The 72089-nt window shown below is 36.6% G+C and overlaps 1 pseudogene; it reads left to right on the top strand.

Annotated features, from left to right (window-relative positions):
- The first annotated feature begins 37078 nt into the window (after positions 1–37078).
- On the top strand, positions 37079–54376 carry LOC144379525 (tubulin alpha-1B chain-like; annotated as a pseudogene).
- Positions 54377–72089: the final 17713 nt, after the last annotated feature.

Here is a 72089-nt window from a genome sequence, read left to right as displayed (position 1 = left end):
GAGACCACAAGTTTCATTATCATCAATAGCAGCTACAATTTAGGCATCTGCAGAAAGTGATTCTCCAGTTAAAACAAATGTGGGATTCAGCAAGAAAACATTCATTGAAGACAGATTTCACCCTTAGCAATTCCAAAGTAAAAAGTGAAGAAAGCTGCTGGTGGGGCCTGAAGTAAATATACTTGCTCACCAGAGTAGAGCAAGAGTTTTCCATCTTGGCTGTATGTTAGAATCACCTGGGGTGCTATTAAAACTCCCATTGCCCAAACAGGGCTGCAGACACTCTGGGGAAGATACACTCATTAGCAGTTTAAAGCTCCCCAGGTAATTAAAATGCACTGCCAAAAGTGAGAACCACTATGGTAGAGGTTGTGCCATTAGTGACTAGATTAAGGTCACCTTCAGTGCAGCACGGAGATGCCAGAAAAAGTGTGCCAAGGTGAATTGGTAATTAAGGGGTTTTGTATATAAAGATGGAAAAGAAAGGAACTTCTTTTAAAACCAAGGAACTGGAACAAATTTCTAAGTTTTGCAAGAGGGGGGTAGTGTCCCAAATATCACTCCCAGAGGGAGAGAAGGTAGTATGCATACTTCCTCCACCAATACAATGTGCCAATATTAATCTCTCACTGGGAGATTTCACACAGTTGAGATTAAATTCACTCATGCAACCATTCCAGACAATTGGCATAAGCTAGCCCCTAAAGATGAAACCAAGATTTTCCTCATTTAACCTTATTCACTGAGATACCATGCATTTTTTTTTTTTTCTGTAATCCTTGTCAGCACTAACTCCTGGATTCTGGACACATGATTGTGACTGAGATAATTGCTCTTGATCTGAGAATTAGCATTTTCTAAATTTTGTGGCAGTGGGGCCAATGATGATAATATTGTTTATCTTCTTAAAATACTGAATTATTTAAAAAGTGAGACAAATCAGAAATTTGGTATTAAACAAAACTTTGAATTCTAAAAGAACCATATGCAACCCTCAGAGAACAGATGCAACTGCAAATAAAAAGTTCCTGAGTGTAATTTTGGATTTAGATTCTTTAAATTTCAACTTAACAAAAGATAATTTGTTTTGAACTTAAATTCTTTTGACTTCAGCTTATAAAAACATCAATTTGAGGACTTGAATTTCTCCTCATGAAATCTGTAGTAGCAGGGATTTATATTAAAATTTGCTGCATTTCTCTGTTGACATTTTATTATTAGATATTTTTACAAATTTATCTTGTTGCAGAAACTGTGATGGGCTACTTAGACAATGTTAGATATAATTTGGGATGTTAAATAGAATGGTGAGCTTTGGGGTTTTAGCCTCAGTTGGAGCCTAGAGTTTGATTTAATAGAACAGATAGTTCTGACCCACTTTATAGCCCTCATAGGCAAAATTCTGTCGTCTAGTGGGATATCCAACAGAACCGTGCTTTTTCTTGTAGACTTAGTCTCATGAACATGGAACCTGGCTTCTTTTGATAGTTTGAGTTCTCCTGCCCTGAGACAGCCCGATTCTTAGTTGACCACAGATTTAATGGTTAAGCCACCAGGTTTAAAAAAAAAAGAAGCAGCAGCATGTTCTCCACCCCCAAAGTTTCCATTCATCCCTTGAGATTCACTGCAATGACAATTTTCTCCCACTCCATCACTCACTGCTCTCCTGGGGGTAGGGAGGAGTGACATAAAATTCTTGGTCTGAGCATGTGTGGCTCAGACTCTCTCTTCCTTGTTTCTTGGAAACAAGCTTCCACAGAGCACATGTCCCCCTGCTCTTTCATGCCATATGTCGGTACATGTGAAGAAAAACCTTCTCCAGTCCATGATACACTGAGTGGGGAAAACTGGAAGTCTGGGTTTGGAATTACAAAGATTACTTGCTCATTTATTTAAATTATATTCTCCAATATCAGTTTAATAAAGTTGATATTTTTACTTTTGTATGCCTCACTCCTTTGTCTTATTTCTCAATTTTTTTTTTCATAACAAGGATAGGATAGAAGTGTTCTTGTTAATAAGTGGCCACCTCAAAGATTCCCAAAAGTTATAACGTATGGAACTCATTGCCTTAGTGTTTACTCCATTTTTTTTTTTATTGAGGTCTATGGAGGATTCCTTATGAGATCATCACCATATTTGTATGCCCAAGATATGGTAAGTACTATGTATAAAATATGTATAAGTTGATGCCAGGTGAATCATGGCAGCTGAGTCACGGTCTCATAGATTAAAAAATGATAAACTTTCCATCTACATGGTTATCTAAAAGATTCCACCAATTATGTTTTTCTTTATACTCAAAGGAAAACTAAAAATAATACTTAGGACAATAAAAAAAAACTATTCAATTTTATTAACTGCCAAGGAAATGCAAATTACAACCACTACACAATTGTCACTTTCAGCCAAGATAGAGTGACAAGAATCGGATTTACCCTACTCCCTGAAACAACCAAAAAACTGAAAATGGAGGGAGGGATGAAAAGAAAGCATTTATAAAGATTATAAAACTTCTGTGGGGCAATGGATATGTTCACAATCTTGATCATGCTTATGATTTCCTGCGTATATACAGTTGTCAAAATTTAGTAAATGGTGTATTTTATGTGTAGATTATTGTATGTCAATTATACCTTAATAAAACTGTTATACAAACACATGCACATATAGAATAGTTGTAATGATAAAGTCAGACCATACCTACTGTTGCTTTGAATGTGGAACAACCAGAACTCTCACTTACTACTGATGGGAGTATAATTTGATACAATTACTTTGGTTGTTTAACATATGCATATTTTATAATTCAGCAATTATATTCAGGTATATATCCAATAGAAAGTCACATAAATGTCTACCAAAAGACATTTTACATTCTAGAGAGTCTATAGCAGCACAACTCATAATTTCCCCTAGGTAGACATAAACTGTGGTATATTCCTATAATGGAATATTATACAGCAATGAAACTGAGTAATCTACAACTACACACAAATACATGACTCTCACATTCCTATTAACAAAGGAAACTGGACACAAAATGACACATGGGTATAGACCCATAAATACAATGGTATTAAACTGGGCAAAAGTAAACTACATTTTTACAAGTCAGGCTAGTAATTATCATTACGGGTAGGGTAGTAACTATTTTGAGCAAATTGGGGCTTCTAAATTTTTCTTTTTCTTCATCTGGATGATGGTTACATATGTGTATTCGCTTCATGAAAATTCATCAGGCTATGTACTTTGTACACTTTTCCACATGCATGTTATACTTCAAAAATGATAACAATAAACAAAGTTTTTAAGAAAAAAATTCTATTCAAATCAGAAGACATAAAAGTTTATGATTTCTAATTTCATCAAAGAATAACAAATTTTTAGGGTGTCTGGCTGGCTCAGTCAGTTAAGCATCCCACTCTTGTTTTTGGCTCAGGTCATGATCTCAGAGTCCTGAGATTGAGCCCTGCATTGGGCTCAGGCTAGGCTGCTGGGTGTGGAACCTGCTTAAGATTCTTTCCTTCTCCCTCTGCCCCTCCACGCACCCCTCCCCACCACCATTCATGGGAGCATGTGCTCCCTCTCACTCTTAAAAAAAAAAAAGAATAATAAATTTTCAAAGGGTTCTGCCAAGTTTCAAATTCTGTTATTTTCTTAGAGTAAGTCTGGGAGTAATGGCGTAAGACCATTCTGCTTTTTCCCAGAGATGCAAGCTGAAAGGGATTCTATTCAGTTGTGTGCATAAGTAGGGAGTGTCAAGGAGAAGGGGAGTGTAGTCAGATGATAATTACAGTGTAGAAGGCCTATACTTCTAACTATTCATATCAGAGAGAGAAATCTTAGGAACAAAGTCTATCAGAAAATGTTTTGAAGGTACTTCACATCTTTGTTCTGTCACTGTAACTTGTGTATAGTATAGGCTTCTAACACTATTTTATTTTTAAATCACAGATAAGAGAAGGTTATACAAATATTATGTGTATACAATGAGTTTTGACAAACATATGCATCCTGTAGCCAATATCCCATTCAAAATATAAAACCATAAAATTATCCTAGAAAATTCCCTCATGCTCATTTCCAGTCTATTTTCCTCCAGGACCAGTACTCTGATTGCTATCACTATAAATATATATTTATATAATATTATAAATTACTCTATTGTATATTATTATGCATTTTATAAATTGTTTTATTATAATTTGATATATAATTACTTTAAAACAATGTTAAAATTCAGATAAATGGAAAAATAAAATAGGCATTCTTCTATCTTCATAATTTTTTCAGGCCAAAACCTTCTTCTTCTGATAATCCTAACACACATTTGTTTGATTATTTAATTAGTACCACAGTTCACATATGCTCTGCTCTTTTTTTTTCTATTCTTCATTTCAGATAACTTCTATTGATCTGCCTTTAAGCTGACTGATCATTTCACTTAGTGTTTATTCTGTTAATGTATTTTTAAATTTCACATATATTTTTCATACTTAGGCTTTCTCTTACTATTTTTGCAGTTTTAATTCTTTGATGAAATTCTCTGTTCTCACATTCTTTCCATCTTTTCCTGTAAATCCTTCAACATATTAATAATAATTAAAGTCCTTGTCAGCCACTTGTCGTATCTGGATCCAACATTTGTTAGCTAAAGTAAGAGATTTCACCATGAGTCTGTGAATGAGCCACAATGTCAAGAAAATTAAACCCAACCACTTGTGCTACTGCTGTTTTCACCACCATAACCACCCCTACTGTCATCTAGGGGCTAGACTTTTTTTCTTAAACCAGTGTTTGAGCCTGAAGCCCAGAAGGTGTAAGCTGAGGTTGAATGATTTGATTCAGTGGTTCCAGACAAAGGGAGAGAGTACGAGACTACCGAGGTTCCTTCTGCTTGTCAATCCCACATTCACTTCATTTTTCTTATAAAAATTAGACAAAAGGGGAAGCAGGGAGTTTTGTTATGCCAACCTAATTATTATTGTGTTGGGGGATTTTCCAAACATCAATCCATCCCACTTGCTCCTACTATCACCGTTGACTCAGTTGCCTTCTTCTCAACCTCAAAGTTTAAGGTCTCTGGCAGGCTTTCTCCATTATCTAGACCCAATTTTTGCTACAGAACCTTCTGCAGCTTGCTTCTCAAGTATGCAGAGCTTCATCCTCTGTAAATCAGTTCATCAAGGCTTTCTTGCATGTAAAATTCTTCAATAGTCACATAAATCACTTCATATAAGTCACTTCAAAATATCATCCATATTTGACTTGGTGTTACCATAAATGAAGGTCTTCCATATCTTCTCATATTCTATACTGGAAGTGGAAATCCACTGAAGATCTATTTTAGTGTTGGAGGGGGAAAGTAATGTTTCTGGACTCACTAGGAAATGGTATGAGGATCTGAAATGATTATCATCTTCCAGAGGTTTCCCCAGCCTCAGCACTATTCTGCGGAAATTTTGGGCCAGACGGTGCTTTCTTGTGGTGGGGAAGGGGGAGGAGACTGCCTTATGCATTGTAGGATGTTTATTGGCAGTATCCCTGATTCTACCTACCACAGGCCAGGAGCACCACCACTCCCCTCATTATGACAAGCAAAGATATCTCCAGACATTGCCATGAGCAGTCTCACTTCCTTTCTGAGAAAACCGTATTTTATTTTCTTTACATATGATTTGGCAAAAAGATACGTGACTTTTTAGTCAAAATGAAAAAAAGTAGTTTTAGCCCATTTGTAAGCCTGGTTTTAATTTTAAGTGGATATGCGTTTTCATAAAGAAAATAAATTTCAAAATTTCATCAAAGACAACTCGGCTTTAAAGCAGTCATTGAAAATGATTTTCTCATACCAGGCTATAATAGAAAGTTAGAAAACATTGCTGTTCTTTCCTCCAAACAAATACCCAGATGATGATGATGATGATGATGATGATGATGATGATGGTGATGATGGTGATGATGGTGATGATGATAATGATAATGACTGAGAGCCCTCAGAGCAAGTCTGCATAACTCAGCAAAGGAGTAAGGCTGAGGCCATACTATGCAGCATATGTGTGGATGCCTGTAGTCACAACAATGGTCTCAATGATAGAAATTAGGACAAGATCCTTGGCCAAAGGTGTCCCAAATGTCCATCTTATCCTTGGCATAGAATCTGGTTTTTAAATGATAAAGTCATGGAGGATGGATTCCTTTAGTTTGGAATCCATCTGCCACCCTTCATCATTTCCAATTTTTTATTATAAGGACAGATTTATATTGTAGCATTATCTGTTTTCTTTCCAACATTGAGCTAAGCAATCTGGTGTGAAGCAAGGTCACCCCAGACTATTGCAGGTGGTTGTTTTCATCGATGGCAGAAGGGAGGGAAAAAAAGCAGAGATTCTATAACTAAATGGAGGGGCTCTGGACTACAAGTACTATAGGCTGGACACATTATGTCCTGCTTTCTGAAAACAAATTTCAAAATAAGGAGAACAAATAGCATTCTTTGGCAAATTCCACTGGGGCTCTAAGATATTATAGGATACTTTGTTCATCCTTAACTTTTATTTTCCTTCTAATTTAGGTTGTTTTTTGTTTTGTTTTGTTTTGTTTTTTTGACTGCTACAAGTGTACTTGGGTCTCCTTATCCATTGAGTCAATCAACCTCTAGTCTCAGGAAAAAGAAAAGCCATAATACCCAATCACTACAAAGGGAGGGACTGATTCTTGTTGCTAAATGTTTCAGATATTTAACCTATAAGAGGCACTTCAAGACTAATTTCAACCATGCAGTTGGTTCAGTTGGGATAAAAAAAGACAAACTCTCGGGTCTAAAGTAGCACTGAGAAATGAATATGCTTTAATGTGATTTCTTGTCTTTGAAGTGGAGGGAGGAATGTTTTTATGCTGATTTCCAGTATATACATATGCTAGTTGAAAGTCATAAAAAGTATAATTGAGAGTTGTCACAGAGAGGAAAAATGTTCAGCTGTAGATGATTATGCTGTGGGTTTCCTCACTTTCATACTACAGAATTCCAGAGTTTGGAAGTATGTAGTCTCCTAGGGAGCCTCTGCAGGCTCCCATGACAATAGCTCTCCAATACTACCATATACTCTACCTTCTCTTCCGTTACCATAGATAAATTCCCAGGCTCCTACGTAAAGGCAACTCTCCCAACAATCATGAAAGCATTGTCATAATTATTCTCTCCAATCTCTCTCCTGTTCTCTCCTAAATCTTCATCAATCAGAATTTTGTCCTCAGCAATGTACAGAACTGCTCTTTTCAAAGTCCATAACAACCTCTAATGTTCAAATCTATAGTCCTCATCTTATTTTGCCTATCAGCAACATTTGACATAGAAGATCATATTCTCCTTGATGCATGTTCTTCGCTTGGCTTCCAAGAAACACTGTTTTTTCCCAAAGTCATTGGTCACTCAGCCTTGGTTTCTGAGATAGACTGTATTAAAATAATCAGTCACTCACCTCTCCCATGTATATACATCCTTGTGAAAAGACTTTACAATGCCTTCCCATTGTGTATATGGCTTATTTCTCCTTCGTCTGAGTTCGGGTTAAACTGTGACTTGCTCTGGCCAATGGTTCATTAGAAAATGTTTGCAAAAACCATTGTCATGAGAAGAACACACCTGGACTTGCCCAATAGTCCCAGAAGGAGGCCTGGCATGTGAGCAGAGCTGCCACAGATAAACTGCCCTGGTCCAGCTCTGCCTAAAACAAAGCTTCCAATAAGCCTGTAGATACATGGGTGAGTGTAGCCAAGACCAGCTAAGCCAAGCTTAGAACCGCTAATTCTAAGATTTGTAAGATAAACAAATATTATTATACACCACTCAGATTTTGTGATTGCATTATGTAACCCTGGTTAAGAGATGCAGTCTCCTCTCCTTGCTTTACCTGTTATACTTAACTCCTTAACACTGGAGTGGCCCAGGCCTCAATCTTTGAATCTCTTCCTATCAGTTAATATTTCAGTATATCATTTTCTCCCTTTATTTATTTAGGCAATATTTATACCAAAGGGAGTAACACAAAAAATGGTGTGATAAAACCTAATTCAGAAATTAAAGGTCTGGATTCCAAGAGTGGTATAAAGTAATGGATAAAAAGTAGGCTTTATAAGCCAAGAATAGTCAATGGGGAGAGGATAGTGGCTTCAATAAATGGTGTTGGGAAAATATGATAACCACATGCAGAAGAATAAAATTGGATGCCTATCTTACACCACATACAAAATTAACTCAAAATGGATTAAAAACTTAAACATAAGTTCTTACACTATAAAACTTCTCAAAGAAAACAGGGGAAAATCTCCTTGATACTGATCATGGCAATGATTTTTTTTTGGATATGACACTGAAAGCACAAGCAACGAAAGAAAAAAAATTGATAAGTAGGACCACATCACACTTATAAACCATCTGCATAGTGAAAGAAACAATCAACAAAATGCAAAGGCAAACTATGGAGTGGAAGAAAAAATTTGCAAATCATATATCTGTTAATACCCAAAATACAGAAAAAACTCATACAATCAATACAATAACAACAAAAATCCAATTTAAAAATGGGCAGAGGAATTAAACAAACATTTTCCCAAAGCCATGCAAAGGGCAAATAGTTATATGAAAAGTTATTCAGCAACACTAATTATCAGAGAAATGCAAATCAAAACCACAATGAGATATCATCTCATACCTGTTGAAAAGGCTTTCATCAAGAAGACAAAACATAACAAGTGTTGGCTGAAGTGTGGTAAAAAGGGAACCCTTATGTTCTGTTGGTGGGAATGTAAATTGGCTCAGCGGCTATGGAAAACAGCATGGAAGTTCCTCAAAAAATTAAAAATAAAACTATCATATGATTCTGTAATCCCACTTTCCTACTTCTGGGTATATATCCAAAGGAAATGAAAACAAAATCTCAAAGGCATATCTGCACTCCCATGTTTATTGCAGCATTATTCATAAGAGTCAAGATATGGAAAGAACTTAAGCATCTGTCAATGGATGAATGGTTAAGAAATATGTCACACACACACACACACACACACACACACGAATATTATTCAGCTGTGAGAAAGAAGGAAATCTTGCCATTTGTGACAACGTGGGTGGATCTCAAGCGCATTATGCTAAATAAGTCAGACAGAGAAAGACAAGTACTATATGGCACCACTTACATGTGGAAACTAAAAAGGCTGAACTTATAGAAAGAGAAAGTAGAATGGTGGTTACCAGGGGCTGGAAGTTGGGGTATATGGGGAGATGTTGGTCATAGAGTATAATCTTCCAGAATGAATGAATAAGTTCTAGGGATCTAATGTAAAGCATGGTGATTATAGTTAATGATACTGTATCATTACTTGAAAGTTGCTTAGAGAGTAAATCTTCAATATTCACACCCCAAAAAAGAAATGGTAATTAAGTGACATGATGGAGGTGTTAGCTAATGCTATGGTGATAATCATTATGCAATACATAGGTGTATCAAATCAACACATTTTACACCTTAAATCTATACAACGCCATATGTCATTTTTATCTCAATAAATCGGGGGTGGAGGGAAATAGGCTCTTTAACTACACAGCTATGGCCCACATCCTAGTTCTATGATCCCAGCTATGGGAACTGGGAACAAATATCTTAAAAAATCTTTGTGTCTCAGTTGCCTTGTTTGTAAAATGGATAAAATGAAGTACCAACTGAATATCAACATGAGAATTAAAACAGTTCACATTAAATTCATTATATATTGAAAGAGTATCATGTCTTAGTCTGTTCAGGCTGCTATAACAAAATACCATAGACTGGGTGGTTTATAAACAGCAGAAATTTATCGCTCGAAGTCCTGGAAACTGGAAGTCTGTTATCAGGCTGCCAGCATGGTTGGGTGAGGGCCCTTTTCCAGATCGCAAACTCCTCCTTATGGCCTCACATGACAGAATGGGGTAAGGAGTTGTATGGGGTCTCCTTTATACGAGCAATGATCTCATTCATAAGGGCTCATGACCTAATCCCTCCTAAAAGGCCCTCATGACCTAATCACCTCCCAAAGGCCCTGCCTACTAACACTATCACCTTTATGTTAGGATTTCACCATATAAATTTTATGGGTACCCAGGGTACACAAACATTCAGACCATAGCATATAATGAAGATTCAATAAATGAACTCTTGATATTTTTATTTAAATAGTTCTGTGATATTTTGATCATCAATCTTTCTGAACCTTAGTTTCTTCCTCTGAGCTTTATCTTTCTATGATTCAAAAATCATAAAATCTCAATAAAAAAATCTTGGTATGGCACTAAAATGAACCCTTGTCTGGTTAGTGAATTCCAATTTAAGGTATACATGATTGAGCTTCCTTCAGTACCCTTTACTAAAATAGTTGCCTTTTGAAAGGGGCTCAACATTTTAAGCTAATGAGATTATTTTTAATGGAAGATTTTTAGGCCTCAAAATAGACAGGTGGGAGAGAGAAGTTCTTAGACTAAATTATTTGAAATTATAGCATTTTTGGCACGTAGTGGTGGGCTGGTAATGTTTAACAACAGATTCTCTGAAAAAATATGTGCATGCATGTACACACACACTCATATATGTTTATTATAAATTTGTGGGTACAAAGAACTTATAGCACCTTATTTGCAAAAAATAAAACATATAATATTCTTTGTTATAAACTTATATATCTAATTGATTCTTAGAGAATGCTTTCATTGATTTTGGCCCAACTTTTATATCTATAACCAGCCAATTGTTACAACCGATGAACAAGTGTAGTTCCTAGATGAAGGTCAGTTGATATTCTTGTTATGTTTATTGTAGGATACAGGTTAAACAATGAAGTTGTATGTTGTAACTTCACTTGTTTTTGGATGACTGTGTTGATTTCCTTGCTGAACTATATAATAGTTTCAGATACTGGAAGAGTATTCCCCAAATTTGTAACAATTTCTAAATTGTTAAAATTTGTAGCAATGTAATAGCTATAGGCACTACACATTTTAATTAACTATTTTTAGAGCAGTTTTAGGTTCACAGAAACATGTAGAGGATGCTACTGAGATGTCTCATATACTCCTTACCCCTATACATGCCTAGACTCCCCCACTGTCAACATCCCTCACTAGAGAGGTACATTTGTCACAATTGATGAAACTACACAGACACATCATAATCACCTGAAATCCACTGTTTACAAATCCATTGTTTACATGAGAGTTCACCCTTGGTATTGTACATTCTATAAATCTGGACAACTGTATAATGGCATATATCTATCATAATAATATCATACAGAACAGGGCGCCTGGGTGGCTCAGATGGTTAAGCGTCTGCCTTCGGCTCAGGTCATGATCTCAGGGTCCTGGGATCGAGTCCCGCATCAGGTTCCCTGCTCGGTGCAGAGCCTGCTTCTCCCTCTCCCTCTGCCACTCCCTCTGCTTGTGCTCTTCTTTCTATCTCTCTGTCAAATAAATAAATAAAATCTTAAAAAAAAAAAAATATATCATACAGAACATTTTCACTGCCTCAAAGTCCTTTGTGTTCAGCCTATTTATTCTTTTTCCCCTCCAATCCCTGGCAACCACTGATATTTTTACTGTCTCCATAGTTTTACCTTTTCCAGAATGTTATATAGGTGTAATTGTAGAGTATATAGCCTTTTCAGATTGACTTCTTTCACTTAGTAATATGCATTTAAGTTTTCGCCATGCCTTTTCATGGCTTGATAGCTCATTTCTTTTTACAATTAAATAATACTCCATTGTCTGGTTGTGCCACAGTTTATTCACTTACCTACTAAAGGACATCTTGTTTGCTTCAAGCATTGGCAATTATGAATAAAGCTGCTATAATATATCCATGTATAAGGTTTTGTGTGGACATAATTTTTCAACTCTTTTGACTAAATATCAAGAAGCATGATTGCTATGTTTAGTTTTGTAAGAAACCACCAACCTGTCTTCCAAAATGGCAGTATTATTTTGCATTCCCACCAGCAATGTATGAGAGTTCCTTTTGCTCCACAGCTTTGAGGACATTTGATGCTGTCCATTATATGGATTCTGGCCATTTTAATAGGTGGTTAGTAGCTAGCATCTCATTGTTGTTTTAATTTGCATTTCCCTGATGTTGTATCATGTGGAGCATCTTTTCATATGCTTATTTGCCATCTGTATATCTTCTTTGATGAGTTGTCCACTAAGGTCTTTGGCCTATTTTTAACGAACACTACAGACTTTCAAGTCTAACCTGAATTATTAATATTTCCACAATGTCTAGACCACCAACAAAATAATAAATCAACACAGTCATACAAAAGCCTGGACTTCTAGCAGTTACCAATATCTGGTATCTGTGGTGTAGATACTACCACCATGACCATTTGCAAATATTCCTACCATAGCCAATTTCAAGCTACCAAGAAGTCATGAACACAGTGTTAGGAAGAAATTTATAGTAGCATATAAATTAACTCAAGAGCACAGATAACAGCAAAATGTAGCAAAATAATTTTGGAATTAAGTAAAGTAATTAGGATTGATTAGGTTTTTATATGTTTGGTTTTAGTTTTTGTTTCAAGACTGATGTTAATTGTTCTGGGTTTTCAAAGAGTAATCATTTAATAACCAAAATGGATCAGAAAGTCATTTTATCCCTTCTCTAGGATCCAAGCAGGACTTCACTAATCTGCCTTTATAACTCAACATTTCCCAGGGATTTTGCATGTATTTTTCAAAATCCATGTTTCTTTTTTTCTTATTTTTAATTTTCTAAAGAAAAACAGCCTTAAAATAGGTTCAGATAGGAAAAAAAAAAAAGGAAAAAAAAGTTCAGATAGAAGTTTCTGCTACTGGGTGCCTGGGTGGCTCAGTCGTTGAGCGTCTGCCTTCGGCTCAGGTCATGATCCCAGGGTCCTGGGATCGAGCCCCACATTGGGCTTCCTGCTCAGTGGAAGCCTGCTTCTCCCTCTCCCACTCCCCCTGCTTGTGTTCCCTCTCTCTCTGTGTCTCTCTCTGTCAAATAAATAAATAAAATATTTTTTTAAAAAAAAGTTTCTGCTACCTGGCTTCCTGAAGGAGTACCTCTCAGATGTGATAATAGTAGCATAATAAAAGGCTCCTTTTCTTCTCCATTATTTCAGGGTTCAGGTTTCCATTTTCCTTCCTATAACATCATTGGAAATGACATAATAGAAATATCTGTTATATCAGACGTTTTCATAGTCACTATATTGACCCTGATGGTCCTTCACAGAACACACACTAAATGGAACCATTATGGTTATTCTCAAAATGGACTGTCAATATAATTGCCATTGTACAAAAAGTGATATGAACATTTACTGCTTCACTGCTTAGACAGCAGATCCTTTTCAAAAATGAATGTCTCAGCAATTAAAATCACAAACATAATCATAGCAACAAAGGCCGTCTTCAACTCTCATTTTTAAAAAACCATGCTAGTTTTTCTCTGGTGGTTTCTTACAAATCTAAAATGGTTCCACATTCAGATTCAGTATTGATGTGAACTGAATAATGCAATTACACAGGATCTTTAGTCACATAATTATCTTTCATATAAGCAAATCACTTTATGCCTCAGTTTACATCTCTTGAATTAAATAATTCAAGATAAACAGTTATCATAAAGAACAATTTCATGGCACTTTAAGAGCAAATCCATCAGATTTGTATAGACTAATTGGGAAAGGAACACATACACATGGAAACACAGATATATACCACACACCCCACCACTCAATGAGCTCAAGAAAAATCCCAGGTACTTTTATGTCCTTTCCTGCTTTGGTAATATATTGTGCCAAAAGAACAGCCTGATATATTTAGGCCAAATTTTAATCGAGTTAAAACTGTGTAAGCGCCAGGAATTTTCAGCCTGATTTGAGTCAAAATAGCTGAATCATAAATCCTGCCCAGATTGACTCTGAAAAGAGCCCAAAAGCCCATTCCTTTGCACAGACTAGGGGCTGCAGAGCCATAATTTATTTTGTACACAAGATTAGATAGATTGCTGGACACTTAACATTTGGTGGGAAATGTACATTCTCACTAACTCAGAGACTATTGCAAGAGATAAGCCAAGGAAAGAGCATGACTAAAGGGGCAGGAGGAAGTGGAGAGTAGAAGGCAGTACATATACACCACAGGGACATTCTCAACAGTTAATTTACAGAAAAAGCCAACCAGAAAATCTTTCAGAGGACCAAGGTTATATACAACTATCTGATCATGCCTATTGAAGTGAGAAAATCTTTAAAACCAACTCTATCCAAAGAAAGGAGAGATATACTTTAAAACTGTTCTTCTCAAACCCAGAGCTAGAAATCAATAAAGTCACCAAAATTGGATGGGTGAGCTTTCCTAAGCATCAGATTGAAGGTCAGCCCCTTCCCTGATTTGAGACTTGATAGACACAATTGTGCCAGTTAGAATCAAAGTTTAGCTACAACCCTGATTTTTTTTTTCCTAAAAAGTTTTAAAGACATTTAACTTAATACATAGGCAAGTTATGGGGAATCCAGAATAAGCACATTTTCAAGCTATGGAATGGCTCTCAAAGAACATTTAATTGTATAATTTCCAACTCAGGAGCCAAAAGTAAGATCAACAAAAGGAACCTAGATAATTGGTTTCATATACCTCTAATTTTATTTCTATTTTATAACTAATATTTTCTGCTTGGATTTGTAGGGGAAAGGTTTGTATAATGTAGCTTTGCAAATCTTCACACTATTGTCTAATTCCTAGTCCAGATGATTCTAGCAAATTATAAAATTAAAGTTTTTAAGTTCCTCATTTATTATAACAGTATGAATATTAAAAACTTCTCTAAATTCTATCCCTAAGCAAAATTCTAGATCAAAAGTTTATTTTTTCACTGCAAAAATGTTCTTCAGTCATCACAGATTTCTAAGCTTCTGTGGAAATGATAATCAGGGAGGGTGTTGTAGGTATCTCCTGTATCCTCTACTACTCCCAACCCAACTCTGTCTCTGCCCGACATACTTCTCTCCAAGAGTCTATGTAAAAGTCTTATATAACACATAGTCTTATGAATCAATTCCTACCAATCTTACTTCACCTCTTCTACTCCCATTTGGAAGAGATACTTTCCCAGATGATGGCAGCACCACCAGAGCTAGTGCTTTCCAAATAACTTTGAAGAGGCAAAATACATTAGAGATAGCATATTGTAAATCAGAGTTTATGTTGACTCCTGGTGGTGACATTTATCAGCTATCCAACTTTCCGTTAATGACCCATATACTCTGTGCTTTCACTTCTTCATCTGTAAAATGGGTATGATAATTACCTCATGCTCAGGATTTTTATGATGGTAAAATAACAACTATAACATTGGTATGTAGTAAAGGTTGGCAGAATATGCTACTCAAAGTGTGCCACTTGGCATTAATTTAAGAACACTTGGAAAACAGCAAATACAAGAAAAAACTTTGATCTTTCTTTTTCTTAAAAGCAGGACATGAAATTCCCCTGTGAAAGATATTCTCCCTGTACCAGACAGGAAGTGGCATTCTTATCATCAAGGACAAGAAGTTTGAGACCTATAGAATTCTAGACAAACAGACCTTATTAAATAATTATTATCCTTTTTTTAAACTCCCCACATAGTTTAGTTACTTTTCTACAATTGCCTCTGTTGTTCAACCTACTATAAAAGTATACAGATTACATCATTTCTTTGGGTTTTCCTTCTTTATGCGGGTTCCTATGTCACATAAAACTTATATAAATTTGTATGCTTTTCTCCTGTTTATCTGTCTTATGTCAGTTAAAATTTTAGATCACCCAAGAATCACATTTACTAGTTACCTAGCTTACTAACAACACTCAGTATGTGTGAAAGGCAAAAACAAACAAAAACATATTTACATGTACAGCCCATTATAAAGAAAAGAATTTTAAAAATTATATGCTAATACCTCTTTCCTCAAACTTCCCTGGGACCTATGTCACACCTACTAAATCAGTCTTTAGGTTTAAAAGCTAATATATGTGAAACACTTAGAAATTGTTAGCTATTATATCAAGTTACAGGGTATGGCTCATCTGACTTCCTGCGTTCAGCCCTATACTTTGTGGCTTAATGGTTCCAATGTTGCCTGCACATGTGGATGAACTGGGCAGGGATTTGAAAAATGCAGCTGCCCAGCCCTTGCCCCAGAGATCTGAAAGGGGGCAGAATATGCCATCCCCAAATACGCCTCTTTGACTTAAGAATATTTTGAACCAATTATTTTAACTGCAGACACAGGAAGAGCTCTGAAAACAAAGCAAAAGTTACTCTTTTATAAGAGAAATTTACATTAGAAAGGGACCCTGTTCTAGGAAGAGAGAGCTATTACCAGAGATAAATTTTTCATGTGGAAAACTTACGTGTGTGGCAGGACAACCTCTGATGACCAAACATTTGTTCTTCTCACCTTACCATGAATTAATTACCTTCCGTTCCTTTGTAACTCCAGACCACTATCCCTTTCCCTAGCACAGGATGGTATATAAGCCTCAAATATCTGGCTGTCTTTTGAGTCTTGTATTTGTGGGGCTCCTGTACATCTATCAGTAATTAAAATTTACAGGGGGTCTCAGCCAAAAACAATGAAAGGTGGCAATGTTAAAAAATGATTAATGAAGAAAACTGTACTTAACACTTCAAAAAGTAGACAGTCTCCTTCCAGAGCACTGCAAAATGGGGCAAAAGGCAGGAAGATTTTATAGGATAAAGAATAAAGAACAAGGAAGAGAACAAACAGAAAATATCTGATTGGCTGGGTCCACACAGTCAATCCTGTTTGGGGTGAAAAGGAACAAAGAAGTGCATATAAAGGCCAGCATTGGCTCAGTATTTGGGGACTGAGTGACCGGATATACTGCTTCTGGTCAAGAGGAACATTTACAGGGACCCAAAAGTTATCTAAGTTTTGATTTGCTAACATGGCACCCAGGCAGTTGCTGCTCTTTCTTGAGCCTAGAATTTTATTTCAACAGAGAGAAAGTTATTTTTCCTTTTCTACAATTCTGATGTAGTAATTTGAAAGGAAAGGCGGGAAACTCTATGTAAAACAAACAACCTCAAAAGCTGATTCTGATATCTAAACAGACTTGAAAATCAGTGACTTTTTATAAGAACAAATGAGATTATAGCTTTCATTGACTCCTAGGATGTTGGAGAAAGAAAGAAAAACATAAAGATCATGGAGAGGTTTTGCTTTTACCATTTTTACTGGTAGAAACCTTCCTCAAAAATAATTCCTAAGTAGAAGCTAGATAGCTAGAAACAGCTAAAACACAGCTACTTCGGTGGATCACACTGGGGATGGGCCACCAAACACCTCCTTGGAGCTGTCAAGATTCTTAGTAAAATAATTTAGAAATCCTCAGTTTAGACATGAGAAAACCAAAACCCAGAAAGTCAGAATCACTTTTTTAAGGTTAATGGCTGATTTGCTCTTAAACCATGATTAGAACTTTTCTTTACACAATCCAGTTTAACTTTAAATTCAGGAGTGTCCTAAATAGATAAAAAATAAAAGTCAACTGAGTCAGTTATTTGTCATCATGAAGCAAAAAATAAAGATACATTGTATTTAACAAGTGTTTCTCATTTCCTTTTTTTTTATTTCTCACTTTCTCTACCTTTGTCTTCTGTCAAAAAAATTTTTTTCCTTCAAATTACTTTATATAACATAATTAGTTTTTACACGTACTTAATTCAGAAAGTAAAGATGAAAAAATGAGCATTTTCTGTGAGAAGTAAAGCTTAGAAGTCTTCATCTTCACCTATCACTCTGCAAACTTAGTCACCATGAAATTTTGCTCCAAAATCCAACAAAGGACCTGCAGTAAATGCTGTCACATTAGAGTAATGATCAGATAAGTGTCCATAAATGATCGTGGCAGTAAGATGCACAAAGGACCACTGCATGGGAAAGAAGAGTAGGGCAATATGAGAAGATGGAGAGGGTTTATGAAGCAAAAGGTTTGCTAGGGGAATGAATAGGTTTCCAAGCGCCACTTTTAAAACATCTCTTCCTCATTGTAAAAGTAAATAACTTAAAAAAAAACAGGAAATATAAAATATCAAAATCAGCAGTCCCAGAAAATCAACTCTATACCCACAGATGAGAAAATATGCCCAAGCAGGACATAAATTTCAGGACAGCAATAAGTCTAGGAGCAGGGAACAGAAATGACACCATGTAGTATACTGAGTCAAATAAGATAATGACTAAAATGAAATTTAAGGGAGCTGTAGAAAAATCCTTAAATCTGAGTCCAAAATATGGCTGCCATTAAAAATGGAAGAGGGAACAAAAGCAAATACTGGAATAGGATCTGTGAACTCAAATAGAAACAAAAACGAAAACCACCAAAACAAATCAAACCAGGCATTGTCCGTTAGAGTACTTCATTTTACCTCTCTTGCACTGGCCTTGCCCAAAGTACTTGCAGTGTTTAAAGACGGAAAGTGCTAAAGACTTGATAGATTACAAAAAGTGACTTGAGGGCTGAAGAAACAATTCTGAAGTTTCTGACTTCATTCACGTGTGTGTGTGTGTGTGTGTGTGTGTGTGTGTGTGTGTGTGCCTAATCTAACATCTAAGCTCAACGGAACATAAAAAGAATAATCATCTTTGGTGTCAGGCGTACTTGTTGGATGTGAAAATTTCTTTTCCAGGAATAAATCAAATCATAAAAAAAATCCCTATTTGAAATCATTTAGATATTCAATAGGTTGCCATTTTCCACAGGAATAATTCCAGAACCTGGTCCTTGAACTGAAGGATGCCTCTGACCTGGATTCCCAATTATATTCTATGCAGAAGAGTTTAAGTGTTTGTTATACAGATTTTGAACTTAATACACAAACAAACAAAGTAGAACTCACCATTAGAAAAATCACATTTTAAAAATTATAATGAGTAAGAAGTAGAAGTTCTACCTCAAGGTCACTAACCCCTTTCTTATAAGACCTCTTCCTTATAAAGATACAGATCTATATAAATAAGCTCATGAACTTCTTTCATGGTTTACAAAAATGGCATTATTATATATAATATATATTATCTTATAATATATAATATAAATACATTTAATTATGTGATATATTTATAATATATCAAGGCATCAAAATATAAAACATACAATGTATTTCATATATAAAATATCAATATACAATCTTATATTTTATATGATAATTTATTAGTTTTTATATATATAAGTAAGCCATTTACTTTTCTCACTTGACAGTTGTTCCAATGTTATGCTCCTTTTCTCATCTGATTTAGCAAAGACACACTCAGTATCTAATGTCCCTCACTGCACAGCACCCACCACACTGACCCTTGTCAAGTCATAATCCAAAATTCAGCTCTGATATGCTTCGCAAGTACCTATACCATGAAGCAATTTTAATATAATTTACTATGTTTTATTACATATAACTTAATAAAACTTTAGATCCTCCTAAGCAAATTAGGCATTTTTATTATTATGCCTTCATAATACCTCCTGGATAACTCTATTATAAACTTTCTATTATATTTTTGTTGTCATCTAGTCTGTTTTCCTCTTCTGATTTTAAAGTATATGAGGCTGAGACTCTGCTATTCTCATCTCTGTATCTTTTATCAACTACCATAGAACTAGGTAGTACTAAAACTCATTAATTTGTTATAAATTAATCAATAAAATAATAAAAGGAGTCACAACCATGAGCTCTAGGGCAAGAATAGTACTCAGAACTATTATACTTTTACAATTGTTCACGGTAACTTTTCTCTGTGTGTGTGTTAATTTTTTACAGTGGATTCATTGTTTTGGCTGAATTTAACCCATGAGAATCGTAGCAACCAGTTTTTCTCCAGATAATATTTGTTTCCTCTGAGCATAAGGGAGAGCCGCCAAACTAGAAGCACTTCAATGTAGTCTGCTCTAAATTTCCCAGAATGTTCAGATAGTATAAATTCAGAGCCAAGACCAGCATGAGAATAAATCACATTTAAACATTCTATAGAAGAATATTTTTATTATTAGCTGTTTTTCCATTCAGAACTGTGGAAAGATTGAGATTTCTTTGTGGACTTTGCTGGCACATAATTTTTTTTCCAACCCATATTTCACAGAAGCTCTCAAACCTTCAACAGTTCCACCTAGATGTGCAGATCTCAGAGTCTAGTGGCCAGCTCAGCACATTCCCAAAGCCTACTCTTCCAATTCCCTCATGTTTAAGAATTTTGAAAACACCAGGTTCCTAACATCCCAGAGCAGACCCGGCATCCATATTTACTTCCTGGCTTTGATTCATTTCTCTTTTTTTTATGTATGACTTGAGGAAGCTTAAAAAAAATTCTGGGCATTTTTCATTTACTCTCCCAATTTCCTTACTATTGTGGGTTTATAACTTCTAAAACTTTATATTTAATTTTAATTATAATTAACTACAATTATAAATTTGGTTAAATTTGGGACAAGTTTGCACTTAAGCATGATTGTTTAATCTGCCACACTTACTCTAGAAGTCATGTTATAAATATTTCATTCAATAAAACCCCCTTCTGATGATGACTACCATTCACTGAGCCTCTACTACTGTTAAGGTGATTTATATACATGATTTAAACAACAACTCTATGGAGTAGATATTATTTTTCTGTGGTAACCATTGGTGGATTTCAAAAATATTCAAGTTTTCCTCTTTCAAAGGCCATGGTGGGACTTCACCATCCCACTTCCTTTGAATTTTTTCACGAGAAGGTAATTTGTTTGGCCAATGAAATGTGACTGACAGTGACCATGTGTCATTTCTGGGTAGAAAGTAAGATCTAACAAATAATATGCATGAAATTTTCCTTTTTCCATGGTTCTATGGAAGCACCTCTCATACTAGAAGTTCCAAGAGCATGGGTCCTCAAGTGACTACAACATGCAGAGCCCCATCAACTCAGATTGAAAGATATAAACAAAAAATAAAAATTTTTGCATCGAGCCCCACTGAGGTTTGGGACTTGTCTGTTACAGCAACATAATCTGGACTATCAAGAAAAACAAAATATCCATTAATATGACAGAAAAAAAATATTGCCTGTATAACATGGCTAGTGACTGATGGGACTATAATTCAAACCCAAGTTTATTTTATCAAGGGCTCCTGTCATTTTTACTTATGTTGCAGGCTGAAGAGTTTTTCACCTCCTGAATGTCTGAAGTCAACAGATATATTTGGAGTAAAAAAGATACATAGCATCAGCACCCAGAATTCTGTAGATATTTATTTCCAATGAGCATTTATACTACAGTATATTTTATTTTTGAAGCAGTTAAATGGAGAACATATGTTAATTGCTATCATTTATTTCTCCTCTGAATTATAATGACAGAGCAGAATTTCTCTGGTAGAAATTCTTCATCAGTACCATGATACCTAGCCAAAGAAAAGTGTTTCAGTAACTTAACACAAGCATCATACTGACTAATTCAGGAAAGGCTTTGGATCATTAAATAGACTTAAAAATTTGGGTCCCCATCCTCCAGGGTAACCTGATGAAGTAGAAGGATCCTGAGCTCACCCTGTCACAAGAACACACCCAAATAACATCTCTGTCTATGTGACTAACTCTGAAAACAACCTAAAGCCTGACAGGCCAGACCTTCTACAGTTAATCATAGAGAGGCCACATTGAAAAGGGTAAGAGGAGCAGAGACATGATTAGGAACTAAACACCCTATATGACTAACCACAAATGGGAGGGACATCTCAACCATGGAGAAGTGAGGACCAGACCCCACACTAGGCACCTCCAGAACTGGGGACCCACAGTGGGGATGAGCCCCCATAACATCTGGCTTTGAAAACCAGTGGGGATTAACTCTGAGAGCTACATAAATCAGTAGGCTTTAGTCCAGGATAGCCTGAGGGCAACAGGAAACTAAGTCCCTGCCCTTAAATACCCAGAATATTAAATAACTTGGCTTGAGAAACAGTTTGAAAAACTCATGGGATATACATGAAGATTACTGACTAATCTTAGAATGTGTGCCAGAAAGGCAGAGATGTACAGAAGATTCTTTGGGAACAAAAGTGTTGTGGGCATTATTTCTCTTCCCCCCCACAATGTAGATAGTTGGATGCTTGTGGGAGCCACTTCTAGCATTCTCCACCTACCTTGCTAGCACCATGGCCAACCCTGCTGACCCCCTGTGAATCCACCCAAACCAACCTGCTTGACTCTGCAAGTGTCCCTCCAAAGTAGCTCCTGTTGGCAGGAAGCCCTGGCCAGGACCAGAACCATTGCAAAGTGATTGCTGCCCTAGGGAGGAGGGGAAGATAACCCCACACACCAGTGCACTCACAGTTCAGTAGCCCAGCCTCTTAGCTGGCTGTGCAGGGAGTAAGCCCTGCCTTTTGGTGTGCCTGCACTTGTGGCAAAGAGGTTAACTGCAGACAGCTAGACCGAGTGCTGTCCCACCAAATAATGCAGCTGTGGTGGCCACAGAGAGGTCTCTCAACAGCATGGAGAGCAACCTTGCCCATGTGCCATAGGGGTCATTATAGCCAACTGGGCTAAAGGCAATCAGAGTTCAGCCACAATAAGCAGACATATACAGCCCACACAGGCAACATCTCTGGAGCACCTTTTTCTCAAGACCAGGGAGATTCCACTATAGAATACCATAGAACCTCTTCTACATAAGGCCACTACTTTTAAAACCAAGAGATGTAGCTGACTGACCTAATACATAGAAAAAAACCCAGACAGTTACAACAACAACAAAAAAAAAAAAATGAAGAGACAGAGGAATACACCACAAATGAAAGAATAAGACAAAAATCACAGTAAACAAGCTAAATGAAACAGAGATAAGCAATACACCTGATAAAGAATTCAATGTAGTGGTCATAAAGATACTCACTGGACTTGCAAAAAGGAGTGGATAAACTCAGTGAGAACTTCAACAAAAGGATAGAAAATATTAAAAAGAACCAGAGTTGAAGAATATAATAACTAACTTAAAAAATACACTAAGTGGAATCAACAGCAGATTAGGGGATGTAGAAGAATGGATCGGTGATCTGGAAGACAGGGTAATGAAAAGCAACCAAACAGAACAGCATAAAGAAAAAAGAATAATAATAAATGAGAATTGTTAAGGGAAATCTATGATATCATCAAGTGTAATAACATTCTCAATATAGGGATTCCAGAAGGAGAAGACAGAGAAAGCGGACAGAAATCTTATTTGAAAAAAAAAAAAAAAAAGCTGAAAACTTCCTTAATCTGGGGAAGAAAACAGACATTCAGGTTCAGGAAGCACAGAGAGCCCCTAACAAGATAAACTAAAGGAGGTCCACATGAAGACATATCATCATTAAAATGGGGGGGAGAAAAGGTAATGATAAAGAGAGTATTTTAAGAGCAGCAAGAGGAAAACAGTTGCATACAAGGGAAACACACCATAAGGCTATCAGCTGATTTTTCAGCATAAACTGCAGGCCAGAAGGGAGTGTATGAAATATTCAAAATGTTGAAAGAAAAGAAACAAACAAACCAAAACTTCCAACCAAGAATACTCTACAAGGTAAGGTTATGATTCAGAGTAGAAGATATAAACATTTTCACAAACAAAAGTTAAAGAACTTCATAACCACTAAACCAGCTTTACAAGAAATGTTAAAAGGAATCCCTTAAGTGGAAAGAAAAAGCCATAATCAGGAGTAAGAAATCCTGAAAGGTAAAATTTTCACAGGAAAAAGCAAACATGTAGCAAAGGTAGTGGATTAATCACTTATAAAGCCAGTATAGAGCTTAAAACACAAAAGTGGTAAAATCAATTATATCTCCAAAAATTAGTCAAGGGGTACACAAAATAAAAAGATGTAAAGTATTCCATCATATACATAAAATGTTGAGGGGGGAGTAAAAATTTAGTGCTTTTGGAATGTGTTCAAAGTTAAGTGACCATCAATTTAATATAGACTGTTACATACACAAGATGTTGTCTATAAACCTAATAGTAACCACAAATAAAAACCTATACCATGTGCACAAAAAATGAAGAGAAAGAAATCCACATAACACTAAAGTAAACCATCAAACTACAAGAAAATAGACCAAGAGAAGAAGAAAGGAAAACAGAAGAATTAAAAAGCAAACAAACAAACAAAAAGCAGAAAACAACAAACTGGTAACAAACATATACCTATCAATAATTACATTAATTGTAAATGGACTAAATGCTTTAATCAAAAGACACAGGGTGATTGAATGGATTAAAAAAACAAGACCCATCTATATGCTGCCTATCAGAGATTCACTTCAGACCAAAAGATACATACGCATTTCACAGACTGAAAGAGAAAGGTTGAAAAACCATATGTCATGCAAATGGAGAAAAATACAAAAGCCAGGGTAGCAATACTTATATCAGACAAAACACTTAGAACAAACTGTAGCAAGAAACAAAGAAAGGCACTACATAATGGTAAAAGAATCAATTCAATGGGTCAGTGAAGAAATCAAAGAGGAAATTTAAAAAATACCTTAAGACAGATGAAAAAGGAAAAAAAAAAACTTTACAAAATCTTTGAGATGCAGCAAAAGCAATTCTAAGAGGGAAGTTTATAGTTATATAGCCCTACCACAAGAAATAAGAAAAATCTCAAATAACCTAACTTCACTCCTAAAGGAGCTAGACAGGAACAACCAAGTCCAAAGCTAGTAGAAGGAAAGAAATGATAAAGATTAGATTTGAAATAAATGAAATTGAGACTAAAAAAAAAAAAAAATGGAAAAGATCAATGAAACCAAGGGCTGGTTCCTTAAAAAAGATAAAATTAATAAATCTTTAGCCAGTCTCATTAAGAAAAAAAGAGAGAGGACTCAAATAAATAAAATCAGTAATGAAGGAGAAGAAGTAATGACTGACACCACAGAAATATAAAGATTATAAGAGAAAATTATGATAAATTATATGCCAAAAAAATGGACAACCTAGAAAAAAAAATGGATAAATTCCTAGAAACATATAATCATCCAAAATTTAATCAAAAAGAAATAGAAAATTTGCACAGACCACTTACTAGTAACAAAATTGAACTGGTAACCAAAAACCTCCCAATAAACCAAAGTCAAGGCTTCACAGGTAAATTGTATTAAATATTATAAAAAGAGTAACTATTTTCCTCAAACTATTTTTCTCAAACTATTCCAAAAAGTAGAAGAGGAAGGAAAACTTCCAAAGTCATTCTACCAGGCTGGCATTATCCTAATAACAAAACCAGACACCACCACAAAAAACAAGAAATCTACAAATCAATATGTAAGATGAATATAAATGCAAAAATCCTCAAAAAAAATATTAGCAAACCAAATCCAACAATACATTTAGAGAAATCATTCATGATGGGGCACCTGGCTGGCTCAGTGGGTAAAGCATGTGACTCTTGTTCTCAGGGTCATGAGTTCAAGCCCCACATTGGGTGTGGAGCTTACTTTTAAAAAATAAAATCATTCATCATGATCAAGTGGGATTTATTCCCAGGATGCAAGGGTGGTTCAATATTCGCAAATCAATCTATATGATACATCACATTAATAAGAGAAAGAATAAAAACCACATGATCCTTTCAATAGATACAGAGAAAGCATTTAACAAAATATAACATCCATTCATAATAAAAACCCTCAATAAAGTAGGTTTGAGGGAACACAGCTCAGCATAATAAAGTCCTTAAATGAAAAATTCCCAGGAAACATCATACTCAATGGGGAAAAACTGATTATTTTTCCTCCAGGTGAGGAACAAGACAAGGATGTCCACTCTCACCACTTTTACTCAACATAGTACTGGAAGTCCTAGCCACAGCAATAAGACAACAAAAAGAAATAAAAGTCAACCAAATTGACAAGGAAGAAGTAAAACTATCACTATTTGCAGATGACATGATACTATATGGAAAATCCTAGGGGTGCCTGGGTGGCTCAGTCAGTTAGGTGTCTGCCTTCAGCTCAGGTCATGATCCCAGGGTCCTGGGATCGAGCCCTGTGTCAGGCTCCCTGCTCAGTGAGGAGCCTGCTTCTCCATCTGCCTGCCACTCTCCATGCTTGTGCTTGCTCTCTCTCTCTCCCTCTCTTTCTCCGTCAAATAAGTAAATAAAAATCCTCAAAAAGAAAAAAAAAAGAAAAGAAAATAATCCCATTTAAAACTGCACCAAAAATAATAAAATACCTAGGAATAAACTTAACCAAAAAGGTCAAAGAACTGTACTGTAAAAACTATAAAACTGATGAAAGAAATTGAAGATGATGCAAAGAAATGGAAAGACATTCCATGTTCATGGATTGGAAGAATAAATATTGTTAAAATGTCTATGCTACCCAAAGCAATCTACAGATTTAATACAATCCTTACAAAAATACCAACAGAGCTTCACAGAAGTAGAACACACAATCCTAAAATTTGTATGGAACAACAAAAGACCCCAAAGAGCCAAAGCAATCTTGAAAAAGAAAAACAAAACTGGAAGTATCACAATTCCAGACCAAGTTAAATTACAAAGCCGTGGTAATCGAAAGAATATGGTACTAGCATAGAAACAGACATATCGATCAATGAAACAGAATAGAAAGTTCAGAAATAAAGCCATAATTATATGGTCAATTAATCTTTGACAAAGGAAGCAAGTATGTACAGTGGGAAAAAGTCTCTTCAACAAATGCTCTTGGGAAAACTGGAAAGCAATGTGCAAAAGAATGAAACTGGACCACTTTCTTACACTATACACAAAAATAAACTCAAAATGGATTAAGGACCTAAATGTGAGAGCTGAAACCATGAAAATCCTTATTCAGAGCACAGTAAGTATTTCTCTGACATTGGCTGTAGCAACATCTTTCTACATACATCTCCTGAGGCAAGGGAAACAAAAGCAAAAATAAACTATTGGGACTACATCAAAATAAAATGCATCTGCACAACAACAGAAAGAACCAACAAAACTAAAAGACAACCTACTGAATGGGAGAAGGTATTTGCAAATGACTTATCTGATAAATGGTTAGTATCCAAAATATATAAAGATTTTATAGAACACCAAAAAAATCCCAAATAATCCAATTAACAAATGGACAAAAGACATGAACAGACATTTCTCCAAGAAGATATATAGATGGCATACAGACACATGAAAATATGCTCAACATCACTTATCATCAGGGAAATGAAAATCAAAACCACAAGGAGATGTCACCTCACACCTGTCAGAATGGTTAAAATCAACAACACAAGAAACAACAGATGTTGGTGGGGATGTAGAAAAAAGGGAACTCTTTTGCACTGTTGGTAGGAATGCAAACTGAGGCAGCCACTCTGGAAAACAGTATGGAGGTTCCTCAAAAAGGTAAAAATAGAACTACACTTTGATCCAGGAATTGCACTACTAGGTTTTTACCCCCAAAATACAAAAACACTAATTCAAAGGGATACATGCACCCATATGTTTGTTGCAGCATTATTTACAATAGACAAACTATGTAAGCAGTCCAAGTATCCATCAATAGATGAATGGATAAAGAAGATGTGGTATATATGTGTATATGTATATATGTGTGTGTATGTATATATGTAATGGAATATTATTCAGCCATAAAAAAGAATGAAATCTTGCCCTTTGCAAGAACATGGCTGGGTCTAGAAAGTATAATGCTATGTGAAATAAGCCTACCAGAGAAAGACAAATGCCATACGATTTCACTCATATGTGGAATTTAAAAAACAAAAGAACAAAGGGAAACAAAAGTGAGACAAACCAAAAAACAGACTCTTAACTATAGAGAACAGATAGGTATCAGAGGGGAGGTGTGGGTGGGGTAGTGAAATAGCTGAAGGGAATTAAGACTATATTATCTTGACAAGCACTGAGTACTATATGGAAATGTTGAATTACTATATTGTAAAACTTGAAACTAATATAACACTGTATGTTAACTACACTGGAATTAAAATTTGAAAAAGTCATGGAGATGTATAGCATGGGGAATATAGTCAATAATATTGTAATAACGGTGACAGATGGTGACTATACTTAAGTGGGGAGCACTGAATAATGGACAGAATTGTCTAAAAAGATGTACACATGAAACTAATACATTTTACATCAATTATACTCCAATAAAAAATGCATACTCTAAAAAAATAAAGGTCCTGTTCTATCACATAAGCAAAATAACTTCCATGACTGAATTAAATATTCCTCTATTTGTTCTTTGATGCTGTTGCTCATGAACACAGCTCTGCTTATCACCATGAACTATGTGTATTCACTATCCATAGCATTATGATAGAGGCTGGCCCTGTCCTCAGATAGATTTACATCTAAGTATAGCAATAAGACAGTCGTTGGGCCCTCATCTGCCTTTTCCCAGATTTCAACTTTACAGTCAGACTGAGGTGCAGTTCTCACTGGAATTCTGGACCATCTCATGGCAAGCCATATTTCTTTTTCACTCCAATCTCAACTGCCTACAAGACCATCTGTTTCTATGACAGAGTCCAAGCCAGCTTTATAGACATATTTTAAAAATCTGCTTATACCTGTGTGAAAGACCTATCCTGTATTTTCATCTCTACTAGGCTTCACGAATTTCCAGTTTTACAGCCTTTTCTCATGAAGACATTTTAATGCAATCCTACATAAAGTCACAATACTCGTATTTTCACTAAGGAAAAAACTCAGAATAGTTATTTTCTTCCCGGTTTTCACAAAATGTAATAGAAATACAAAGTTGAGCTGCAGATATTTCTCGAAGGGCCTCTCCTTGACTTCCTTCAAGCCCTAAGCAGCTCTATTTTTACAGAAGTTTTAAAATCACAGAAATTTTAACCAAGATACTTGTTTCCAAGATCATATCTGGCAGAAGAAAGTCTCCATCTGGATTTTATTCCCTGTTCTTCCAGATTCCAGCTTTACTCAGAATTTCTAATTTCTGCTTTCAACAGGTCTCCCCTTCTTCCTACCCTTGCAGTGCCTTCCGTTTGTATTAGAATGTGTACATCTGGGAGGACGATCATGACAGTCTTCTCTTTTCCACATGCCTCCTGAGTGGCTCCAGTTGATTCCACGTGAGTATCCAAAACAAGAGGATCTCTGGCCCAGAGACACTGCAGACCTCCGCTCCAGGGCTGTTTTCAAGCTTGTAGTCTTTCAGTGCCAGCCCAAAGGGACCTTGCTTCTCACTGTCAGCACTGCTGTCCACTCCAGGGTGTTACCCTTCCCTTGCAAGGTTTTGTATGGTTTCTTGTGTTGTAGGAATTAACCACTTCTCATGGGGTCAAATTAGTAAATCTATTTACCATAACACTGAAATGCTTCTCTCCCACACCCCTTTGTAGTCCTGGAATAAGACAAACTGCCATTGGATTTTTCTTAGCTTGAGAGGGCAGATCGGGTACATAATCTGTGGAACCCAATGCAAGATAAAAATATGGGATCTCACGTTAAAAATAAATTCAAGACAGCGGACAGTAAGCCATTACATTAAGCATGGGTCTCTATTGACTGCAGAGGCTGTGTGTTCATGAAGCTGGCCCTGTTGAGAGCAATACTACTTTGGCAAGGTCCCCTTATCAAAAATAGCATTTCAGGTATCAGTTACATTCTTGAGGATATTCTTGAGTCCTAATATGATAATTTTGACTCAGAACCTTCAAATGGGCAAACCCAGTGGAGTTCTCTTTGCAAATAAGATACTTGGTAACCCACAATTACTCTCCCAGAATCCCCAAGGAAGTTTGAAAGTTTGGACCCAGCTTGAATACCAGCCATACAAATGTTTCCCATAGTAGAGTATGACTCAGGTTCAATTCCATATTGAACTCTAAAGCAAGTATTGTGTCTGCTGGACCTCACTGTGTGAACATAAAAAATAATGCCTAAAATCAAGGTCCCTCTGAACACTACCTCATGCCTACTGACATCCTGTGGGCTCACAAATCCTAAGAGAAAGTGGGACAATTACATTTGTTCAAAGTACTCTCAAGTTCTGTCAAATAACAGCAGTGATGCTTGAGAGAATATTTTCTCCTTTCTTGGCAGGTAACAGGTCTTCCAATGTGACCGAGAAAAGAGAAAACTGTTCAGGCACAATAAAACGGCTGATTGTCGATTAGCATTTTTCACGGAAGTACAAAATTCTTGTCTACATATACCATTTAGGTAAATAGAAAAAAGGTGACAGAGAATAACCATGATCCCTTTTAGAAAAATTATCAGAACAAAAATGTCTGGTGTAAAGCTGGATGCCCACATGAGCTGTCCAATTCTCCACACCTTCTGTCTCATTATTCTACATAAAAGATGGCCCCTCTCCTTTCCTAAATGCCATAGAGCTTATTCTGTGTCTAAGTCATTTTATGCTGATGGGTTGATGTATTTCTAAGCAACATTTTTTTCCAGATACATATCAACTCTTAGAGTTGTACAGGTGGGAGAGAGATGGTAAATCACCTTCTACAAGCAGTCACCTTCTACAACGTGTTTTTAGTAAATGTGAGATTGTGCATACAAGATATATCACATAGCAGCAGCCTTGACACTGATAAGAATAGAAGGGCTTCATTCTCCCACCTCTTCACATGTGAAAACTATCTGATGACAGAGTAACTTACACTCCTTTCCTTATGGTTTATTTTGCCCCCTGGGTTTTAAAATTCTAAACACAAAGGAAAGAAATCTAATACTTCCTTGATCCTTAGGCTGTCTGTCATCTTAGTTATGGGTCTCCTCCCTGTTTCTCCACCAGCCGTGTTCTACATGGGAATAATAAACAAAGATTAACAGATAATAATAGGTAACAACTGACATGTGTTGGTTTAGCTCAGAAATAAGTTTTTAAGAAAAGGAGACATTAGGAAAAAAAATACCTGCCAAATTTCCAATATAAGAATTTTTAAACTGGTGCCAATTTTTTAAGAGTTCTTTTCATACCTTTTCATATTTTGAATTAAGACCATCATATAAAGGCTAGACTCATGTGTTTCCATTGGTAAACATGGGTTTATTCTATGTCTTTTTTTTCATTTTTATTTTTACTATAAAATATTTTCAAATATTCATTCATTTTTTAGCATCTTTTAGATACAAAAATGAACTTGACAGCCCTTCTACCATCAAGGACTTAAAGCCTAGTGAGAAGAGAGACCAAAAAAAAAAAAAAAATCAATGGTTAATACACAAAATGTTAAGTATTATGATTAAGGTGGGAATTAAAAAATATCTATTTATGGCCCTAATCCCAAACTGTAAATAAGTAACCACAACCAGTGTTAATCCCACCCATCAGCGGCAGCCTCTTTTCAAAAGCCATGCAGAGGGAAGTTTCCTAAATTATTACTTCTGAAAGCGAGCCAATTCCTAAGCAGCACACTTCTAGCCCTCCCTATCTATGTCGACTTCTTGCTTTGTTCATAAAGTCTGTGTCCTGATGGAGGAGTTCTTCCTTTTTAGCAAGTAGTAAATTCCTTTCCTTTGTTTCAGGTAAGGGGGGGTTGAGGGGAGGTGCTTCTCAATAAGGATATGCCAAGTTATGAGAATACTCTGGAAATCAGAGCACTAAGATGTGACTTCCAACTCCACATAGAAGTTGGAGAGAGGTTAGTTAGGCAGAAGGGAAGCAAGTGGTCAAATCATTCTTCAAAGACAGGAAAATTTTAGGAGAAGGATGGACATAAAAATTAACTAATTCAATAAGCTGTCAATGGGTTTCTCAGGCAGAAGGAACAGATGAGTAAAATTAGGAAGACATTTGACTTTCTAGTACATTTAAGGAACACCTAATGCTCACTGGTTCAAAAGACTGCAGGTGGATATGTAATTGGAGATAACACAGGTAATCTGTGCAGGTGCAAATCTCTGCATGGTACATTGGTATGATGAGAAGTCAGTCAAAGATTTAACCTGTGGAGTATAAAAATTAGTTTGACATTTAGAAAAAGTAATCCTATAAAGAGACTACAGTGCACAGACTTTAGTTGAGCAGGGACTTGTTACTGCTCTAATGAATTTTGGATATCCTTTAGGAAAACCTCTTTACTTTGAAGATAATGAAAATAAAGACCAATGGATTATTTTTAAGTGACCTGTCCAAAGTCACAGAACTAGGACTGGAACTCTAAACAGCTCTCTCCAATTCCTGTTTAAAAATCTAAAGAAGCTATGTAGTCATATTCTTTTTCATATGACTAAATCCCACCCCCATCCACCACCCAGGAAAGAATCTCTAGGTACAAAATAGGAAGTGTTCATCTCTGCATCTGGGATGCATTGTTATTTATGTTTCTTGACTGGGACAGATACAGAGCTGGGCTAAAACAGCAAGTGTCTGGATGGTAAGTGATGTGCCAGTAATAAAATATTTGGAAACTTGGCTGAATACCATATTGCTGGAGGAGACTGAACTTTCAACATATGCCTAAAATGTCTTTCCCTGCATTTGAAGGAAACTTAGCATTAAATCCAATGTATTCATTTTACAGGCTAAAACTAAGAAAGGTTAAGATATTGGCCCAAGGTCACCCAGCCAAAAAGTAGAGAAAGAGAAACTGAAATTGAGGCTTATCAACTTGCAATTCAGGCTTATTATTGCAAGCTGCCAGAAAGTTTGACCTGCAAACAAATTGAAAGATAATTTTCTTAGCTGAGGCTTTGTTGATTGTTTTCTCTTCCTAATTCTACTTTTAAAACATATCTCATTTCCTTTATGTTTGCTTTTAATTTAAGGATACTTTAGAAACAATGAAACACATATGTGTTGTAACAATTGCACATACTTATATAACCACATTTAAAACTAGACATGGAACATTTTTGTCACCCCAGGAAATTTCCTGTGCCTCTTTCAAGTCAGTCCTATTCTCTAGGCAACCACTTTCTAATTTCTGTGATTGTAAGTTAATTTTGTTTACTACTGAACTTCTATAAATAGAATAGTGGTATGTGCTTTTTAGTGTCTGGCTTCTTCTGCTTAATACTTTTGAAATTCATCCATATTGTTGAATGTATCAGTAAATTTTTTTATTGCTAAGTAGTATCCATTTGTATGACACTCCACAATTTATCCATTCAATTATTAATGGACATTGAATTATTTCCAATTTTGTTCTTTTTGTGAATAAAGCTGCTGTGAACATTCTTATACAAGTCTTTTCGTGGATGTATGTCTTCAGTATTTTTGTAAATATCTAGAAGGGAAATTGTTGTATTATAAAATTGATGAATCTTTAATTATATGAAAAGTTGCTAAGAGTTTTCCAAAACAGACATACAATTTTAGACTCACGTTAGCAATGAACGAAAGTTTCAGCCTCACCACAGTCTTGCTAATATTGATATTGATCATTTTAATTCTAGCCATTTCAGTCTGTGTGCAGTTGTATCTTATTTTGGGTTTATTTTTGCATTTCACTAGTGACCAGTGATATTACATGCTCATTGGCCATTCATATATCTTCTGTTAAATGTCTCTAAAAGTCTTTTTTTTTTTTTTTTAGATTTATTTATTTGAGAGAGAGAGAGCACAAGCAGGGGGTGGGGGGGAGAGGGGCAGAGGAAGGGGGAGAAGCAGACTCCCCACTGAGCAGGGAGCCCAATTCTGGGCTTGATCCCAGGACCCAGAGATCATTACCTGAGCAGAAGGCAGATGCTTAACTGACTGAGCCACCCATAAAAGTCTTTTGCTCATTTTCATATGAAGTTGTTCTTTTTTTTTTTTTTTTCCCCTTAATTTGTAGGTAGAAGTGTCTTAAATATTCTGGATATAAGTCCTTTGCTAGAACTATCTATTGTGAAAATTTTCTCCTAGGTTGCTTGTCTTTTTGTTTTTGTAATATGGGCTTAAGGTGAATGGGTGTTTTTAAATTTGACTCCATCAAATTTCTTTCTTTTTTTAGTGTTTTCTGTGTCTTCTCGGAGAAATTTTTGTCTACCTTAAGACTGCAAATGTATTTTCTAATACTTTCTTTGAGGCTTTATAGCTTTAGTTTTCATTTAACTTTATGAGAAAACGCCAAATATTTTCCAAAGTACCTGCATCATTTTACTCTCCCACCAGCATTGTATATAATCAACATATATAATTAAGTGTTATGGGTAGGACAAGGTAAGAGTGAAGTTTTATTTTTTTCCCAAATGGATATACAGTTGGCCTAGCATGACTTTTTTTGAAAACACTTTTCTTTCTCTATTAAGCTGGCTTGCGCTTTTGTCAAATAACTATTTACCATATACATGTCGGCCTATTTGGGGGCTCCCTATGCTGTTGCATTAATATATTTGTCAGTCTTTATGCTAATATTATACTGTTGATTATTGTAGTTTTATACAATGTCAGGTAATGTTATTTCTTCCATTTTTGTTTTTCTTCTTCAACAATGTTTTTATTTTTCTAGACCTTTTGCTTTTTCAAATAAATTTTAGAATCAGTTTGGCAATTTCTGTAGAAGTCTTGAAATTCTGATTGGGTTCATATGGAATATACTCACCAATCTGGAAAGAGTTGACATTTTAACAATACTGAGTTTTTCAATCCATATACGATTCATTTCTATTTATATAGGATTTTTAATTTCATTCAGCAATGTTTAGTTTTCAGTTTGTATGTTTGTATATCTTTCACTGAATTTATTATTTTATGCTTTTTAATGTAATTATAAATAAATTGCTTTTTGAATTTTATTTCCCAAAGTTTGCTGCTCCTAAAAAATACAGTTAATTATTATATATTGATCTTGTATCATGCTACCATGTTAATTTCACTTAATATTTGTGTTGAAGATGCCTGAGAATGTTCAAAATGAAAAGTTACCACCTATAAATTAAAGTTTTACTTTCTTTTGCCCAATTCTTATGGCTTTTATTTCTTTTTCTTGTCTTATTTCACTAGCTGGGACTTCCAGTACAATGTTGAATAGAAGTGGTGAGATTCAACTTTCTTGACTTGTTTCCCAGCTTAAGGGGAATGTGTTCATTATTTCACCATTAAGGAATATTTTCACCATAGTTTTTAGTAGACACCCTTTTCAAAACTGAGAAAATTCCTTTCTATTCATAGTTTTCTGAGAATTTTTATTCATCATTAATGAGTGATGAATAAAGTTAACTGCTTTTCCTTCACTTCAAAATTCTTTTGTATGTGTTTTCCTTGTTGTATAAAAATATAAATTACATTACTCAATCTTTTTATTGTTAAACCCATGACTTCCTGCAGTAAATGCTCCTTGTTCATTTCTTTATATTTCTACATTTCATATGCCAATATTTTTGTAAAGATCTTTTGTGTCTTTATTCAAAAGGGATTCTGTACTATAATTTTTTTTTGTTATAATGTTCTTGTTATGTTTTCTTATCAGTTATTCTGAATTTTAAAAGAAGTTGGGGTGTGTTGCTTCTATTTTCTGAAAGGACTTTTATTTTTTATAAAAGACTTTATTTATTTGAGAGAGAGGCAGAGAGAATACAAGCAGGGGGAGGGGCAGAGGAAAAGGGAGAGGCAGACTCCCTACTCAGTGGGGACCCTGAGATCATGATCTAAGCTGAAGTCAGATGCTTAACTAACTGAGCCATCCAGGTGCCCCCTTAAAGGACTTTTATAAAATGTATACTATTTCTTCCTTATAGCTTTGAATACAGTTGATGGTTGAATAATATGGGGATTAGGGGCACGGACCCTCCACCCCACCCCACACAGTTGAAAATACAGTTGAACTTGTTCAGTTCAAACCTGTGTTGTTCAAGGGTCAACTGCAGTTTGTAGCCATCTGGTCTGATATTTTGTGAGAATATAGATTATGAATTTATTTTTTTAAATTACAGCTATTCAGATTTTCTATTTCTTCAATTTTGGTAAGCTCTGCTTTTCTAGAAATTGTCTATTTCATTCATGTTGTCGAATTTATTTGCAAAAAGGTATTTATATTTCTCATTTTATCCCTTCAATGTTTGTAGGGTTTATGGTAATATCTATTCCCTCATACATTTCCAATATAGTTTATTTCCTTTCTGCTGAGTCGTCTTAACAGTTTGTTCAATTTTGTTAAACTTTTCAAAGTGTCACATTTTTCTGTTATTCTACATATTCTCTAACATTTGGCACGGTCAGTCTTTTTAATTTTAGCCATGCTAATGAATGATAACTAATTACATTGAGCATCTTTGTATATGTTCATTTGCAATCTATGTATCTTCTTTGGTGACAGTTCAACTTTTTTTTATTTGGGTTATTAGATAAGGGGGCTCTCATTCTTTCTGAGATCAAAATGTTTAAGAATCATGTAAACTATAGCTATTGGGGCCATCTTTCCTGACAGAGAATAAGGCAAACATAGGGAAAAAAAAAAAAAAACCAGAACTGAAAGATGAAAAGTTCTTCATAACTATGTATAAACACCCTGATCTAGCCATCCATGTGACTAGATAATTCTAGATTGCTCAGTGAAACAATATGCATCCTCTTTAGCTTAAACTGTGTTGGATTTCTATTCTGCAACCAAAAGTCCGAATATAACAGTTTTATTTACTTCTCTCTGCACATGGCAGAAAAGATTTACAGCAGCCTAAATAGCATCCCAATCCAAGGGATCCACAGGAAGCAATTAGAGTCTCTGAATTCCAATTACAAAACCCTAGGAAAGAGAATCTGATTTATTGGATCAAGTGACTATGAGCAGGTAGGTGGTTCATATGGCCCACTCAAGCAGCATGGGCTGTGGAAGAAGAAATTGAGAATGTGGGAAGTTTCTACAATATGAGTTGAGGAGATAAGGGGGGAAATGTCACCTTTTTACACTAGGCAATGACTAGTATAATTTCATAGTAAGGTGACCTCAATTGCATAAAAGAAACAGTGTAGAAAATATGAGGGGCATAAAGAAAAAGAACTTGAGTAAATAAATTGACTATAGATTGACCTTTGAAAGAAACCGCCTTAAGAAAAAAATCATGAAAATGGAGGCATGATTGAACAAATTCAGGTAAGCACCCGGTCTTTAAAGATGGATTTAACCAGAATGATTGAACTTAATCCTTGACTAAGCATTTTAGCACAGTGTGTCTTTGCTCTTAGGGATCTTTCATTAGCTTTGGGCACTTAATACCAGTTGTTAGTTCCCTAGTGAGAAGAATCTTCCCTGCAGGCACGGGCATCTGAAAAAATCTCTCTCACCCCAGGAAGCAGCTTACACCTGCCATTCCTTATCTGCACACACCAGGGAGGCTGCTTAAAGCCAGGGTAGAAGGCCAGTGACACTGCCAAGCTTGAAGATTCAAACCACATTTCTGTATTTCAGCCTGCTGTGGTCCTATTCCTAGTTTAGCCCAAATTTCATCCCCTTATTCTTTATCTCAGTGCACAATCTGACCTCTTCAGCCTAGATAATCTAATGATGCTCTAATTCACACTTTCCTTTTGCTTTTTGGATGTCATCCTTTGCCCTATACTTGGTCCACATCCCATTCAGATTCATGTGCCAGTGCAGTTGCTCATTTTAAACTTTGATGAAACCCTAGTATTTGACATTGTTCTCTAACTCTGATCCTAGCTCCATCGCCAGATTCATGGCAGCCACACATGACCAAAAAGAGAAGCACATTGTTCTTATGTCTTACCAAATATGCATCAGTCAAGTGCCTATGCATATTAGGAGAAAATCAGTGTTGCTCAGCGACAAGCAAACATTATTGAGAACCTATCATGTAAAATTGTGGAAGTCCTCAGGGGGCGCCTGGGTGGCTTAGTTGGTTAAGCGCCTGCCTTCGGCTCAGGTCATGATCTCAGGATCCTGGGATCAAGCCCTGCTCATGTTCCCCACTCAGAGGGAAGCCCGCTTCTCCCTCTCCCTGTGCTCCTCCCCCTGCTTGTGCTCTCTCTCTCCCTGTCAAATAAATAAATAAAATCTTTTAAAAAAAATCTGGAAGTCCTCAAAAAAAAATAATAAAAATAGCAATAGCTGACATTCATTGTGTATTTACTACATATCAGGCATCTGGGGAATTTAATTGTATTAGTTTACATTTTTCTGCCAATAATCATATGTGGTATTTGTTATTATTATTATTATTTTTATTATTCCCACATTATACTTGAAAATACTGAGGCACAAAAAGGTTTGTAAGTGATTTGTCTTACATTATCCAACTAAGTGGCTAAATCGGGATTTTGACTCTAATCTCAATGCCAGAAATTATTTTTCAGTCTAGTGGGGAACAGAACCATGGATCATAAAATACAATATAAAGGCACTAATATTCAAGCATTAACAAATAATTAAGAGAATACCAGAAAATACAATTAATCGCTTGAGTGGAGAAAGGAGGAAAGATTGAAGTTAGCTTTTTAGGGAAAAAGAGATGATTAAGGTAGACACTGAAGATAAGGAGAATCTGAACAAAGGGAGGAAGGCAATGTCACCCCAGGCAGAGACAGCAGATTGAACAAGATTAGGAATAGCCACGTGAAAGTATGATAAGGCAGCAGTAAGTCTTCTCATTCTCTAGAGAATCTCCACTAAATCTTTGGATCTCTGGATAGGGCTTTCCAATGACAGTCTCTCATATCAGCCAGGAAAGTAAAAGTTTTATGTAAATGAAACATCTTTCATCTTCTCTTTTCCTTAGGCTTATCAGAAGGTTATGAAGTAGGGCCCGGCATAAGGGAAGAAGTCAGCAAACACATACCAGATCTCAGGACACAAGGGTGGGGTTATACGTTAAACCCAGGATCCTGGTGCTAGAATAATTTGACCGCCTCAAATCTAAATAACTTCCTATAAAGCAAAATAATATCCGATAGCTAACTGCATGTCATTAAAATTTTTCAGAATCCTCTGCCAATAAGACAGGAGATTCCACATATTACACACTGCAAGCCTTAGAATTGCTCCGATGCTCCCCACTACCACTGTTAACCTAAGATTCTCAAATCTTTTTCCCATCACGTCTTTCAATTTCCATGACCTTTTGGCTTTTTCAGGCTCTCCCTTCATCATCCTCTAACTTTTCAGGCTATTCATGTGCAAAGCCACACAGAGAAAGGCCGTGATATCCATTTCTGGGAAATGGCCTATCCTGGCTCCATTTCTCTAAATGGCCTATTTCAGTAAATTGCTTGCTGGGTTCTCTAAGATGATGACTGTGTCACCCATCCTGCTCCACTGTCCCAGTTCTGGGTGTTGGCCCTGTCAGGCCATAAGCCACCTACATCATAATGCTGGCCAGTCTGTGAAACTGGTGATCCTTTTGTTTCTCTCTGGAGCGGTCGCTCACAGTAGCTACTTCGGGTATCTTGGACTCATAAAAATCATCTCCTGTGCTTGCTCTGAAAATGTTCATTGCTGTAGAGTATTTTTTATAGAGTTCACTGTTGATCTTTTATTAAGGTCTGGTTTAGTATTTGCCACTTATGGGTATGAAAGAACAATTCCCGAGATTGTTATCATTTGTTAATATAGTAAGATCAAAGTGCTTATAAAGGTGGTAGCTTCTCACCTACAGCAGCTGGAAACTACTCAAAAGAAAATGATCAGTAGGAAGGGAAAAATGAAGGAGGAGAAAATCAGAGGGGGAGAAGATCCATGAGACACTATGGACTCTGAGAAACAAACTGAGGGTTCTAGAGGGGAGGGGGGTGGGGGGATGGGTTAGCCTGGTGATGGGTATTAGAGAGGGCATGTATTGAATGGAGCACTGGGTGTTATATGCAAACAATGAATCATGGAACACTACATCAAAAACTAATGATGTTTCCTGAGATTAAGAATTCCTCATATCAGTGAGATCATATGATACATGTCTTTCTCTGATTGACTTATTTCGCTTAGCATAATACCCTCTAGTTCCATCCACGTCATTGCAAATGGCAAGATTTCATTTTTTTGATGGCTGCATAATATTCCACTGAGGGTTGCTGGAGTGGTGGGGGGTGGGAGGGATGGGGTGGCTAGGTGATAGACATTGGGGAGGGTATGTGCTATGGTGAGTGCTGTGAATTGTGTAAGACTGTTGAATCACAGACCAGTACCTCTGAAACAAATAATACATTATATGTTAAAAAAAAAAAAAGAAGACAGTAGGAAGGGAAAAATGAAGGGGTGGAAATTGGAGGGGGAGATGAACCATGAGAGACTATGGACTCTGAGAAACAAACTGAGGGTTCTAGAGGGGAGGGAGGTGGGAGGATGGGTTAGCCCAGTGATGGGTATTAAAGAGGGCACGTATTGAATGGAGCACTGGATGTTATACGCAAACAATGAATCGTGGAACACTACATCAAAAACTAATGATGTTTCCTGAGATTAAGAATTCCTCATATTAGTGAGATCATATATGTCTTTCTCTGATTGACTTATTTCGCTTAGCATAATACCCTCTAGTTCCATCCACATTGTTGCAAATGGCAAGGTTTCATTTTTTTTTTGATGGCTGCATAATATTCCACTGAGAGTTGCTGGAGGGGTGGGGGGTGGGAGGGATGAGGTGGCTGGGTGATAGACATTGGGGAAGATATGTGCTGTGGTGAGCGCTGTGAATTGTGTAAGACTGATGAATCACAGACCTGTACCTCTGAAACAAATAATACATTATATGTTAAAAAAAAAAAAAAGATAGTAGGAAGGGAAAAATGAAGGGGGGAAATCAGAGGGGGAGAGGAACCATGAGAGACTGTGGACTCTGAGAAACAAACTGAGGGCTCTAGAGGGGAGAGGGGTAGGGGGATGGATTAGCCCGGTGATGGGTGTTAAGGAGAGCACGTATTAAATGGAGCACTTGGTGTTATTTGCAAACAATGAATCATGGAACACTATATCAAAAAAAAAAAAGAAAAGAAAATTATCAGAGCACAAAATTCAAAATCAAGAAAAGCAATGAGCTACAATACTAAAGGTTACTGATGTCCAACTTACAGAAAATCTATACATAAGGATCAATTTATATATAGTTTCAAAACATAAAACATAATGCATTTATTTCATATTCTCCTATTCTTGATCATCTTGTTTCTTAACCATGTTTTTAAGACTATATTTTCCATTTTATTGTATTTACATCTTTTCAGCGGTTCTCTACATATATTTTATTTTACCAGTACTCACAAAACTTTCATGAAAAGGTGATATTACAGGCTATGAGATATTTTTTTTCTTTTGCCACATATTCCTTACATGGGAAACAAACAGAATTTTATTCCACAGACAGATTTATCTTTGGGCTCCCAGAGATCTCTACAGTGTTACTGGCTAAATCTGAACATTTCAGTTCTTTCTTCTTTGTACTTTCCAAGTGGCCACTTTCTTAGAAGCTGAGAAGCTATTACTAATAGTGCCCTGATTTTTTTTAAAGCATTGCAAAATGCTTCTTGTGCCATCTTTCTCTCAAAATGAAATCGATGAAGAAACAGGCTAATGAATCAATGATCACATACCTAACATATGACAGAGCTGGAGTTGGATGCTCCAGCCTTTTGACCTCTGGTCTAAGTCCTTCCCAATTGGGAAGGGAGGAAATAATGGATATTAAAATTCAAGAGGCAGATGTTGGAATAAGAAATAGAGAAAAGCTTATAGGAGTTTAATATAGGACTATTACTACCTCCTGTGTCTTTAAAACCTATTTCACCTGGATTCTTAAGTTTTTCTTAGATTTTTCACTTTCTGTACTAAGGGCCTTGGCTTTTATTATATATTTATACAGAATCCAAAGATTTTGGTATAAGCAACAAATAAATGCAATTAAAATTTATTTAAAAATAAAACTGCCACATGGACATATAAATTTTGGCTTCACAAAGATAAAGAGGAAGTAGTGCCCCAAATTGAAAGATTTTTGTCCTTTATTTCAAAAAAAATTCATCCTAGTACTAATTTTTACTTGACTTCTGAATTTTCTTTTTCCTCCTTTCTGTACCAATCCCCCTTCCCTTCCCCTTTCCAGTTAATTAGACTTGATGATAAATGGAACGGCGTAAGAGTTACCAATTACATTGGTATTCTGCAAAGAATTTCCTTAAGTCTCTGACCATATCCTCAGCCTGAGCTAAAACTTAAATTTTTGGTATAAAAGGACTTAAGGACCCAGAGGTGTGAATACAATGGCTGTGTTCAAAGATGACAGAATTAAACTCATGATCATGCATTAGTTCTACTCACAACCATTAAAAAAACATGTAGTTTGAAGCAATTACAGATGCACAGGAATTTGCAGAAAAATATATAGGGAAACCTTTCCCTTAGCTTCTCCCCCAATGCCAACATTTCACAGAACCACAGTACAACATCAAAACCAAGAAACTGACATTGACACAATTCAAACAGCAGGTTCAGATGTCACCAATTATACATGAACCCATTTGTATTTTTGTACACAATTTTATCACATGTGTAGTTCTGTATAATCACCACCACAATCAAGACACCCAACTATGCCAACACAAGATTATTCTTTAAAGGCACACATTCCCCTTCCCCATCCACTAATTTGTTCTTCATATTTGTGATTGTTACTTCACAAATGTTATATTCACGTAATTATGCAGTTATACGTACCATTTTTTTTAAAGATTTTATTTATTTGAGAGAGAGAGAGAGCACGCACTAGCACAAGTAGGGGGAGAGGCAGGCAGAGGAAGAGGGAGAAGCAGGCTCCCCACTGAACAAGGAGCCCAACGTGGGGCTCGATCCTAGGACTCTGGGATCATGACCTGAGCCGAAGACAGACGCTTAACCAACTGAGCCACCCAGGCGCCCCTATGTGTACCATTTTGATATTCTTTTCACTCAGCATAATTTCCTTGAGATCCATCCAGATTTTTGAATGTATAAATGGTTCATTTTTTTTTTATTATTATTGCTGAGTAGTATTCCACGGTATGAATGTACCACAGTATGTTTAACCATTCACCCTATGAAGGCTATCTGGATAGTTTCCAGTTTGGGGTTATCATGAATAAAGCTGCTAAGAACATTCAGAAAAATTCTTATATGAAAATGTCTTCATTTCTCTAGGAAAAAATCTCCAAATATGCCATTGCATATGGTAAATTTATTCTTAGTTTCAAAAGGAACTGTCCATTTTCCAGAGTGGCTATACCATTTTGCATTCAAACCACCAATGTATGAGTGATACAGTTTCTTCACATTCTTGCCTATATTTGTTGTCACTATTTTTTATTTTAGCTATTCTGATTGGATGTGCAATAATAGCTCCCTGTGGTTTTAATTTTCATTTCTCCATTGGCTAATGATGTTCAACATCTTTTCATATGTTCATTTGCCTTCTGTATATCAGTGAAATGTCTGTGCTTGATTTTTTGCCCATTTTCTAACTGGATCAATTGTTTTTCCTAATATTGAGTTCTGAGAGTTCTTTACGTATTTTAGATAGAAGATCTGTGTCAGATACATGATTTGCAAATATTTTCTCTCAGTCTGTGGGTTTTTAGAATCCTTTCAACAGAGTTTTTCAAAGAGTAAATTTTTAAAATTTAGATGAGGTCCAATTTAGCAATTTTTCCTTTTCTAGGTAGTGTTTGGGGTGTCAGATCAAAGAACTCTGCCTAGCCCTAGGTCCCCCAAATTTTCTCATATTTTTTTAAGATTTTATTTATTTGACAGAGAGAGTGAGAGAGACAGAAAGCACAAGCAGGGGAGAGGGGCAGAGGGAGAAGCAGGCTCCCTGCTAAGCAGGGAGTCCAATGCGGGGCTCAATCCCAGGACCCTGGGATCATGACCTGAGCTGAAGGCAGACACTTTACCGACTGAGCCTCCCAGGTGCCCCTTCTCATATGTTCTTAAGGTACTTAAGTTTTATATTTAATTTCATGATCCATTTTTAGTTAATTTTTATATAAGAGATAAGGTCTAGGTGAAGATTCATTTTTCTTGCCAAAGAATGCCCAGTTGCTCCAATACTATTTATTGACTTATGCTCCTCTCTCAAAAATTAAGTGGGCATATTTGTTTAGATCTATTCCTATATTTTCTATTATGTTTCACTGATCTATGTCTATCTCTCCTCCAGTATAACACTGCTGTGATTAGTGCAGTTATATTATAAGCTTTCATATTAGGAGAAGTGATTATTCCTTCTACTTTTTCAAAGTTGTTTTGGCTATTTAATGGACTTTACCTTCCCATATAAGTTTTAGAAAAATTTATCTATGTCTACAAAAAAAAAGCCTTCTGAAACTTTGATAGAAATTTTATCAAACCTACAGATAAATTTAGGGAGAAATGATATCTTTACTATAGTGAGTCTTCCAATCCAAAATATGATATGTCTTGAAAGAGGTAAGCTGATAGAGGAGTAGGGTGACCCTAAGGTTGCCTCTTTCCTCAAACACAGCTAGATAAGTATCAAATCACTTTGAAAACCAAAGAAATTGATCGAAGTCTTAGAGAACAAAGCTGCATGTCTACAAACCAGGAAAACAAAAGATGGAAGGTAGGAGCTGTGGAGAGTTGATTAATGGGAGAAAATAGCCATGGGAACTGCCCAGGTGAAGGAGCCCTGATCATGGAGGGAGTAGCGAGTGAGAGGGAGGAGAAAGAGAGAATGTGCGGGGGTGGAGGGGAGAAGAAAGAGTGAAAACATGCACAGGGGGCTGCACAAGAAAACTGCTCCCCAAAACCACTGATGGGGAAAAAGTAGACAGATACAATACCGCCAGTTTTTCATAAACTGTGGAACACAGATTCTGAAGTTTTGGAGGTCTGTAACATGACCAGGTTTGCAGACAGCTAAGCAGTACTCCAGTGAGGAAGCTGGACCCCAGAGTTGAACAGGGAGAAGTGGTTCCCCTGCTTGGAGTGTGTTTGGTAGTGCATGGTGATACAGAGGGCCTCTCCATGAGCAAAGGACCCTGTGGACACAGTTGAGTTTCCCCACTCGCCGCTCACCAGAATAGGAACAGAAACTCTGGCTGAGGGCAACAATCTGTGGTACTGGCTGTGTGTTGTGATTTACCATAAACTTCAAACTGCTGCACAGTTGCACAACTGTTGTCAGGGACAAGTCTGCACTGGCCACAAGGCAGTGAGACCCTCCCCCAGAAGATCAGCGCATGACCTTGTTGTGGGGGTCTCTGAAGTGTGGGGTTTTGAAACGCAGCCCCCCCGAGATAAAACACAAGAGTGCTGTGCCATTTGGCAGGTGGACAGCTTGGGCACAGTGTGAAAGCTGTATTCAGTGGAAACCAGAGACATGGAGGGGTCATTGTTTGCACATCTGTAGCACATGTTTCCTGCTCTGGAGATGAGAGGACAGGGTGAAGCCATTTTCTCCCTGCACCCACCAGCTTCATCCACCTCAGTGAGCTAAACAGTGCCACCAAGTGGAGAATGGAGCCGCTATACTAAGCCCCACCCCCATGCCCTGCAGGTGCATCTCCACTAGGGCAAATCCACCTATGAATCAGAGAAACAGGCCCCTCCCCAGAAGACCAACACAAACCCCTTGCCCACACCAAGTCCACTGAGCATAGAGCACTGCACAGCTTCAGCTCTGGGGAAACAGGACCTAGCTTCCTTTGGGTCTGTTTTTGTTTTTTTGTTTTTATCTTTGTTTTTGTTTCTTTTTTGGATACAGAAAGAACATGCTTTTTTATTTTTAATTTTTTTTTTAATTTTCAATTTTTTTCTTTTTCTTTTCTTTCTTTCTACCTTTTTTCTATTAAGTTTCTCATAATGAGCAGACCAAAACACTCCTAGAATCTGGCTTCCTTTACTTATTTTATTTTTTAAAAAATTTCTAAATTTTTATTTTATTTTGCCCCCTTTTTTTTACCTCCAAAATGACAAGACAGAGGAATTCACCTCTTCAAAAGAAAGAACAGGAAGAAATGACAGAGATTTAATCAACACATATAAATAATATGCCTGAACTAGAACTTAAAATAGTAATTATAAGGATACTAGCTAGGCTTGAAAAAAGCATAGAAGACACTAAAAAATCCCTTACCACAGAGATAAAAGAATTAAAACCTAGTCAGGCCAAAGTTAAAAATGCTATAGCTGAGATACAAACCCAAATGAATGCCATAAAAATGAGGATGGATGAATTAGAGGAACAAATCAGTAATTTTTCAGAAGATAAAATTTTCAAAAATAATGAAGCTGAAAAGAAGAGGGAAACAAAGGTAATGGGTCATGAAGGTAGACTTAGGGAACTCAGCAACTTATTAAAACAGAGTAACATTCGTATCATAGGAGTCTCAGAAGATGAAGACAGAGGAAAAGTGGCAGAGGGTTTATTTGAGCAAATTATAGCTGAAAACTTTCCTAATCTTGGGAAGGACACAGACATCAAAGTCCAAGAAGCACAGAGAAATACCATTAAATTAAACAAAAGTCGACCATCACCAAGGCATAGCACAGCCAAATTCACAAAATACACAGACAAGGAAAGAATCCTAAAAGTAGCAAGGGAAAAAAAAGTCCTTAACATACAAGGGAAGACAGAACAGGTTTGCAATAGATCTGTCCACAGAAACTTGGCAGGCAGAAGAGCATAGCAGGATATATTCAATGTACTGAATGGGAAAAATATGCACCCAAGAGTACTTTATCCACCAAGGCTGTCATTCAAAATAGAAGGAGAGATAAAGAGTTTCCCAGACAAATAAAAACTAAAGGAGATCATGACCACTAAACCAGCCCTGCAAGAAATATTGAGTGGGGGAAATAAAAGACCAAAAGCAACAAACCTAGAAAGGACAAGAGAACATCACCAGAAACACCAACTCTACAGGTAACACAATGACACTAAATTCGTATCTTACAATAATCACTCTGAATGTAAATGGACTAAATGTCACTCAAAAGACACAGGGTATCAAAATGGATAAAAAACCAAGATCCATCTATTTGTGCCCTACAAGAGACTTATTTTAGACCTAAAGACACCTGCAGATGGAAAGTAAGGGGATGGAGAACCTTCTATCATGCTAATGGATGTCAAAAAAAAAAAAGCCAGAGTAGCCATACTTATATCAGACAAGCTAGATTTATAAAACAAAGACTATAACAAGAGATGAAGAAGGGCATTATATCATAATTAAGGGGTCTACCAAATAAGAAGATCTAACAATTGTAAATATTTATGCGCCCAACTTGGGAGCACCCAAATATATAAATCAATTAATAATGAACATAAAGAAACTCATAGATAATACTACAATGATGGTAGGGGACTTTAACACCCCACTTACAGCAAAGGACAGACCATCTAGGCAGAAAATCAAAAAGAAACAATGGATATGAATAACACACTGGACCAGATGGACTTAACAGATACATTCAGAACATTTCATCCTAAAGCAGTAGAATACACATTCTTTTTAAGTGCACATAGAACATTCTACAGAATAGATCACATACTGAGTCACAAATCAGCCCTCAGTTAGTACAAAAAGATTGAGATCATATCATGCATATTTTCAGACCACAGTGCTATGAAACTGGAAGTCAACCACATGAAAAAATTTGGAAAGACCACAAATACATGGAGGCTAAAGAACATCCTACTAAAGAATGAATGGGTTAACCAGGAAATTAAAGAAGAAATTAAAAGTACATGGAAGCAAATGAAAATGAAAACATAACAGTCCAAAACCTTTGGGATGCAGCAAAGGCAGTCCTAAGAGGGAAGTATACTGCAAAACAGGGCTACCTCAAGAAGAAAGAAGTCTGAAATACACAACCTAACCTTATGCCTAAAGGAGCTAGAAAATGAAGAGCAAATAAAGCCTAAAGCCAGCAGAAGAAGGGAAATAATAAAGATCAGAGCAGAAATAAACAATATAGAAACAAACAAACAACAGAACAGATCAACAAAACTAAGAGCTGGTTCTCCAAAGAATTAATAAAATTGATAAACCCTTAGCCAGACTTACCAAAGAGAGAGAGAGAGAGAGAGAGAGAGAGAGAAAGGACCCAAAAAAATAAAATCATGAATGATAGAGCAATCATAACCAACACCACAGAAATAAAAACAATTATAAGAGAATACTAGGGAAATTATATGTCAACAAACTGGGCAATCTGGAAGAAATGGACAAATTCCTAAAAACTCTTAAACTACCAAAACTGAAACAGGAAGAAATAGAAAATTTGAACAGACCCATAACCAGCAAAGAAATTGAACCAGTAATCAAAAATCTCCCAACAAACTAATGTCCAGGCCCAGAAGACTTCCCGGGAAATTTCTACCAAACATTTAAAGAAGAGTTAATACCTATTCTTCTCAAACTGTTCCAAAAACTAGAAATGGAAGAAAAAATTCCAAACTCATTCTATGAAGCCAGCATTATCTTGATTCTAAAACCAGACAAAGACCCCACAAAAAAAGGAGAATTACAGGCCAATATCCCTGAGGAACATGGTTGCAAAAATTGTCAATAAAATACTAGCAAATCAAATTCAACAGTACATTAAAATAATTATTCACCACCATCAAGTGGGACTTAATCCTGGGCTGCGGGGGTGTTGGTTCAATATTCACAAATCAACATGATACATCACATTAATTAAAAAAAGGTTAAGAACCAGATGATCCTCTCAATAGATGTAGAAAAATCATTTGACAAAATACAGAATCCATTCTTGATAAAAACCCTCAACAAAGTAGGGATAGATAGAACATACCTCAACATCATGAAGGCCATACACAAAAGACCCACATCTGATATCATCCTCAAGAGGGAAAAACTGAGAGACTTTCCCATACAGTCAGGAAAAAAACAAGGATGCCCACTCTTACCAGTACTATTTAGTACTGGAAGTCTTAGCCTCAGCAATCAGACAACAAAAAGAAATAAAAGGCATCCAAATCAGTAAAGAAGAAGTCAAGTTTTCACTATTTGCAGATGACATGATATTCTATGTAGAGAACCCAAAAGACTTTATCAAAAAACTGCTAGGACCACACACAGATTCAGCAAAGTTGCAGGATACAAAATCAATGCACAGAAATCTGTTGCATTTTATACACCAAAAACAATGCAGCAGAAAAAGAAATCAAGGAATTGATCCCATTTGCAGTTGCATCAAAAATGATAAGATACCTAGGAATAAACCTAACTCAAGAGGTAAAGGTCTGCACACTGAAAACTTATGAAAGATATTGAAGAGGACACAAAGAAATGGAAAAACATGTTCATGGATTGGAAGAAAAAACATTGTTAAAATGTCTATACTACCCAAAGCAATCTATACATTTAATGCAATCCCTATCAAAATACCAGAATTTCTCACAGAGCTAGAACAATCCTAAAATGTGTATGGAACCACAAAAGACCCCTAATAGCCAAAGAAATCTTGAAAAAGAAAAACAAACCTAGAAGCAGCACAATTCCAAATTTCAAGCTATATTACAAAGCTGTAGTTATCAAGACAGTATGGTACTGGCACAAAAACAGACGCAGAGATCAATGGAACAGAATAGAGAACCCAGAAATGGACCCACAACTATATGGTCAACTAATCCTCAACAAAGCAGGAAAGAATATCCAATGGAAAAAGACAGTCTCTTCAACACATTGTTTTGGGGAAACTGGACAGCAACATGCAAAAGAATGAAACTGGACCACTTTCTTACACCATACACAAAAATAAATTCAAAATGGATGAAAGACCTAAATGTGAGAGAGGAAGCCATCAAAATCCTAAAGGAGAACACAGGCAGCAACCTCTTTGACCTTGCTGGCAGCAACTTCTTACTACACATGTCGCAGGAGGCAAGGGAAACAAAAGCAAAAATGAACTATTAGGACTTCATCAAGACAAAAAGCTTCAGCACAACTAAGGAAACAATCAACCAAACTAAAAGGCAACCTACCGGATGGGAGAAGATATTTGCAAACAACATATCTGATAAAGGGTTAGTATCCAAAAATCTATAAAGAACTTAACCAAACTCAACACCAAATAAACAAGTAATCCAGTTAAGAAATGGGCAGAAGACATGATGTCTTCAAAGAAGACATCTGAACATCTTCAAAGAATGTCCAAAGAAGACATCCAGATGGCTAACACACACATGAAAAGATGCTCAACAGTACTCATCGTCAGGGAAACACAAATCAAAACCATGAGATACCACTTCACACCTGTCAGAATGGCTAAAATTAACATGAGAAACAACAGTTGTTGGCAAGAATGCAGACAAAGGGAAACCCTTTTGCACTGTTGGTGAGAATGCAAACTGGTGAAACCACTCTGGAAAACAGTTTGGAAGTTCCTCAAAAAGTTAAAAATAGAACTACCCTACAATCCAGCAATTGCTAAGTATTTACCCAAAGGATATAAAAATACAGATTCAAAAGGGTACATACACCCTGATGTTTATAGCAGCATTATCAACAATAGCCAAACTATAGAGACAGCCCAAATGTCCACTGATGAATGGATAAAGATGTGGCACATACACACACACACACACACACACACACACACACACACACACACAATGGAATATTACTCAGCTGTCAAAAAGAATGAAATCTTGCCATTTGCAATGACATGGATAGAGCTAAAGTGTATTATGCTAAGTGAAGTCAGTCAGTTAGAGAAAGACAAATACCATACAATCTCACTCATATGTGGAATTCAGGAAAGAAAACAGATGAACATATGGGAAGGGAGGAAAAAAAGGGGAAAGGGAAACAAACCATAAGTGATTCTTAACAATACAGAACTGAGGGTTGATGGGGGGGATGGGCTAGATGGGTGATCGATATTCAAGAGGGCAGTTGTGATGAGCAGTGGGTGTTGTATGTAAGTGATGAATCACTGAGTTATACTCCTGAAACTATTATTGCACTGTATGTTAACTAAAATTTAAATTCAAAAAAATTTGGTATGTCTCTCAAAGATTTAAGGTTCTTTTTGATTGCTTTCATCAGCATTTTATAACTTTCATTATATAAATCCTGTATATGCTTTGTTAGATTTATACCTAAGTATTTCATTCTTTGTGGAGAAATTCTTAGTGGCATTTTTAAATTTTGGCTTTCACGTGTTCATTATCAGTATATATTCATACATATATTGATGTTATGTGTTGCTTTTGTGTCCTGTGTTTTTATGACAGCTGCTTTAGGTCTTATTAGATAAGGCCAACATTTGATTCAATTCAATATTAGCATCTATTGATTGCTTTTCTCATTCATGTTTTTCTTAGTGTTTTTTTTATGGTTTTCCTGGTCTTAGGTATAGCCTATGATTTTCTATTTTATGCTGGATATTGTGATTATTAGGAGACTCAATCTTAAATCTTTTTTCAGCTGATATTTGCTTTTAGGTTTAGGTTTAGTAGGTGAATTCTGGTCTACTTTTGTGGGGTTTAGTTTCACTGACAGTTTAGTTTTCAGAGCGCTTGCAATGCTTTTTGGTCTGCTTTATTCTTCTGTTAGAGCTCCTGATCAATTCCTGCTGGTGTCATCTATGGGGACAAAGAGTACCTTCCTTGGCTTCCTGGTATTACTGGGCTCCTTTTGTGGGGTATGGGAGAGAAGAATCTTTTGGACCTGTGTTTCTTTATTCACTGGGTGGAGCGCAGGTAAATACATGTCTCTGGGATGCTGCCCTTGCTGGATGATCAGTCTACCTGCTGGTGCCTTAGTTATGAAGTGAGGGCTAAAATGGTCCATTGTGTTGCTAAGTTCAGTGGATCAAATTGCTGCCAGGACCAGCCTGTGAGGGGAGACTGATATGTCAATTCACAACCTTTTGTAAGCATAAAAAAGGCATAAGAACAGCAGAGACCTTTGGTTTTTAAAGTATGGTCCCTGGAGTGCCTGGATGGCTCAGTCCATTAAGCATCTGCCTTCAGGTCAGGTCATGATCCTAGGGTCTTGGGATCAAGCCCCGCGCCGGGCTCCTTACTCAGCAGGGAGCCTGCTTCTCCCTCTCCTCCCCGCTTGTGCTTTCTCTCACTATCTCTCCCTCTAATAAATAAATAAAATATTTAAAAAATAAAATAAAATAAAGTATGGTTCCTGAACCAGCATCATCAGCATCAACCAGACACTGGTAGGAAATGCAAATGGAAACTCTTGATTCAGACCTACTCAGTCAGAAACCTCGGGGTGGAGCCCAGAAAAATGTATTTTGAATAGGCCCTTCAGCTGCTTCTGATGACCTAGTTTGAGACAACTTTGAGAACCATGACCTAGACAATGACTATATTGAAAGTGAATGTGGCCTCCTAGTGCCCCTTCTGTTCCTCAGAGAGATGTCCCCAGAACAGTCTTAAAATTGGAAAAAGAATCTACCCAGTGCTAGGATCCCCCAGCAAAATGGTTCATGAATACTTACTCCACAAATACGCTTTTCTATGCAAGCTGGAAGAACCATATTAGCAATTTGAAACAACCACAAAAGATACACTACCACATAAGACAATGATTATCCCATTCAAAAAGCCACATAAAAAATTCTGTTATTTTTTTATTCTTCACCTACATTTCTTCATCCTAAATAACCAATATATTTTACCAATATATTGTCTTTTAAAGACTTTAAAAAAAACAAACAACCAAAAAAAAAAAAAAAAGACTTTTGAGAGGCAAGATAGTATATAGGTTAAGAAAATATATTCCAGAGACAAACTGCCTGGGTTCAAACCCAGCCTCCATCATGTAGCAATTGTGAAATTATACACTTTACTTCATATAAGGGCTATATAAGAATTAAATGAGAAAGTAGACGTACAAGTACAGAACTGTGCTCCATAAATGATGGCTATCAATGCACTAGTATTATCCATTATACCCCAGCCACATGGAAATTGCTTTAAATTGCTTTTCTAGTAATTGAGACAGGTATATGTGATTTTAGCCACACTCCTATCACATATTTTATCTTCTCCACAGGTAAAGTAAGAATATTAGTTTGGAGTTTCTCTTACATTAACCATTTGAGAGTCGGGCTGTAAGAAGCAACAACATCTCCTTTTCCTCTCTGCCATCTGTTCAGCAGCTGCAAAGCAGCAACAGGCATGAATGCATCTCCATCCATGTTGGCCAGGCTGGTGTCCGGACTGGTAATGCCTGCTGGGAGCTCTACTGCCTGAAACATGGCATCCAGCCAGATGGTCAGATGCCAAGTGACAAGACCATTGGGGGAGGAGATGACTCCTTCAACACCTTCTTCAGTGAGATGGGTGCTGGCAAGCATGTGCTCAGAGCAGGGTTTACGGCCTGGAAACTTTCTTTGATTATGGCAAGAAGTACAAGCTGGAGTTCTTCATTTACCCTGCTCCTCAGGTTTCCACAGCTGTAGCTGAGCCCCTGTAACTCCATCCTCCCTATCCAAGCCACCCTGGAACACTCAGATTGTGCCTTCATGGCAGACAACGAGGCCATCTATGACACCTGTTGTATTAACCTTGGTACTAAATGCCCAACCTACACTAACCTTAACTGCCTTATTAGCCAGATTGTATCTTCCATCACTGCTTCCCTAAGTTTTATGGAGGACTGAATGTTGATCCGACAGAATTCCAGACCAACCTGGTGCCCTATCCCCATATCCACTTCCCTCTGGCCACATATGCTTCTGTCATCTCTGCTGAGAAAGCCTACCATGAACAGCTTTCTGTAGCACACATCACCAATGCGTGCTTTGAGCCAGCCAACCAGATGGTGAAATGTGACCCTCGCCTTGGTAAATACATGGCTTACCGCCTGTTGTACCATGGCAACATGGTTCCCAAAGATGTCAATGCAGCCATTGCCACCATCAAGACCAAACATACCATCCAGTTTGTGGACTGGTATCCCATTGGCTTCAATGTTGGCATTAATTACAGCTTCCCACTGTGGTACCTGTTGGAGACCTGGCCAAAGTATAGCGAGCCGTGTGCATGCTGAGCAGCACCACAGCCATAGCTGGGGCCTGGGCTTGCCTGGACCACAAGTCTGACCTGATGTAGACCAAGAGTGCCTTTGTTCACTGGTACGGATGAGGGCATGGAGGAATGAGAGTCATCTGAGGCCCAGGAGGACATGGCTGCCCTAGAGAAGGATTAGAAGGCAGTTGATGTGGATTCTGTTGAAGGAGATGGTGAAGAAGAAGTAAAGGAATACTACAGTTAAAAATGTCACAAGGGTGCTGCTTTTACAGGGCAGCTTATTCTGTTTTCAACGTTGGAAAGTTGTGCTCTGATCAGTTAATCTGTATGTAGCAGTGTATACTCTCATACACAATTACTGACCTAGGTTTTAAAATACAACACTTTGTTACAGACCCACACTGTCCATTTCTCTGTTGGGTTTGAATAAAGTACTCCCTGTCTTAAACGGAAAAAAAAAAAAGAATATTAGTTTGGATGATAGGAGTATATTTTCATCATGGATCACAGTTAAACTAATTACACAAAAATGATGAAATCTATGGCTACAACCTGATTACTATATTGCATTAATCGGATTAATCAATTCCACAGTGTTCTGGATGTATTTTGTTCTTCTATATATATCTTATCACTAAGAATATTTTATCAGTGTAACTGTTTATAGATCTGATAACCAAAATAGAATGTAAGTTTCGTAAGAATAAGTACAGTACCTTACACATATTTACATCCCCAGCACCACAGTTTATAGTGTCTGACATAAAATACGTACCCAAAATACATCTTTGGAGCTGAACTTTTGAGGAAACTTGTATGGCAGTCATCCATTTAAAGCCAATGAAAACTAACAAACTTTTGTTTGTTTTTTTCCCTCCGATACTCTTTTTGGCCTCTCTGCTTTATAAAGAACCTAAGAATGTTAAGAATTGATGTTACAAGAGTCTTTTTAAATTCTTAAATCCCACTAAATCTGTCACTGCAGATTTTTTTGTTACTTCCTTACATAGTTTCTATGTTCAAACTCTGAAGATTTTCTCAATCTCCCATTATTTGCTCTCTGGAACATCTTCTATCCAGAATCCCCCAGTGCTCCCCAGATTGTTCCAGTCACATAACACAAAATCATATTTCCCTATATCTTCGCTTTTCTTTATGTGGAACACTGTCATCTCTTGGAAGCTGCTCAAATTCTGCACTCATTCTTCATCTCCACTGTGTAGTATACGGCTATATCACATTGCTTTGTTTAGACGTTTTTGATGGGTGATAATCATCTTGTTATACAAAACTTATGTTCTTCAGCTCATACAGCATGCTGGCCCCAGATGGCCTCCGTAACCATTTCCCTCCATACTGCCCAATGTATACACATCAGGGCCCTTCTTATAATACACAAAGGTCTTTGAGTTTGCCCTCTATTAAACTTATTTGTCTCACATGCTGACACTCTGCTCGCTCTAACACTTCTCAAAAAGTGTCAAATACAATTACTCATTCAGAATGAATGTTTCCATTTTGGATGCCAGACTATTTTCTTTCTGGTCCTCAGCAACTAGATTTCCCACTTCAGAAATGTTTTCCCAAACTTCTGGATAAAATTAATCACTCTTACCCTTGCACTTCCAGGTAGCTTTTCTGTGTTTCTATTGCTTCATTTGTCACATTGTCACTTATTTGTTCAAATGTCTTTTTCCCCTGGTGGGAGATAGCCCTGTGTCTTATTCACTTTTAGATTCCCAGCACTCAACATAGCTCAATGCAATTTTTTAAACTGAATAATCTCTTCAGTATTGCCTTTATACATAATACATTTTAGCAGGTTCTTGAGAGCAGTTTTGAAATGTCATTCTTCCATATACCCTTACCCTAACCACCCTACTCTGCATGTAGATGTCATTTAAAAAAAAAAAATCAAAATTAAGGTTGTTGGAATACACTGAGGGAGGAAGTTGTGATTATATTTACAAATGCACAAATTTTCTTAGAATTAAGTGAAACATCAGGATACCTGATTCAGTGACACCATCAGTGGTGGTCCTATCATCACTCCCAGAGGCCTTTAGAGCCTCATTCATGTTAGAAAATTTCATTTGAGGTGATTTCATCAGCCATATTTCAGGAGTGGATTTATTCCCACTTTCAGATTAGCTCCATAATGACTAGATAAAAACTGTATGATTAACTTTGATTTATCTTACAAAAAAGTTTTCAATATTGTTTTTCTTATTACAAATGAATATGGACTTATTTCAGAAAAATTAAAAAAATAGAATCACAAAGGATATAAAAAGCAAGCAAGCGTATTCTAATGATCGAGACAGCTGCTACCAACACCTTGGTAGACAGACTTTTTTGAGGGGGTGTATATCCTGCTGCAGTAAATGCTGCCATTTACTAAACACTTACTCCATGCCAAGCTCTCTACATATTTAGCCCAGATTTCAGTTCAGCCCTTTCTGGCTCTTAACGTCTTTGTTCAATTGAACTGAACTCCCCACTCTAGGGCCTAGGACAATTCTACACCTTATTAATTTTTATGAATTTTAGAGAAATTGGTCCTGTGCCTTTGCAAACTATCCCAGTTTTCATCTTCTGTCAGTCCAATTCCACAGTTTTAAAGTGACCCATTTACAATTCTCTCTTAGATGTTTTTGTTTGTCCTAAGTCTTTCTTCAACCAGAGACCACCCAGCCTTTCTCCTTCTGGCCTTTCTCCAGCCCATGATCTCATCCTCTACCCACTTATTTTTATTTTAGGCCTCATCACTCTCCTTCCAAAGTCCTTTCTAGAGATACTCACGGTTTTCTCCTCTTCTTAAGCCTACAACTTATAGATAATCTTTTGTCAATTAAACCTGACCTGTGGGTTTTATTATTTACCACAAATGTATTGATATTTCTTCTAAATAAGAAGAGTAATTAACCAAATAATTCTAGAGGGGAATATTTTTTTTCATATCCTGGAGCATAAAGTGGATAAGTTATGTTTTATAACATATAAGATTCCTAAAGGTAGAAATTACATCCTATTCTCATTTTTACCTGCAGTGTCTAATCAGGGACCGAAATATAGTAGGTAGGCAATAAATATTTTTTAAATAAACAAAATTACCTGAGAGAGTAATTCATCTTATCCTTTATCACAGTTCTCATTTTGGTTGGCATAACAACAGCTTTTGACACTGTTGATGGTTGCCTGCTCAGTAAGGCAATTCCTCCACTTAATTCCCTGAACACTTGCCTCACTGGTTGCTCCTCAGTATCCTTTGCCAGTTTTATCTCTTACTCAAAACCTTGGAATGCCCCAGGGCTGTGTCCTTGGTTATCTTCTCTCTTCAATTTACACTAAATATATTGGTGATTTCATCCAGTCTCATAGCTGGTGACTCTGATTTTTAGGTACAGTCATAATCTGTCCAACTGCTATCTCAAACCAATGTGCCAAAATTTAACTCTGTGTCTCCCCCAAACCTGTTAACACTATTAACCAGCTTAAGCCAAAAACCTTGTACTTACCCTTGATTTCTCCCTCTCTATATATCCAAAACCTTTGGAAAACCTACTGGCTCTAATTTTAAAATATATTCAGCAATCAAAAATTTATCACCACCTCTGCAGCTACCATTCTAAGTTGAGCCACCATTACTTCTCTTCCAATGACTACAACAGCTTCTGACCACTCTGCCTGCTTCTTTCCTTGACACCCCGCACGCTATTCTTACTACATCAACCAGAGTGTTTCTGTTACCTCTTTGCTCAAAACACTTTATAATCTCTAATTCACACAAATAATAACAATTAAAAAATGAGTTTCTAAAATAATTGGGGGAAATATGAATGCTTATTGGATATTTGGTAACCCAAGATCTTTATTTTTAGGTATAATAATGGCTTTATGATTATGTTTAAGACAATGAGGTCTTTTCTTTTAAAGACATTACTAAATAGTTATAAGTCAAATGATATGATGTCTTGAATCGGCTTTAAAATAATCAGGAATTGAAGATACAGATGAAATAAGAATGGTCTTATATCAATAATTATTTTAACTGGATGATGGGGCTCAACTGTACTATTTTTATATGTGCTTGAAAATTTCTATAATGAAAAGGAAAGAAAAATAATTCTCTAATGAATCTCCTTTTTACTCCTGGTAAAAGCTAAAATCCCTATCTGATTGCACCCCACTCCCATTTTTCTCATTGACTTCATTTCCTCCTGTTCTTTGAATTGCTCTTTCTACTCCAGTCTCTCTGCTGTTCATCAAACATATCAGGTACACTTCTGTCTTAGGACCTGTGCTCTAGATATTTTATCTGTTTATATCTTCCTATGTCTTTTAACTCCTTGGAGTTTTTGCTCAAATATTACCATCTCAATGAGATCTATTTTGACTACCTTATTTAATAATGCAATTTGTCCCCCGCTCCCACCAAACTCCAAACCTCCTTATATGCCTCTCCTTCTTTCTCCATACCATTCATAAATTTTTAATATTCTTTATAATTTGTTTCTTATGTTTATTATTTGTTGAATACCTCCCTCCATTAAGATGTAAATTCCCAAGAGCAATGATCTTTGTTTTTGTTCTCAGACATACAAAATGGCAGGGATTCAACAAATATTTCTAAGTGAATGAATCAGTAGGCTGAAACTGGCAGAACATAATCCAAACCAGAGTGGGCTGTTTCTAAAGCCGATGTTCTCAAATGCTATGCTCTTATAACAAGTCTATAGGTCATGAATTATCACTTGTTAAAATTTCTCAAGCTATTGGCCAGTAAACCTCTATAAAATTCTTTATCATCAACTGACTACTAACCAGTATAGTACACTGCATTTCCATATTTCAATATAAAGCTAATTTTAAGGTTTTCTGCAATGCAGTATATGAGCATTGTACCTTTTCTATCATCCCCTTAGTTAGAATGCCCTCCAAAAGCAGCAGTCATGGCCAAACCAGGCTTTCTCTCTTAAAGAGACTGCTGGTATTCCTGGCAATAGAATTTCAATGAATACCAAATACTCTACCTAATGTTCTTGGCTTCAAGGAGGAATCCATTGATTTTGCTTCTTAAAACTCTTGAGTTTGGAATTTGTGTGAGCAATCCTTTCCATCTAGGCATAAGAACACTCTCCATTTAAAGGCATCTGACAATCAGGTAAGTAGAGTCTTGCTACTTCCTCAAATCTGTCTTTACTTCAAACATGCTAAATATGAAACTCACCCACTCTCCACAATTCAAATCACCTACTCATCCCCCTCTGACTTTTTCATTTCTGGGAATGACATCACTGGTCTTACAACCAACAACTGCTTCAAAGGCTCAAGTCACTTTTAATTTTGCTCATCCTCATCAATTCATCAGCTGTCACATCCAATGAAGTCAACTCCAGCAAAGCTTCTTGCATGCATTTTCTTCCTGTCATTTTTTTTTTTCTTACTTCCACCCAAGTTAACCAATGCCTATCATTTAGACCTTGGCAATACTCTCCTGCCTGGACTCCCAACACTACATCTGTATCCTACATACTCAGCCAAATAGTTCTCACTAAAGTCAAACTGTGGCTGTGCTACTCTCTTGTTCATAACACATCAGGGTAATGGTCCTTATCATTTAGGGAGTGGCTCAGAAAAATGTGTGTATCTACATTTAAATCAACATTTTATTCCATTTCTGAGATCTGGAGCCCATCCATAGGTTTATCTGCCAGCGAACTACTTGTAAGGACTCTTGTTATAAAGACCCATTTATGTTCACTAAATTGAAAAGTAGCACATCCTTGAGTTCAAGATTTTATACAATTCACCCCCACTAGACACTACCAGCTAGGTTAATCAACTATGATTGCATAATAAATCACTCTAAAGTGCAATGACTTAGAAGAATTTATTTTTCTCACTTACAGATCTGTGAGTCAGGTGGGATAGCTTTGGGGTTTGGTTGGCTTTGGATTGAGGCTGAGCATTGGATCCAGATCCCTCTATGTGTTGCTCATACTCTTTAGAACAGAAACTGTCCTTGGGGCTTTATCTCTTATGTCAGTTTTATTGCATAAGGCAAGCCAAACTGTGTAAGCACATCTAAACCCTCAGCTTGAGTCACATCTGATCATGTTCCATTTGGCAAAGAAAATCCCATGGCTGAATCCCAAGTCCAAGATCTGGGCTGAGAAATATGCTCAGACACAAGATAGAAGGGGAGGTATTTAAACTTTACTTCAGTGTATCACAGCAAACTAATATATTTACTACTCTTTTCAATGTTGATGACTACTGGTAATAAATATGATTTTAACCATGATGATGACTGAATCAATAATTATGGTAATTCCTTACAATATATATGTATATATATTTTATATCATATATTATATATATATATATCATTTTAAGGTGATTTTAGCATGTATCTAGCTAGAACCATTATGTTATTTGTATAGATCACATTATTCAAAGTGATGTTATTTTTCCTCAGATATGTCCCATATTTCTCATTTTGTTTATTCTGTTTTATTTGCTTAGTATGTTTTCTTTCCATTTTTATTACTTTAAAAACATCAACATTTTATGATCTGTTGCAAATGTCACCTTTTCTTTGAAATCTATTCTAACTAATGAGATCGACCCACATGTAACTTCACAGCACTTTCAAAAAACTAATTCATGACATTTTGATTCTGACTCAGCTGATTTATGTTCCTTTCCTCAATCTAAGAATGAAGCTCATTGAGGACAGTACACCTGTCATTCTCTTTGTTTCTTCTGCTAGACCTTAGCAACAATGCACGCTACGCATTGTCTGCTTCAGTCAGTTACAGGCAGGATGCTGCTAGGAGTCTCAAGCCCCTTTCCACAGCACCTTCCTTGATTTCTGTGTGACTTTGAAAAAGTCACATAACCTCTCAGTGCCTCATTTGCTCCAGCTGTAAAAATCAGAAGAACAGTGCTTATCGTCAGGCTGTCTAATGATTCAGAGGCATTGTTAAGGATTAATGAGATAGAATAAAGTTCTCTGAGTCCTCTAAAGAAAGGTGTGATAGAGGAACAAATGAGTTATTATTATCTATTAGTTCCACCTTGCATAAAATTCTCCCCAACCCTGAAAATAAATTAGATGATTTTTGCAGAACAATTAACTCTTTCGGTCCATTAGGTAATGCACTAGCACATTAAATTTAGCAGTAAGATCTTACATATTCCGTTTACAAAGTGCTTTCATAAATATATTATCTAATTTCACCTTCACAAAAATTTTATGGAATGAGCAGAGCAAGTATTATTATCTAAAATCTACATGGGAGGAAACTGAGGCTCAGGAATATTAAGTGGCTGTGCAAGCTGAACAATTAGTAAATGATAAAGTCAAAACTTGAAATCATTGTTTTGACTCTAAGGTCAGATCCCCTCCCACTTTATCACACAAGAGAAAATATAACTATTAATACAATGTGTAAAAATGTTCTGCATTGTCAATAGTACCAGAAATAAAAATAGAAAGAACCTATAAACATTAACTTTTTTCAAAGTTCAACTTTGAAAAGGTAGAATGAATGGATTCAAATAATGTTAGTGGTAAGTTAAAATAGTATTATCAATTCAAAATCCATTAATTCATCTAGCAGATATTTATTGCCTTGCTATGACGTGCTAGGCATGCTGAGGATAATGTGGCTTCTGCCTCTGAGAGCTTACATTCTAGTGGAGGCAAAGAGAGAATAAACATGTAATGAATAAGTAAGTGATTTCATAGAGTGAAAAACTAAGTAATAAAAATCAAAGGGTGTTGGTATAGACAACTATGGAGGTGAGTATTTTAGACATGCTTGTCAGGGAGAATCCCTGAAAAGATCAGATTTGAGCTGCGCTTTGAACAGTGAGGGGTTTGCCATGGGAAGATGCAGGATGATGTCAAGGGATAAAAGAGTGCAATGGTCCAGGGACAGGAAAGAACAATGCCTTGTAAAGAGTGTGAGAGTTCAGGCTGAGAAAAACTAAAAATCAGTCATTTCTTTTTTTTTTTTTTTTTTTTTAAAGATTTTATTTATTTATTTGAGACAGAGAGAATGAGAAAGAGAGAGCACATGAGAGGGGGGAGGGTCAGAGGGAGAAGCAGGCTCCCTGCCGAGCAGGGAGCCCGATGCGGGACTCGATCCAGGGTCTCCAGGATCATGACCTGAGCCGAAGGCAGTCGCTTAACCAACTGAGCCACCCAGGCGCCCAGAATCAGTCATTTCTTAATGAAAAAAAAAAAGTGTGTGATTCTATTGATCTGAACCTACACTGAAAAAGAATAAATATCAAGGTCCCAAAACTCTTTTTTATCTTCCTTGCTCATACAGTGTACAATGAAGAAAAATATGAAAATTAGTAATTCCCAATATCAATAAAATTATTATTAAAGATTTCAAATGAACTATTAAAAATTGTTTTTGTAAGTTATGGATTTGTAAAAATAAACAATATGGCTCAGATTCTCCCAACAAAGAACATTAGTACCAGGAATTGTAATGTCTTTGACAAAAGAGATAAATTTCTATTTTCTATTCCAATAGGTAGGACATTACCCAAAAAAAAAAAAAAAAAAATTCTCACTAGGACAAAAAGGGACAATAAGATATGTATTTTTTCTTATTTAAAAAAACAAAAACACAGTTTTAACTATTTCATTTTTTTCTATGTCCTTATTTTAATTACATAATTAGACACATTTATACAGAGTAGACCTAAACAATATTTACTCAATATTCTCTCTAAATGGTTTAATAGATTTAACACAAACCTTATTAAAATTCCATCAGCTTTTTAAAGAGCTGATTCTAATTTTATATGGAAATGCAAAGGCCCTAGAATAGCTTCAAGAATCTTTGGGGGCGCCTGGGTGGCTCAGTCGTTAAGCGTCTGCCTTCAGCTCAGGTCATGATCCCAGGGTCCTGGGATTGAGCCCCGCATCGGGCTCCCTGCTCCGCGGGAAGCCTGCTTCTCCCTCTCTCACTCCCCCTGCTTGTGCTCCCTCTCTCGCTGTGTCGCTATCAAATAAGTAAAATCTTAAAAAAAAAAAAAAAAAAAAGAATCTTTGAAAAAGAATAAGTTGGAGGACATACACTTCCTGATTTTAAGACTGCAGTAATGAAAACCATATATTATTGGTATAAAGATAAACTAATACAACAAGGAACAAAAGTAGGAGTTTAGAAACAGACCTCTACATATAAAGTCAAATGGTTTTCAACAAAGGTGTGAAGTTTATTCAATGGAGAAAGGTAAGTCTTCCCCCCCTTTTTTTCAAATATTGCTATATCAACTGAATATTTAATATGTAAAAAAAAGAACCTTGATCTCTATCTCATTTCATGTACAAGAATTAATTTGAGGGATGCCTGGGTAGCTCAGCCATTAAGCGTCTGCCTTTGGCTCAGGTCATGATCCCAGGGTCCTGGAATTGAACCCCACATTGGGCTCCCTGCTCCACGGGAAGCCTGCTTCTCCCTCTCCCACTCCCCCTGTTTCTGTTCCCTCTCTCGCTGTGTCTCTCTGTCAAATAAATAAATAAAATCTTTAAAAAATTAATTTGAGGTGGGTCATAGATCTAAGTTTAAAAACCAAAATTATAAGGAACAAAACACAGGAAACTATTCCTGAAAACTTGGGGTAGAAAAACATTACCTGACAGGGCATAAAATGAACTAACTATAAAAGATAAAAATGGGTTTGCTGGTCTTTATCAAGATGAAATATTTATACTATCAGAAAACACTATTATTACAATAAATAAGTAAGCCACAGATTGAAGCACAAAAATTAGCAAAACATATTAACAAAAGCCAAAAAACAGACTCTTAACAATAGAGAACAAACTGATGGTTACCAGAGGGAAGGAGGATAAACAGGTGATGGGAATAAGGAGTGCACTTATAATAAGCACCAGGTATTGAATCACTATATTGTACATCTGAAACTAATATTACATTGTGTGTTAACTGGAATTTAAGAAAAATTAAAAAATAAATAAATAAAAGCATATGGGAATGGGGTGCCTGGGTGGCTCAGGGTCCTGGGATTGAGCCCCACATCAGGCTCAATGCTCAGCGAGGAGTCTGCTTCTCTTTCTCCCTCTAACCCTCCCCCTGCTCCTGTGCCCTCTCTCTTTCTCTAGATCAGATAAATAAAATCTTAAAAAAATAAAATAAAATAAAGCATATGGTAATTAAAAAAAGAATGGTGTCAGGATATATAACAAATTCCTTCAAATCAGTAATAAGAAAACAACTCAACATATAATAGGTAAAGACTTGGACACTTCATGAAAAAAGATATACAATAAATATATGAAATGATGATCAAAATCTGGAGACATTAGAAAAAATAAAAATTAAAACCACAACTGAATAAACATTACGTACATACTTGGGAGGCTTCAATTCAAAAAACCGACAATATCTCATATTGTTGAGCCAATGAAATTCTCATACCTTGCTGGGGTTGCACCTTTGATGATATATTTAGAAGTCTCATGTAAAAAATTTATCGAAAAAAGCAAATATATATCTTCACACAGAAGTACACAACAATATTCATAGAAAGCTTTTTTGGGTAATAACTCCAAATGAAAAACAATCCTGATACCAATCAATAGAATAAAGAAATTGTGATATATTCATACAAGAGACTAGTACTCTGCATGAAAAAAAGTGGCTTGGATAAATCTCAGGAATATTACACTAAGCAAAAGAAATGACATACAAATTACACGCCATTGGTTTCACTGTACGATATAAAGAATAAACAAAACTAATCTATGGGGATAGACATCAAATAGGTTAAAGAGGATAACTGGTGAGAGGTCCCATTTAATTTAATGAGACAGCAATGTTGTATTTTTATTTGGGGTAGGTGGTGGTAACATGACTACGTTGAATTGTGTAATTTCAAAGAATTACACCTCTGTGCATTTTGTTCTGTGCATCTCGTAGTATGATAATTGTGTCTCAGTAAATTAATTTTGATTAAAACATATGTTACTTCCTTTCAACATTCTTAAAAAAGAGACATTCCTTCTTTGGGTTCTTCCATGGGAACCACTGAGGATAGAGAGGAGAAAATTCAGGCGGATTAATGAGGCTGACAGAGTCAAATTATGTAGGTATTTGCTTATAAAAATTGTACCAGAAAGAGTTTGAGATTCAGTTAAGTGTTCAGGATTGAGTTTGATTCAAAAGTTAAAAGACTTCTATTTGTATTTTTTTCATACAAAAATGTCCCTAAATAAGGCAACCAGTTCATATATTACTCATCAGAAAAGAAAACAAGCTATTTTAATGCTGGAAAAGGAATTGGATTTATTGGACCAAATGGAGTAAGTCTCAGCTGCTTTTGCTCACTCAATTCACATTCAAAGGACCTCCAAGGATTATTATGACCATGCAAAATTTTCACATTATATACTGATTCTGAACGTACCCTTAGAATATAGTTCCACTGTAGTGAAAACTAAATAATTTCAACAACAAATTCGAGACTGTACATGGGGTAAAAAAGATGGGTTATTAGAGAGCAGCTCCATCCATTTTATGTGCCCTAATTCATCTTCTCTAGATGTACTGACACGGGCGCTTATTGACTTTCAATTAGTTAGTTAATCAATCAGGTGAAATGGCAACTTTAATATGTGTGAGTTCCTAGTCCAGGATCATCCCCAGACCAGATTTCTCTACCCTGTAGCTAGCTTGGAATAAAGTGTAGAGCAAGATGGCAGAGGAGTAGGAGACCTAAATTTCATCTGGTCCCAGGAATTCAGCTAGATAGTTATCAAACCATTCAGAACACCCACAAACTCAACAGGAGATAGAAGAAAAGAATAGCAGCAATTCTATCAACAGAAAAGTGACCACTTTCTGGAAGGTAGGACATGTGGAGAAATGAATCCAAGGCGATATTTGGGAAAATAGACCACGGGGGTAGGAAGCCTCCGTCAGCCGGCTACCAGCAAGTGATAGAGCAGCAGAGCACAAAATCAGAGCTTTTAGAAGTCTTCTCTGCTGAGGGATGTCACTCCAGTGGCTAAGTGGGGAATGGAACACTTGCTGGGACCGTGTGGTCTCAGGACCCTTGGGGTCACAGAAAGACCGGGGGTGCGTGAGTGCAGAAGAGCTCCCAGGTATCGGAGCGGGGAAGCCGGATGCAAAGATGGAACCGAGGAGTGGGCTCTCAGCTTGGGGTTGCCATAAACTGCAATCTGCAGCATAGTTGGGCCACTGCTCTTCCAGCAGGAACCCAACAAGTGGCAGATCCAGGGAGACTCCTCTTCCTCCCCTGGGAGGAGCGGCATGGGAGCCTGCCGCAGGAATCTGCTGGGTTTGGAGACTCCAAATGAGGTCATGTCCCAGAGATAGAAATGCTCGGTCACAGGCCAGATGAGCAAAGAGTGTGGCCGGAGACCAGGGAGACAGGAGTGATTGACTGCTTTTCTCTGAGGGCTCACTGAGAAGTGGGGCCCTGAGCTCTTGTCTCCTCTGGGACCAGAGATTGGGAGGCTGCCATTTCATTCTTGTCCTCCAGAGCTGTACAGAAAGCTTTCAGGGAACAAAAGCTACCAAGAGCAAACCCAAGCAGTTTACTTATCCTGGCCCCTGGCAAGGGCGGTGAAATTCCGCCTCAGGCAAAGACATTGGGGAATCACTGCAACAAATTCCACCTCAGGCAAAGACATTTGAGAATCACTGCAACACTGAGAGTCCCTCCCCCAGAAGATCAGCAAGAACATCCAGTCAAGACCAAGTTTACTGACCAATGAGAATGGCAAAACCCCAGCACTAGGGGAACACAACACACAGAATTCATGGCTTTTTCCCCATGATTCTTTAGTCTTTTAAAGTTAATTTTTATTTTTTTTCCTCTTTTTTTAGTTGAACTTTTCTTTCCTTTTTCAACTAATATCTTATCAATTCCTTTTTTAAAATCGTTTTTAATTTTCATTTTTACAGTCATATTCTACCCCTTCATCGTATTTAACCTTATTTTCTATATATATGTTTTTCTTTAAAATTTTGGGATACAGGTTCTTCTAACAGACCAAAATATACCCTAAATCTAGTGTATGACTTTGTCCTAGTCTCCCACCTGATCACATTCTTTTTCTTTTTAATTTTTTTCATTTTTTTTCTACCAACTTATCAATTCCTTTATTAAAATCTTTTTTTAATTTTCATCTTTACAGTCATATCCCATCCCTTCATCGTATTTACCCTTATTTTTGTGTATATATATATGTTTTTCTCTCTTTAAAATTTTGGGAAGCAATTTCTTCTAACAGACAAAAATACACCCAAAGTCTAGTATGTGGGTCTGTTCTATTCACCAGCCTGATTACATTCATTTTTTTTTTCTCTCCTTTCTTTCCCCCTGGTTTCAGGTCACTTCTGATTTGTTTAGTGTATATTTTTCCGGGGTCATTGTTACCCTTTTAGCATTTTGTTCTCTCATTCATCTATTCTTCTCTGCACAAAATGGAAGAACTCACCTCAAAAAAAAAGAACAAGAGGCAGTACCGACTGCCAAGGACCTAACCAATATGGACATTAGTAAGATGTTGGAACTAGAGTTCAGAATAACGATTATAAAGATACTAGCTGGGCTTGAAAAAAACCATTGAAGATACTAGAGAATCCCTTTCTGGAGAAATGTACTAAAATCTAAACAAGTCGAAATCAAAAAGGCTATTAATGAGGTGCAATCAAAAATGGAGGCTCTAACTGCCAGGATAAATGAGGTAGAAGAGAGAATCAGTGATACAGAAGAACAAATGATGGAGAATAAAGAAGCTGAGAAAAAGAGAGGTAAGCAACTACTGGATCAGGAGGGGAGAATTGGAGAGAAGTGATACCATAAGATGAAACAATAATAGAATAATTGGATCCCAGAAGAAGAAGAAACAGAGAGGGAGGCAGAAGGTATATTAGAGCAAATTATAGCAGAGAACTTCCCTAATTTGGGGAAGGAAACAGACATCAAAATCCAGGAGGTACAGAGAACCCCCGTCAAAATCAGTAAAAATAGGTCAACATCCCAACATCCAATAGTAAAACTCACAAGTCTCAGAGACAAAGAGAAAATCCTAAAAGCAGCTCGGGACAAGAGGTCTGTAACCTACATTGGTAGAAACATTAAATTGGCAGCAGACCTATCCACAGAGAACTGGCAGGTCAGAAAGGACTGGAATAATATATTCAGAGTACTAAATGAGAAAAATATGCATCCAAGAATACTATATCCAGCTAGGCTGTCATTGAAAATAGGAGATGAAAAGCTTCCAGGACAAACAAAAACTAAAAGAATTTGTGGATACAAAACCAGCCCTACAAGAAATATTGAAAGGGGTCCTCTAAGCAAAGAGAGAGCCTAAATGTAACACAGACCAGAAAGGAACACAGACAATATACAGTAACAGTCATCTTACAGGCAATACAATGGAACTAAATTCCTATCTTTCAATAGTTACCCTGAATGTAAATGGGCTAAATGTCCCAATCAAAAGACACAGGCTATCAGATTGGGTTAAAAAAACAAGACCCATCGATATGCTGTCTGCAAGAGACTCATTTTAGGTCCAAACAAACCTCCAGATTTAAAATGAGGGGGTGGAAAACCATTTACCATGCTAATGGACATCAAAAGAAAGCTGGGGTGACAATCCTTACATCAGACAAATTAGATTTTAAACCAAAGACTATAATAAGAAATGAGGAAGTACACTACATCATACTCAAAGGGTCTATCCAACAAGAAGATCTAACAATTGTAAATATCTATGCCCCTGACATGGGAGCAGCCAATTATATAAGCCAATTAATAACAAAATCAAAGAAACACATCGAAAACAATACAATAAACAGTAGGGGACTATAACACCCCACTGACTGAAATGGACAGATCTAAGCAAAAGATCAACAAGGAAATAAAGGCTTTAAATGACACACTGGACCCGATGGACTTCACAGATACATTCAGAACATTCCATCCCAAAGCAACAGGATACACATTCTTCTCTAGTGCCCATGGAATATTCTCCAGAATAGATCACATCCTGGGTCACAAATCAGGTCTCAACTGGTACCAAAAGATTGGGATCATTCCCTGCATATTTTTGGACCACAATGCTTTGAAAGTAGAACTCAGTCAAAAGAGGGAAGTCGGAAAGAACTCAAATACATGGAGGCTAAAGAGCATCCTACTAAAGAATGAATGGGACAACCAGGAAATTAAAGGATAATTTTAAAAATTCATGGAAACAACTGGAAATGACAACACAACTGTTCAAAATACTTGGGATACAGCAAAGGCCATCCTAAGAGAAAGTTCATAGCAATACAAGCCTTTCTCAAGAAATAGGAAAAGTCTCAAATACACAACCTAACCCTACACCTAAAGGAGCTGGAGAAAGAACAGCAAATAAAGCCTAAACCCAGCAGGAGAAGAGAAATAATAAAGATCAGAGCAGAAATCAATAAAATAGAAACCAAAAGAACAGTACAACAGATCAACGAAACTAGGTAGGAACTGGCTCTTTGAAAGAATTACTAAGATTGATAAACCTGGGGTGCCTGGGTGGCTCAGTCGTTAGGCATCTGCCTTCAGCTCAGGTCATGATCCCAGGGTCCTGGGATCAAGCCCCGCATTAGGCTCCCTGCTCGGCAGGAAGCCTGCTTCTCCCTCTCCCACTCCCCTGCTTGTGTTCCCTCTCTTGCTGTTGTCTCTCTCTGTCAAATAAATAAATAAAATCTTTAAAAAATAAAAAAAAATAAGATTGATAAACCCCCGGTCAGACTTATCAAAAAGAAAACCCAAATAAATAAAATCATGAATGAAAGAGGAGAGATCACAACCAACACCAAAGAAATACAAACAATTATAAGAACATATTATGAGCAACTATATGTCAGCAAATTAGACAATCTGGAAGAAATGGATGCATTCCTAGAGATGTAGCAACTACCAAAACTGAACCAGAAAGAAATAGAAAACGTGAACAGACCCATAACCACTAAGAAAATTGAAGCAATAATCAAAAATCTCCCAACAAACAAGAGCCCAAGGCCGGATGGCTTCCCAGGGGAATTTTGCCAAACATTTAAAGAAGAATTAATACCTATTCTTCTGAAACTGTTCCAAAAAATAGAAATGGAAGGAAAACTTCCAAACTCATTTTATGAGGACAGCATTACCTTGATCCCAAAACCAGACAAAGACCCCATCAAAAAGGAGAACAAAATATCCTTGATGATCATGGATGCAAAAATTCTCACTAAAATACTAGCCAATGGAGACAAACCAAGAGAGACTATGGACTCTGAGAAATAAACTGAGGGTTTTAGAGGGGAGGGGGGTGGGGGGATGAGTTAGCCCGGTGATGTGTATTAAGGAGGGCATGTATTGAATGGAGCACTGGGTGTTACTGGCAATGAATCATGGAACACTACATCAAAAACTAATGATGTAATGTATGGTGACTAACATAACATACTAAAATAAAATTAAAAAAAAAAAAAATACTAGCCAATGGGATCCAACAGTACATTAAAAGGATTATTCACCAGGACCAAGTGGGATTTATTCCTGGCCTGCAAAGTTGGTTGAACATCTACAAATCAATCAATGTGATACATTAATAAAAGAAAGAACAAGAACCATATGATCCTCTCAAGAGATGCAGAAAAAGCATTTCACAAAGTACAGCATCCTTTCTTGATTAAAACTCTTCACAGTGTAGGGATAGAGGGTACATACCTCAATATCACAAAAGCCATCTATGAAAAACCCACAGCAAATAACATTCTCAATGGGGAAAAATTGAGAGCTTTTCCACTAAGGTCAGGAACACGGCAGGGATGTCCACTATCACCACTGTTATTCAACATAGTACTAGAAGTCCTACCTCAGCCATCAGACAACAAAAAGAAATAAAAGGCATCCGAATCAGCAAAGAAGTGAAACTCTCACTCTTTGCAGATGATATGATACTTTATGTAGAAAACCCAAAAGACTCCACCCCAAAACTGCTAGAATTCATACAGGAATTCAGTAAAGTGGCAGGATATAAAATCAATGCACAGAAATCAGTGGCATTTCTATACACCACCACCAAGACAGAAGAAAGAGAAATTAAGGAGTCGATCCCATTTACAATTGCACCCAAAACCATAAGACACCTAGGAATAAATCTAACCAAAGAGGCAAAGAATCTGTACTCAGAAAACTATAGAATACTCGTGAAAGAAATTTGGAAGACACAGAGAAATGGAAAAACATTCTATGCTCATGGACTGGAAGAACAAATGTGAAAATGTCTATGCTACATGAACAATCTACACATTTAATGCCATCCCTATCAAAATACCATCCACTTTTTTGAAAGAAATGGAACAAATAATCCTAAAATTTGTATAGAACCAGAAAAGACCCCAAAAAGCCAGAGGAATGTGGAAAAAGAAAAGCAAAGCTGGTGGCATCACAATTCCGGACTTCAAGCTCTATTACAAAGCTGTCATCATCAAGACAGTATGGTACTGGCACAAAAACAGACACATAGATCAATGGAACAGAATAGAGAGCCCAGAAATGGACCCTCAACTCAATGGTCAACTAATCTTTGATAAAGCAGGAAAGAATGTCCAATGGAAAAAAAGACAGTCTCTTCAAAAAATGGTGTTGGGAAAATTGGACAACCGCATGCAGAAAAATGAAACTGGACCATTTCCTTACACCACACACAAAATAGACTCAAAATGGATGAAAGACCTAAATGTGAGACAGGAATCCACCAAAATCTTTGAGAACACAGGCGGCAACCTCTTCGACCTCAGTTGAAGCAACTTCTTCCTGGAAACATCACCAAAGGCAAGGGAAACAAGGGCAAAATGAACTATTGGGACTTCATCAAAATAAAAAGCTTTTGCACAGCAAAGGAAACATTCAACAAAGCCAAAAGACAACTGACAGAATGGGAGAAGATATTTGCAAATGACATATCAGATAAAGGGCTAGTATCCAAAATCTATTCAAACTCAACACCCAAAGAACAAATAATTCAGTCAAGAATTGGCAGAAGACATGAACAGACATTTC

Source organism: Halichoerus grypus, chromosome 1 (genome assembly GCF_964656455.1).
Source record: "Halichoerus grypus chromosome 1, mHalGry1.hap1.1, whole genome shotgun sequence".
NCBI classification, from domain to species: Eukaryota; Metazoa; Chordata; class Mammalia; order Carnivora; family Phocidae; genus Halichoerus; species Halichoerus grypus.
The sequence above is the reverse complement of the archived record's forward strand: the minus strand, read 5'-3'. Positions and strand labels throughout refer to the sequence as shown.